Genomic DNA, 72,089 nt, shown 5'->3' on the forward strand with positions numbered 1-72,089 from the left:
GAGGTGTGGTTTTATGATAAGCATGTCTCAGAGGCACACATACCACGGTATAATTCCTTCCCCCAGTCCTCCTCCACACATACACATCTTTCATATGGAGCAAACACCGACCTCTCCATTTTTTGACCACTGACATTGGTCACAAATTATCTGTCCTCCCCCTTGTCAGTTGTTGTCCCACTTTGCGTCACTCATAAAATTGTGATGCGGCGGCGCTAGCTTTTAAAGCTTGCTTTTCCCGAAGCAGTCCATTATTATTTAATGAGCAGTAAGGATGGCTTGAATTTTAAGATTTCAAATTCAGTCCAGTCTTGACAAGCTCTCTCTGTCTCTGGGCTCGATTTTACCAACCAAAAGCAATGGTACATCTAAGCGATGTGGGTTCTGCGGTGTCTCTGACATATTTTGCAACTGGCAGTGGTGCGAAAAGGGCTGAGCTTTGATTAATAAAAAAGTTGTAGGTGTGTTGAGTCTTAACCCCGCACTGGCCATTCTGTCAAGTATACTCCCTCTCCGGCCTCTAGGTCACCAGGCTGCTGATATTACGCAAGACTCGGTGGGCTCGGCAGGCTCCCATGCCACAGCTGGCTCGCCAGGTTCCCGCACATCAGCAGAGGTGACCGGTCCGCTCCTGATCCCCAGGATTGTCCCTTTTGTCAGCGTCCTGCGGCTGGAGCTCCGCGTCAGGGAGGGGCACTGTCATGTATACTCCCTCGCCGGCCTCTATGTCACCAGGCTGCTGATTATTACGCACACCTGTCACCATCGACACATGCACCAGCACTTCATAACACTCACCTGGACTCCCATCACCGCCTTGATTATCTTCCCTAAATCTGTCACTCCCCTTGGTTCATTCCTCAGGTGTTATTGACTCTGTTCCATGTCAGTGCATTATTTGTGTTCCTTGTCTTCTGTTACGTTTATTTACTAAACACTCACTCCCTGTACTTGCTTCCCGACTCTCAGCGCATTCGTTATACAATCAGAACATGCTACATAGCTAAATATGTGGTTATTTCAAGTTGTGCATTTACAGAATTTTATGTATTGCCTCGGTATCAACTTAAATCCCAATCTTAGTCCATTTATATGTTTCAAAATGTTTTAAGCAGACCACCATAGTCCCTGTGCCCAAGAACACCAAGGTAACCTACCTAAATGACTACCGACCCATAGCACTCACGTCTATAGCCATGAATTGAAAGGCTTGTCATGCCTCACATCAACACCATTATCCCAGAAACCCCAGACCCACTCCAATTACCATACCGCCCAAACAGATCCACAGATGACACAATCTCTATTGCACTCCACAATGCCCTTTCCCACCTGGACAAACGAACACCTACATGAGAATGCTATTTATTGACTACAGTTCAGCGTTCAGCCCTCAAAGCTCGTCACTAAGCTAAGGATCCTGGGACACCTCCCTCTGCAACTGGATCCTGGACTTCCTGATGTGCTGCCCCCAGGTGGTGAGGGTAGTCTCGTGGAAATTCTTACACAAGGACAATAAAAGTCCATCTTAAATTAATCATTGTTTATTGTTAGCGCGCTGGAGAGGTTCCAACCAACTGAGTGCACCATAGTACAAATGTCAATCAGGAGCTCTGCCTGGACAGTTCCAGCAGTTGTCTAATATTTATTTATATGTACATATTCTTATTACATCCCTTTAGATTTGTATGTATTAGGTAGTTTTGGGGGAATTGTTAGATTAGTTGCTAGATATTACTGTACTGTTGGAACTAGAAGCACAAGGATTCCACTACACTCGAATTTAACATCTGCTAACCATGTGTATGTGACCAATACAATTTGATTTGATTTGATATATACGGCTATACACAGACAAGTTATATTTGCATGATTTAGTATAATTAATTAATAATTACCATTTTGTTTCATCCATGTGACAGACTAATACTGGTTCATAACATGTGACAGACAAATACCTCATGAGGCTTCTTCTCTCTAAGCTGAGACGTTGAAATGGAGATATCTTTGTTCATTCTCAAAACAAGGTCTGGGCGTACTGACAAATTGCAGCTACTAACAGTGAGGATTCGTTAAATCAGTCACTTGCATGTACACAGAAATTGATTATTAGAACAGCACATGAATAGAATACATAAACGAGATAAGAGAAAAGCACAAACATTAAAATTCCTTTACTGTAGGTAACAAAACATCTGCCACGCTGATCAACATAGGGGCCCCTCAGGGGTGCATGCTCAGTCCCCTCCTGTACTGCCTGTTCACCCATGACTGCATGGCAAGGCACGACTCCAACACCATTAAGTTTGCCGACAACACAACAGTTGTAGGCCAGATCACTGGCAACGATTCCCTATAGGGAAGAGGTCAGATACCTGACAGTGTGGTGCCAGGATACAACTTCCCCCGCAACCTGATCAAGACAAAGGAGATCGTGGACTACGGGAAAAGGAGGGCCGAGCACGCCCCCATTGTCATCGACGGGCTGCAGTGGATCAGGTTGAGAGCTTCAAGTTCCATGGTGTCATGATCACCAAAGAACTATAATGACCCAAATACACCAAGACAGTTGTGAAGAGTGCATGACAACACCTATTCCCCCTAAGGAGACTGAAAAGATTTGGCATGGGTCCTCAGATCCTCAAAAAGAGATCATTCTGACTGATTGCATCACCACCTGGTATGGCAACTGCTCGGCCTCCGACCGCAAGGTACTACAGAGGGTAGTGCCTACGGCCCAGTACATCACTGGGGCCAAGCTTCCTGCCATTCAGGACCTTCATAGACTGTTCTCTTTGCTACTGCACTGCAAACGGTCTAGTTCCAAAGGCTTCTACCCCCAAGCCATAAGACTTAACAGCTAATCAAATGGCTACCCGGAATATTTGCATTGACTATTTGTACCCCCCAGCTCCATTTTTTACGGTGCTGCTACTCTCTGTTTATTATCTATGCATAGTCACTTACATGTACATATTACCTCAATTACCTCGACTAACCTGTGCCCCCGCACGTTGACTCTGTACTGGTACCCTCTGTATGTAGCCTTAGTACTGTTATTTTATTTATATTTCATTATTTGTTATTTTCTATTTTCTTCTTTATTTTTTAAATTATTTTTTACTTCAGTTGACACTTATTTTTCTTAAAACTGCATTGTTGGTTAAGGGCTTATAAGTGAGCATTTCACTGTAAGGTCAACTACACCTGTTGTTTTCAGCGCATGTGAAAAATACAATTTGATTTGATTTGATTTTGAGTTTGTTAAATAGCTTACAGAAACAAATAACAAAATGTAGACCTATCCCATCTTTTTTTAAATACATGAACTTGTCTGCAGTCCACATTGATATGAGTAATAGCACAACTTCATTATGGAAATATATACACAGCATTCGCACTGATATACTGCAGGTGCTAGGCCTACTATTACTGACATTATGGCTGAGCATGGATATGCTAAATGTTGTCAATAAGCAAGATTAAATTCATTATTGAGAAAGCTTGAAAAGAGTGAATAATTATAATCAAATTCTAAACAAAACGAAAAGACAACTTGTTATAAAGATGCTATGCTTAACGATTGCTCCCCGTGGGCGTATACTGTACTACTAAAACAATGCAAACTAGGGAGGGTTTTAGGCACATCCAAACTTTACACTGTAGCTGGACAAAATCCAATATAAAGAGAAAGGGTGAATGTCCACTCACCGTTAAACTGCTCCCAGGATGTTTTATAAACATATTGGAACAATCTTACAGATCGCATTAACACTTCTCCAGAAGTTGCATTGTATTCGCGCCATGGACGTTCTCACCATAAAACCAGGATGGTGAATCACTCCAATAAGTTTGGTTTTAATAACATTTTAGAAAACCAAGCAATCTATTTAACAGAACAACAACAAAAATAAATACATGTAAAATGTAATGATATCATGAAATCTCCAGGATAGAAAAGACACAACACATTGTTGTAGAACCAACCTTTATTATAGCAGGGTAAGGCTAGCCTACGGGGGGCTTGGGGTTTGAACATATGAAACGTAAAATAAGCAATTGTGCGCATCACGGCTGGATAGGCTGCGTTTACCTTGTCAAAATTCATGCAATAACCAACCACGTTACTGTTGAAATCAGATTTAGGCTGGTCTTAAATACAGTGCTGTGTTTGAGACCGCCTAAAGGGATACCGATTCAAGGCCAGGGCAGGGTTCAGACACAGATCCCCGAGCTTAATGATGAGCTTGGAAGGTTCTATGCTGTTGAATGCTGAGCTCTCGTCAATGAACAACATTCTTACATAGGTATTCCTCTTGTCCAGATGGGATAGGGCAGTGTGCAGTGTGATGGCGATGGCATCATTTGTGGATATATTGGGGCGGTAAGCAAATTGAAGTGAGTCAAGGGTGTCAGGTTAGGTGATATGTTCCTTGACTAGCCTCTCAAAGCAATTCATGATTACCAAATTGAGTGCTAGTCATTTAGTTCAGTTACCTCTGCTTTCTTGGGTACAGGAACAATGTTGGACATCTTGAAACAAGTGGGGACAGCAGACTGGGATAGGGAGAGGTTGAATATGTCCGTAAACATTCCAGCTAGCTGATCTGCGTATGCTCTGAGGATGCTGCTAGGGATGCTGTCTGGGCCGGCAGCCTTGTGAGGGTTACTCAAGTTGACCACGGAGAAGGAAAGTCTGAGGTCCTTGGTAGCGGGCCGCGTCGGTGGCACTGTGTTATCCCCAAAGCGGGCAAAGAAGGTGTTTAGCTTTTCCGGAAGCAAGATGTCAGTGTCCGCGATGCGGCTGGTTTCCCCTTTGTAGTCCATGATTGTCTATAGACCCTGCCACATATGTCTCGTGTCTGAGCTGTTGCATTGCGACTCCACTTTGTCTCTGTGTTGGCTTTTTGCCTGTTTGATTGCCTTATGGAGGGAATAACTACACTGTTTGTATTCGGCCATATTCCCAGTCACCTTGCCATGGTTAACTGCAGTGGTTCGCACTTTCAGTTTTGCTCGAATGCTGCATCTATCCACAGTTTCTGGTTTGGGTAGGTTTTTATAGTCACAGTGGGTACAACATCTCCTATACACTTCCTGATGAACTCAGTCACCGTATCCGTGCATTCATCAATGTTATTCTCAGAGGCTACCCGGAACATATCCCAGTCTGTGTGATCAAAACAATCCTGAAGCATGGATTCCGATTGGTTAGACCAGCGTTGAATAGACCTTAGCATGGGTACTTCCTGTTTGAGTTTCTGACTATAGGAAGGGAGGAGCAAGATGATTTGCTGAAGGAAGGGCAGGGGAGGGCCTTGTAGGAATTTTGAAAAGTTGAGTAGCAGTGGTCCAATGTTTTACTAGTACTACAGTCAATGTGTTGGTAGAACTTCGGTAGTCTACAATATTTGTGGCCTCAGGATATGTGGTTCCCAGTTTGCATAAAGTCCAGTGTAGTTCTCTGAGGGCCGTCGTAATATCAGCTTGAGGGGGAAAATTCACAGCTGTGACTATAACCGAAGTGAATTCTCTTGGGAGGTAATAGAGTCGGCATTTGATTGTGAAGTATTCTAGGAAATAACTTGGGTTTCTGTATATTAGCACAATCACACCATGAGTGGTTAATCATGAAACATACACCCCTGCCATTTTTCTTTGCAGAGAGTTCTTTATTCCTGTCTGCGCGATGTACTGAGAACCCAAATGTCTGTATGGATGGCGACAGTATATGCCGTGAGAGCCATGTTTCCTTGAAACAGAGTATGTTACAATCCCTGACATCTCTCTGGAAGGAGATCCTTGCCCTGAGCTTGTCTACTTTATTATCCAGAGACTGAACATTAGCAAATAATATACACAGAAGCGGTGGATGGTGTGCAAGCCTACTGAGTCGGACTAGAAGTCCACTCCAAAAACCTCTTCTCTGCCGGCGGTGTTATGGAGCAGCCACTGGAGTAAGTTCAATTGCCCTGGGGGCTACGAACAAAGGATCCATTCGGGAAAGTCGTATTCTTGGATGTAATGTTGGTGAGTTACCACCGCTCTGATATCCAAAAGTTATTTTCGGCCGTATGTAATGAAACAAAAACATTTCTGGGCTAATAATGACAGAAATAACACGTAAAAAAAATACTGCAAAGTTGCTTAGGAGCTAGAAGCAGAGCTGCCATATCTGTCGGCGCCATTTTACATCAATCTGATTGGGCTGATTGGCTCCCCAGTGGGTGGGCCAATCCATGTCTACGCCCCTGATGCAAACAGGCATGATGACAATTGCACATCACAAATAGCCTAGCCTACTAACCAACACTTCGGACTAAACTTTTTCAATACCTCATTTGCATACCCATTGTTGCTTTAGTTAGCATTTACTGGTAGATATCATAAGTTGAAACGTCTCTCCTACCAACTACCGATGTCATTCTTCTGAGAGCTGCACACTCTTGCTGCCTGCAGATGATGTTCCTCTGAAACTTGACTATGTGTGAGGCGCGCATGTGAACATATTTCACATACTCTGCGATTATATAGTCTACTTTGTGCATGATTTCTCTATTGTACTAGATAATTGATAAGTCATATACCTCCAATACACTACTTTTATACGTATCAGTCGTGATTTAGGAGTATACGCAATGCCCACTGAAAAAAAAGTGGGTATTCGGCTTACATCTGCATATACTGTAGCCTCCACTACACCATTGGCCCTTTGTTTTACAAAAAGTGCACTCTCCTAAATGGGTGTGCTGGTATTACAGTTGCTGTCCTTTCAGAATCACAAACCTGTCACAAAATGAAGGCCTATTCTGTAGGTTTTTCACTGCGCAAACATGTCTATAAAATTAAAATAGCTGTTAAGATACTGCATTAATGTATGTAGAAAGGAGTGTATATATTTGGCATGGCCGAAGCAATTTTATGGGTTGACTGAATGGAAGCTGATAAAAGGAGTTATTTACTCTGCTAGTCACAGCTAGTCTTGGGAAGAAATGATGAGTCCTCACTGTCCGAGACTGAGTCCAGACCAAGTACAAATGTATCAGACAGGAGACAAGACCTAGACACTTAAATAGTGCTGCCTGAAATTAGCACTTGGGATCACGTTTGTAAGGCCACAACTAAGATATTTCCACCCCTCCCAAGGTGCTGATATAAAAACGGTAAATTACCAATCCTTGCATAACAGTTTAAAAATAGCAGCATGCTGGATATAACAGGGAAATTGCCAATGAAAGAACGTTTGACCGTATGTTGGGTGAGAATTATTGGTTAATTGAATGAATAGAATATTCTGCCCTGAAACATATGATTGTATGGAAGTGATTAGAATGTATAAAATCATAATCAATAAATGTGTAGTCCTAGTCAGAATTAGGGTAAAGACAATATGTCTTTATGTTATTATAAACACAGACTGTCTGAGCTTGGTGCCGACCTGACTAGAGATTGGGAGAGAACAGGGAGTACGTGTCAAGAACAAGGTCACAAAGCTCTGGTGGCTGGGTAGCAGGACATGTGTGTGTGTGTGTGTGTGTGTGTGTGTGTGTGTGTGTGTGTGTGTGTGTGTGTGTGTGTGTGTGTGTGTGTGTGTGTGTGTGTGTGTGTGTGTGTGTGTGTGTGTGTGTGTGTGTGTGTGTGTGTGTGTGTGTGTGTGTGTGTGTGTGTGTGTGTGTGTGTGTGTATGGCTGTGTGAATGTGTGAGAAGTCAGTATAAAATGAATTGTTTTGTATTCTTGACTTTAGAACGTTCTCTGAATAAACTGTACTAACCTTTTGCATAAACTGAGTCTTTGACTAATTATTATTATACCCATGGTCTTACAAACCTCGGGAATCAGAGCTATTGATTGATTGTTATTATCATTGGGATTGGAAATTCTCTTATCACCGTAGCGCTGCCTTAAAACACCCTAGATTTGATGTCTGCGCCCCCGTTGAATTCTAATTAGCATAATTAAAACAATTTCCATAAAAATCTGTCAGTTTAAACTAGAGATAATCCTCCTATGTCGCACTTCCGCATCTGCGGTGAAAGGTTGATAGAGATAGAGTGGTGTTTTGCTCTATGACCCCCACAAGCGTCTTGGGACTCATCTGAAGTCGGTACAGTCGATCTACCAACTTCTGTCTGTAGCATCAGAACACTAATATGACCACTATGTGAAAAGGCGAAACTCTCACGAACAGGTGCATGCTGGTTGTTTTGCTCTAGGACGCCCTCAGGCCTCACAAGACTCTGAAGGTCCCCCAGTACCAGTTGAAAACATTTCTGGAACTATTTATGGACTATTTATGGAGACTGTTTAGTGCCAAAAATAATAAGAAATAACAAATGTTTCATGATCTTCTTATATCTCTCAGATATAAGATAAACACTTCAGAAGAAACTTGCTTTTGGGGGGACTATCTGTTGTTCCATGTAGTGAATCTGTTATTCAATGTGTTTGTGTGGGCTAATAGTTAGGCCAAATAACACTTGCCATACAATATTTTCTTTATATATGTTTTTGATATTTAACTAGGCAAGTCAGTTAAGAACAAATTCTTAATTACAATGATGGCCTACCGGGGAACAGTGGTTTAAGTGCCTTGTTCAGGGGCAGTTACCTTGTCAGCTCTGGGATTTGATCCAGCAACTTTTCGGTTACTGGCCCAACACTCTAACCACTTGGCTACCTGCCGCCCCATCATAATATATGCACAAACCGTACCGAACTGTTTCGGTTGGGAAGCATGGGTCCACCTTTAGTCTGTAAAGGGTTAACACCAGCCAAAAATAAAACCCTCTGTGTCTTCCTCTCTCTCTCTCTCTCTCTCTCTCTTGCTTTCTTTCTTCCTCTCTTTTCTTCCTTCCTTTCTCCATCTCTGCACATACTGTACTGTATGTCCTAATAATGCTTTACATGGGAGCGGGTCCATAGGCTTGTATCGGTTCGTTAGTTTTATATTGGTATTTTTTGCACCTGAAATATGTGTGATACAGGAATGCAATGTAAACTGAATTGTGGCACATGGGCTTTTATGATTCAGATTTCATGATAAACTTCATGATAAATACTAGTTTCTTTCTCAACAAAAATCCAGTATGACAGGTTGTAAATTCAGGGAAATTTAAAAAACTTCCTAAACTCCCTAGCCCAGATTTGAGGAACTGCTTGGTTGTCACATGACATTGTCCACTACCTTCTATTATTGAACTTGACGACTGCAGAAACAATGATAAAAGGGATGTGTTCAATAATAAAGGGACAGAGATACAGTATAGCAAAACTAGCTCAGACACAGATCACTCACAGAGGCTGACATCCACGTGAAGCGATCATAACGTGTACACGAGACGAGATAGATAAGCATAGATACTGTACAGAACAGAGAATGGGAGACGGAGAGAGATTCCCCAGGTCAGCACTGCAGATTGACCTGGACTGTTTCTTCGTGTCTGAGGAGTTTGGATTCATCCTGGAGCAGCCAGCAGTAAGGCATCTTTTTCCAACTTTATATATGTACTTTGAGCTGAGCATAAAAACGTTCAAAATACTGCAATTACTGTTAACAGATAACGTTATAAATGGTGAGTCTTCAGGTTCATCTGTTGCCATTTTATTTATTACATTATTGGTTAATTTTCCTTTACATGCTGTTTCATTTTCTGTTAAAACAAGTTAGACTCCGCTGCTCTTTACAAATTTGATCTACTCACTAAGTCACCATTCAAATCATTTCCTGGTATTGTTTTGTGAATGTGAAAAGCAAAATTAAAGAACCTACGTCCACATTTAATATCAGTCTGTAGACTTCACAATAGAAAAAATTTGACGTGTGTAATTACTTCTGTGTCAGTGACCTATAGTATTTCCTCCAGTAAGTCTTGATCCACAAATCCCATGTGCTACCATGATTTTAAACTCAGAAATATGTTTGCTTTGGTTAATGTTATATGGATACCTATTGATCTTTCTCCCTCCGGCATGCACTGAGCTGTGAGCCAATGGCAGTTGTTCTGTTCTGGTCTCTATTGACTTACACTGGAGACGGTGTGCTCAATGTCAACACTAGATCAATGAGACTTGAGGGACTAGATACAGTTCTACTCTCTACTTCAGATCATGCTTTTATCCCATCACACCATACTGCCATGTCTAGTTTCTTTCTAAACAAAATCCAGTATGACAATCAACATGGTGTAAATTCAGGAAATTGAACTTCCTAAACTCCCTAGCCTAGATTTGAGGAACTGCTTGGTTGTCACATGACATTGTCCACTACCTTCTATTATTGAACTTGACGACTGCAGAAACAATGATAAAAGGGATGTGTTCAATAATAAAGGGACAGAGATACGGTATAGCAAAGCTAGCTCAGACACAGATCACTCACAGAGGCTGACATCCACGTGAAGCGATCATAACGTGACAATGAGACTGGAGATAGATAAGCATAGATACTGTACAGAACAGAGAATGGGATGTTATATGGATACCTATTGATCTTTCTCCCTCCAGCGTGCACTGAGCTGTGAGGCAATGAATGTTGGTCTGTTCTGGTCTCTATTGACATAGACTGGAGACAGTGTGCTCAATGTCAACACTAGATCAACGAGACTTGAGGGACTAGATACAGTTCTACTCTCTACTTTAGTGCATTCTTTTATCCCATCACACCTCATTCACTTACAGTACGTTCCGATTTCAGACAGAAACATATTGTTTTGCTTGAACTTCTAGAACCAACCATTTTCTTCTTTTGCGTATAGTGCACAGATAAAACAGTGTACTGTCATATCTAGCTATATGACCTTTGCCCATTTCAGACAGACCTTCCAGATTACTACCGGGTATGGATGGGCTTGGCCAGCAACCTCACACCCCTCATCCAAACACATCAGCTGCGAGACCTGGTCAATGAGGTGAGAAACCACATGGACTGTATCTCAGTCAACAATCAAATAAACTTCATTTAGGCTTCAGTACTGATGTGATTATGGATGTGTCTGGGCTTGTGATGTCCGTGCTGACGTGTGCAATGGTGGAAAAAGTACCCAATTTTCATACTTGAGTTATAGGTAAGATACTTTACAAGAAAATGACTAAAGTCTAGAAGTATTTGGTTTTAAATGTATCAAAAGTAAAAGTATAAATATTTAACATTTGTTATATTAAGCGAACCAGACAAGTTTTTTTTTACAGATAGCCATGGGCACAGTTCAACACTCAGACAAAATTCACAAACAAAGCATTTGTTTAGTGAGTCTGCCAGATCAGAGGATATGGGATGTTCTCTTGATAAGTGCGTGAATTAGACAATTTTCCTGTCCTACTAAGCATTCAAAATGTAACGAGTACTTTTTGGGTGTAAGGGAAAATGTAAGGAGTAAAAAGTACATTATTTTCTTTAGGAATGTAGTGGAGTAAAAGTAAAAGTTGTCAAAAAATATAAATAGTAAAGTAAAGTACAGATTCCCTAAAAACTACTTAAGTAGTACTTCAAAGTATTTATACTTAAGTATTTTACACCGCTGCGTGTGTGATTGTACTAGTGTTGCTGACAGACTCCATACTAACAGACTCATTGTTACCATTGTCGTAAACAGATGCCAGTGCTGAGTCCCCATCACCTAAAGGGCCACCGGGAGCTGAGGCTGGCTCACCTGGCCCTGGGCTTCATCACCATGGGGTATGTCTGGCAGGAGGGGCAACACCTGCCGGCCCAGGTAAAAATCAGCTCAGAGTGACCTTTAACCTCAGACATGAACACTGGAATCTGTCCCATTGATTGTTGGCATGTTCGGTGTTTGTGTTTATTAGACTCTCCCCAAATCCCTGGCTCTGCCCTACTGGCTGGTCTCCAAGAGACTCGGCCTGCCTCCCATCCTGACCTATGCAGACTCTGTTCTGGTCAACTGGAGACTCAAGGACCCTACAGGGTGAGCTGGGCCTTTGACCCTTACACCCTGGTCTGTCACTATCCCTTACCTCTACCTACTTGACCACTTTCTTTCCAACACGTACCAATATGCCACTACACCTATGTCCACAACCATTTCGTCTACTAACACGACAGGACTATGTACTGTTTATTAAACACATGCAATGTATTGACATTCTTTCTCACACTTGTTATTTCAGGGACATGGAAATTGGGTGAGTTTGACAGAACCACTGTCATGAGAATTACATCTCCTGTAAATTCCTGTTTTCGGTTCCGTTTGGTTTCTGTTTGATATTGTTGTGGTCTCCATGTGATATTCATGTGCATTTCAATATAGGAACTTGGAAACACTGTTCTCTTTCCCTGGGGGAGAAAGCTGTAAAGGGTTCTTCCTGGTCTCTCTTTTGGTGGAGAGGGCTGCTAGCTCAGGGATACAGGCAAGTCTCTATGTGTGTCTCTGTCTTTCTTTGTCTCTGTCTCTATCTATGTACTGTATCTCTCACACACTTCACATCTCTCTGTCTCTCATTATAACCCTGTTTCTCCCTCTCTCTCTGTTTTTGTAATCCCTTTCTGTCTTTCGTGGTCTCTTTCGCTATGACCATTAAGGGGCTTTTGATTATGAGTCCTAATTGTCCTGAACTACGTCTAGGGGGCGTTTTCAGTGATGAATGCTGTGGTAACCTGTGACATCATCAGCATACAGAAGGGCCTCTACAAAGTGGGCCAGTCTCTGAGGAAGATGAAGGAAATATTTGAGCTCATGCACAGTAAGTTACATCCTTACCTTATCCACAGTGAATCATATCCATACCCAGGTAGTATACAGTTGAAGTCGTAAGTTTACATACACCTTAGCCAAATACATTTAACTTCTTAGTGATCCCTTCGCACGCCAATCCCGTTAATGGGATTGATTTGACAACACCCAGTGAAATAGCAGCGCCAAATTCAAAAACAGAAATACTCAATAATAATTCATGAATCATACAAGTGTTGTAAATCGGTTGAAAGATTAATTTATTGTTAATCCAGCCACAGTGTCAAATTTCAAAAAAGCTTTACGGCGAAAGCAAACCATGCTATTATCTGAGGACAGCAACCCATCAAATAAACAATGAAAATCACATTACAACCCACCAGGTGCGGCATAAAAGTCAGAAATAACGATATAATTCATTCCTTGCCTTTGAAGATCTTCTTCTGTTGGCACTCCAATATGTCCATTAATCATCACAAATGTTTCTTTTGTTCGAGAAATTCTGTTGTTATATCTCCTAAATGTCAATTTATTTGGCGCATTTGATCCAGAAAAATACCAGTTCCAACTCGTGCAACATGACTACTAAGTATCTAATATAGTTACCTGTAAACTTGATCCAAACATTTCAAACAACTTTCCTAATCCAACTGTAGGTATTTTTAAACGTAAATAATCGATACAATTTAAGACGGGATAAACTGTATTCAATAACGGACGAAAACAAAGTGGAGCGAGCTTTCAGGTTGCACGCGCCAACCACAACAGTACACTAGACTCGACCCTCGTTCTGAACAGCCCTACTTCTTCGTTTCTCAAAGGAAAAACATCAACCAATTTCTAAAGACTGTTGACATCTAGTGGAAGTGATAGGAACTGCAAGCAAGTGCCTTAGAAATCTAGATCCACATAGAAACCCATTGAAAAGAGAGTGACCTCAAAATATTTTCTGGATGGTTTGTCCTCTGGGTTATGCCTGCCAAATAAGTTATGTTATACCCACACACATAGAGTGTTTTCTATCCTAATCTACCAATTCAATGCATATCCTAGCTTCTGGGCCTGAGTAGCAGTGAGTTTACTCTGGGCACACTTTTCATCCGGATGTGAAAATAGTGCCCCCAAGCCTTAAGAAGTTTTAATCTCAGTTTTTCGCAATTCCTTACATGTAATCCGATTAAAAATGCTCTGTCTTAGGTCAGTTAGGATCAACACTTTATTTTAAGAATGTGAAATGTCAGAATAATAATAGAAATAATTATTTATTTCAGCTTTTATTTCTTTCATCACATTCCCAGTGGGTCAGAAGTTTACATACACTCAATTAGTATCTGGTAGAATTGCCATTAAATTGTTTAACTTGGGTCAAACATTTCGAGTAGCCTTCCACAAGCTTCCCACAATAAACTGGATGAATTTTGGCCCATTCCTCCTGACAGATCTGGTGTAACTGAGTCAGGTTTGTAGGCCTCCTTGCTCACACACACTTTTTCAGTTATGCCACAAATTCTCTATAGGATTGAGGTCAGAGCATTGTGATGGCCACTCCAATACCTAGACTTTGTTGTCTTGAAGCCATTTTGCCACAACTTTGGAAGTATGCTTGGAGTCATGATCCATTTGGAAGACCCATTTGCGACCCAGCTTTATCTTCCTGACTGATGTCTTGAGATATGTCCACATAATTGTCCATCCTCATGATGCCATCTATTATGTGAAGTGCACCAGTCCCTCCTGCAGCAAAGCACCCCCACAACATGATGCTGCCACCCCTGTGCTTCATGGTTGGGATGGTATTTGTTGGCTTGCAAACCTCCCCCTTTTTCCTCCAAATGGCCAAACAGTCCTATTTTTGTTTCATTAGACCAGAGGACATTTCTCCAAAAAGTACAATCTTTGTCCCCATGTGCAGTTGTAAACCGATTTTCCCATGATATCAAGCAAAGAGGCACTAAGTTTGAAGGTAGTCCTTGAAATACATCCACAGGTATACCTCCAATTACCAAAAAATATAGCCTATCAGAAGCTTCTAAAGCCATGACATAATTTTCTGGAATTTTTCAAGCTGTTTAAAGGCACAGTCAACTTAGTGTATGTAAACGTCTGACCAACTGGAATTGTGAAGAGATTGAATTATAAGTGAAATAATCTGTCTGTAAACAATTGTTGGAAAAATGACTGAAGCAGATGTCCTAACCGACTTCACAAACTATAGTTTGTTAACAAGAAATTTGTGGGGTGGTTGAAAAATGAGTTTTAAATGACTCCAACCTAAGTTTATGTAAACTTCCAACTTCAACTGTATATATTGTTGCAGGCTCAAGGGGGTGGGGTTTCAACAGCACCAAGTTAAATAACCAAACACGCGCACTAAGCACAACTAGAATACAAATGGGGTATTTTTTTAGGGAGATTTGCACACTGTGGGAAAGGGGGGAATTCAGCAACCAGTTCACAGTCCACAATCCGTTCTCATTGTCCGTTTCATTCCTAAAACTCGGGTCCTCAGCCAAACCGGTTCAGTACACAGTGGGGGTAATCAGACAGTCCAGGTTCAACGGGAAATCACACAGATAATTCTCTCTTCTCACACTCTCCATAACACACGTTTCCCTCTCAGTCCTCTCTCTGTTTGTGCAGCGCGCTTCCTCTTTTATCCCCAAGCACTCCATGGCTTAATGATCCACAGGCTTGCCTCGTAGGAGCAGGATGTCCATATAAGGCTTGGGGGTGAAGCCAGCAAGCCAGCAAGATATCTCCCTTCAATCACCACTCCCCTCACCTCTCCCTAACATGTGTGACCCCCCCCCCATGAGGGGCGGTCCAGCATCACTCCTGGTGAGGGTATCTGCATTTCCGTAGGCTGCACCTGATCTGCGGACGACAGAGAAAGCAAAGGGCTGTAAGAATAGGGACCAGGGTGACCCGGGCATTACTGTCCGTATTCCGTGACATCCAAACCAGTGGTGCGTGGTCAGTTACGAGGGTGAAGTGCCATCCAAATAACTAATATTTCATTATCTCCAGAGCCCACTTGAACGCTAGACATTCTTTCTCCACAGTGGAATATATTTATTCCTGCGGCAACAGCTTACGGCTAATGTACCCGACTGAGTGTTCCTCACCTTCTTGTAGCTGTGATAGGACGGCACCCACCCCTGTTTCAGACACATCGGTCTGTACCACCAGTGGTTTGGAGAAGTCCGGGGTCACCAGCATTGGTCCAGAACACAGTGCTCCCTTTTGGTCCTGGAAGGCTTTCTCCATCTCCTCAGTCTACGTCACTTGGGCGGGCAGACGGCTCCTGGTCAGATCTGTCAGGGGGCTGGATAGGGAGGCAAAGTGGAAAATAATTATCTGGTAGTAACTAGTCAATCCCACAAACGTGTGTATCTGCTTCTTGGTGAGGGGGCAGGGCCAGTCCAGAATCCCCTCCACTTTCTTCACCTGGGTTTTGACACATCCCCTCCCGATTGTTTACCCCAGGTACTCAGCCTCCCGCAGGCCGAGCCGACATTTCCTTGGATTAGCTGTTAGCCCTTCCCCCGTAAGGCCTGCAATACCATGCTCACCTGGTTTAGATGTGTCTCCCACTCGCTTCCATGGATCACAATATCATCGAGGTAGGCCGCTACATACTCACGATGGAGACGGAGAATCCAGTCCATCATCCTTTGGAAGGTGGCTGGGGCCCTGTGCAATCCAAAGGGCAGCTTCTTGTAGTGGAACAGCCCATCAGGGGTGGTGAAAGCAGTTTTCACCTGCACCTCGGGAGCTAAGGGCACCTACCAATAACCCTTCGCCAGGTTGAGTGTGCTGATAAATCGGGTGGTCCCTAGCCTTTTGATTAGTTCATCAATTCAGGGCCTGGGGTAGGTGTCGAACTTTGAGATTTAATTTACCTTCCTAAAATCATTAGAGAAGCGAAAGGTGCCGTGGCTTCGGCACCAACACTATGGAGCAGCACCACTCACTTTTCGACTCTTCGATAATATCAGCTTCCAGCATTGTTTTTACCTTAGTCCTGATGGCCTTGCTCCTTGCTTCCGATATGCGGTAGGCTCTCAACTTCACCTTGTTCCCGGGTTCGGTGATGATGCTGTGCTGTACCAGATTGGTGTGTCCTGGTGTGTCCTGGTTAACTGAAGAACACATCCTGGTTCCAGCCGACAAACTCTGTCAGCTCCTGCTGCTGTGCTTGGCTCAGCTGCTCCCCCAGTGGCATCTTCGCAGGCTTTGTCTCTGTGGTAGCCTTCTTTGGGGAAATAGAGTAGAGTACATCACGTGCATTCCATTTCTTTAATAAATTCACATGGTAAATCTGTCTCAGATGCCTACGTCCCGGCTGTCTGACCCTATAGTCAGTCACCCACCTTCTCAAGGACTTCGTACGGCCCGTTACATCGGGCCCAAAACATACATTCTGAGATGGGGGCCAACAACAACACTTTGTCTCCTGGCTGGAAGTCTCTTTGTTGTGCCCCTCTATTGTACACCCACGGTTGGGCCTCCAGCATGTGTTCCTGTACCAGGGGCCCCAGGGTTGCCATCCGGGCTTGGTCCACCATGGTTTGATGGGGCGACGGTTGCTTCTTTAGCCATGTCCAGCAGTCCTCGAGGTTGTCTCCCATACAGGAGTTCAATGGGAGAAAACCCTGTTGAAGCTTGGGGCTCTTCTCAGATCAAGAACATCAGGCAGGGTAGCAGCTGGTCCCAAATCTTTCCATCCGCCTCCATCACCTTCTTTAGCATCTGCTCAGGGTCCGATGGAATCTTTCCATCGGTCTGTGGGTGATACACTGAGATGCGCAACTGGGTTATTTTCATTAGTTTGCAGAGGTCCGTCATGATTTGTGACATGAATGGGGTTCCCTGGTCAGTTAATATCTCGTCAGGGATGCCTACTCGGGAGAACAGCATGACTAGCTCATGTGCGATTCCCTTGGTGGCCATGGTGCAGAGGAGAATGGCTTCTGGGTACCTGGTGGCATAATCCAGAATCACCAGGATGTATTGGTGCCTTCGGTTGCTCTTTGGTAGAGATCCCACAAGGCCCATTGCAATCCTGCTGAAAGGGACTGAAATAATGGGAAGGGGAATTAAGGGGCTGCAAAAGTGTGCCACCTGCTGGCACTCCGGGAAACTGCGGCAGTAATCCTCCACTGCTCTCTTCACACCTGGCCAGTAAAATATTGCCTTGATCCGGTCTAAGGTCTTCTCCACCCCTAGGTGAGCCCCAAGAAGTTGGGAGTGCGCCAACTGCAGGGCAGATTGTACAAAGGCACTGGGCACCAACAACAACTCCATGAACTCATCATTATTCTTCACCACCTGATACAGAAATTTCTTCTTTATAGAACAATGGGGGTAGGTGATCTGACTTACACCCTCAATGGCCTTTCCATCCACCACAGTCACCTGCTGGAGAGCACTGGCCAGGTTGGGATCCTCCAATTGGGACGTGCTGAACTGGCCTACTAGAGAGGCGGACTGTGGCGACACCTCATGGTCCATCGGGAACAGGTCTTCCAGTCGCCACACCTGCCTCCAGTCTTGCTTCACCCCAGCCACCCTTTGAGAGGGGTTCTGTTGACTCCTGGTAGTCCTCCTTCTGGAATCCACACATCCGGGCATCCCTCCTTCTGTTGTCCCTCCCACCTCTCCGGCTTCCTCCTCCCTTCTGGTTCTCTCCATTCCTCACGTCTCTGAACATACTGGTCGACAGTTGGTGGAACATCGGGAAATACCTCCCGATAAGGACCGGCACAGGCAGGTTCGGGATGACTCCCACTGGCCTTGTGTGATGTCCCTTTGTGGTCTGTAGGTGGAGGAGTGTGGCAGGGTACTCCTTGGTCTCACCGTGTATGCACGTGATAGCCACGGTGTCAGTCAGGTTCGGGGACTTGGCAAAGTCAGGTCGGATCAGGGTCACCATACTCCCGGTGTCCGAAAGTGCAGTGGTGTCCTTTCCGTTGGCTCTTACCGGGGTGACAGGGGAAGGACCATTCTCCTCAGCCCAGCATTCCATCAGCAAGCCCGAGGGACGCCCAGTGGCTACCTCACTGGCTGAGGCCAAAGGCATCGGGACATCGCGGTTTGGACAGTTCCAGGCGATGTGTCCCCGCTCACCACACTCATAGCATTTCCTGCTGTCCAGGTTCAGAAAGGGCCGTTGTCTCTGGGAGCTGGCTGTTGGTGTCCTCCCATCCTTGGCTGGGGTCCCGGCATGGTCCTCCGCCCTTTTCGGCTCCTCCGGGCGAGTGGAGAGTTCAGCCTTCCATGGTTGTCCACTGCACAGAACCTTGAAAGGTATCTGTTGACCTTCCGTCAGTTCCACCAGCTGATCTGCGCTCTGCGGGTTAGCTTGGCTTGCTAACCTTTTAGCTTCGAACGGGAGAGAGCGTAGAAATGTATCTATGACCACTTACTCAATGGGCGTGAGCGTCAGTGTTTCAGTAGTTAGCCAGCTCTTGTTCCTCCAGCAGCTCCCGATGCTTCCATTGTGCTCCATGTCTGTTTAGTTATTGAGCTTGGTTCAAATCAAATCAAAAAATCAAATCAAAGTTTATTTGTCATGTGCGCTGAATACAACAGGTATTCCAGAAGTTGGGAGTGCGCCAACTGCAGGGCAGATTGTACAAAGGCACTGGGCACCAACAACAACTCCATTACAGTGAAATGCTTACATACAGGCTTTAACCAATAGTGCAAAAAAAAATGTTAGATGAACAACAGGGCGGCAGAGTAGCCTAGTGGTTAGAGCGTTGGACTAGTAACCGGAAGGTTGCAAGTTCAAATCCCCGAGCTGACAAGGTACAAATCTGTCGTTCTGCCCCTGAACAGGCAGTTAACTGACTTGCCTAATAAAATAATAAAATATTAAATAAATAAAGGTAAAATGTAAAAAAATTAAAAACAGGTAGGTAAAGAAATAAAACAACAGTAAAAAGACAGGCTATATACAGTAGTGATGCTACATACCGACACTGGTTAGTCAGGCTGATGGTGGTAGTATGTAGATTTGATTTGATGTAGATATGGTTAAAGTGACTATTCATACATGATGAACAGAGAGTAGCAGTAGCGTAAAAGAGAGGTTGGTGGGTGGCGGGACACAATGCAGATAGCCCGGTTAGCCAATGTGTGGGAGCACTGGTTGGGTGGCCCAATTGAGGTAGTATGTACATGAATGTATAGTTAAAGTGACTATGCATATATGATGAACAGAGAGTAGCAGCAGCGTAAAAACAATGCTAATAGTCCGGGTAGCCGTTTGACTACCTGTTCAGGAGCCCTGTATTGATGCTTTGCCTGTTTGATGGTTTGTCGCAGGATTTCTTGTAAGCTTCCGGGCTAGAGTCACGCACCTTGAAAGAGGCAGCTTTACCCTTTAGCTCAGTGCCAATGTTGCCTGTAATCCATGACTTCTGGTTGGGGTATGTACGTACAGTCACTGTGGGGACGACGTCCTCGATGCACTTATTGGTAAAGCCAGTGACTGATGTGGTGTACTCCTCAATGCCATCGTAAGAATCCCAGAACATGTTCCAGTCTGTGATAGAAAAACAGTCCTGTAGTTTAGCATCTGCTTCGTCTGACCACTTTTTTATAGACCGCTTGTAAGCAGGAATCAGGAGGATAGAGTTGTGGTCGGATTTACCAAATGGAGGGAGAGGGAGAGCTTTGTACATGTCTCTGTGTGTGGAGTACAGGTGAGCTAGAATTGTTTTCCCTCTGGTTGCGCATTTGACATGTTGATAAATGAGGTAAAACTGATTTAAGTTTCCCTGCATTAATGTCTCCGGCCACTAGGGGCGCCCCCTCTGGGTGAGTGGTTTCCTGTTTGCTTATTTCCTTATACAGCTGACTGAGTGCGGTTTTAGTGCCAGCATCTGTCTGTGGTGGTAAATAAACAGCCACGAAAAGTATAGCTGAAAACTCTAGGTAAGTAGTGTGGCCTGCAATTTATCACAATATACTCTACTTCAGGCCAGCAAAATCTAGAGACTTCCTTACATTTCATGCACCCGCTGTTACAAATATGCACAGACCCCCCCCCCCATGTTGTCATTCAGCCACGCTTCCGTGAAGTTTTTGATGTTCATGATTGTACCTCATCTATTTCATTGTCCAATGATTGCAAGTTGGCGAGTAGTATTGACGGTAATGGCAGCTTTCCCAGTCTCCTTCTCAGAGTCCTGACCAGGCATCCGGCTCTTTGTCCTCTGTACCTGCATCACTTCCTCTTGCAAATAACGGCTATGTCGGTCCTGTGGGGTGTTTGGAGAATGTCTTGTGCGTCGACTTGTTGTAGTAAAAAATCTTTGTCTAATCCGAGGTGAGTCATCGCTGTCCTGATATTCAGAAGCTCTCTTTTGCCGTAAAACTACTGCCATTTCTTCCGCCGCTATTTTAGTTCATGGTTTTCTTTGCCCGCATTCTCCACCACATGTAGTAGGCTCAAGGGAGTGGGGTTTCCACATCACCATGTTCAATAACCAAACACGCACACAAAGCACAACTAGAATTCAAATTGGGTATTTATAAGGGAAATTTGCACACTGTGGGAAAGGGGGGAATTCAGCAACCAGTTCACAGTCCACAATCCGTTCTCATTGTCCTTTCATTCCTAAAACTCGGGTCCTCAGCCAAACCGGTTCAGTACACAGTGGAGGTAATCAGACAGTCCAGGTTCAACGGGTAATCACACAGATAATTCTCTCTTCTCACACTCTCCATAACACACGTTTCCCTCTCAGTCCTCTCTCTGTTTGTGCAGCGCGCTTCCTCTTTTATCCCCAAGCACTCCATGGCCTAATGACACACAGGCTTGCCTCGTAGGGGCAGGAAGTCCATATAAGGCTTGAGAGTGGAGCCGGCGGGCTGCAAGATATCTCCCTTCAATCACCACTCCCTCACCTCTCCCTGCCACCTGTCACAATATATATATTGTGCAAGTTATTGGAACATTGAAATATTTCTGTTTTCAGGGCATGTGGACCCCACTGCATTCCATGGAACTCTGAGAATCTTCTTCTCAGGGTAATGTATGATGCAATCCATACATATCCAAGCCATTTAATTATCAACTAAATGTATTCAACTTATAAGACATTTGATTAATTTGCCCAAGTTAATCATAAGACATTAACAAAACGCATGTGGGAATGCCCCTGTCTGTGTGTACGTTTGTAGCACTTTGTTTAGCAGTTAGCTAAGATGCTAATGCTAACAATCTTTTGGTAGATGGAAAGGCTTTTCAAAATGTCTTTTCAATTAAATGTTAATAACAGAATTATATCATTATTTGCTGTACTCCAGTGATGATTTGTTTAGCAAACTCTGAAATCACATGTGTGCTACAGAAACACTGCTATTCAAACAAGTCTCTTGTTGGTGCACACTTGAATGAAAGAGCACCTATGCTGAGCATACAAAACATTAGGGACACCTAAGAACAGCCTCAATTCGTCAGAGCATGGACTACAATGTGACAAAAACGTTCCACAGGGATGCTGGCCCATGTTTACTCCAATGCTTCCCACAGTTGTGTCAAGTTGGCTGGATGTCCCTTGGGTGGTGGAACATTCTTGATACACACGGGAAACTGTTGAGCGTAAAAAACCTAGCAACGTTGCAGTTCTTGACACACTCAAAACGGTGCTTCTGGCACCTACTACCACACCCCGTTCAAAGGCAGTTACATCTTTTGTCTTGTCCATTCACCCTCTGAATGGGACACATACACAATCCACGTCTCAAGGCTTTGAATGACGTGTATATAAGGTGACATCAACAAAGGATCATGGTTTTCACCTGGGTTCACCTGGTCAGTCGATGTCATGGAAAGAGCAGGTTTCCCTAATGTTTTGTACGCTCAATGTATATTCTACACCCAAAAATGATTTTTCTCAAAAGTGGTCTCCTGATGTGGTTTATGCATTGTTGTGGACTTAAAACATACAATTGTGTTGTTTTTCTATTAAAAAAGTGTGATTTTGAGAGAGAAAAACTGTTTTTTAAATATTTTTTATTCTGAAACGTGGAAAAATAAAATGGAGAAAACAGAATTTGGCAAAAAATAAAACTGATTTTATACATTATCCCTACATTATGTACCCCATTCTGTGCTGTAATAGTTTCATGCATAACCATGTATTGTGCTTTCGTAGATGGAGGGATAACCCCATGCTTCCAGGAGGGCTGTTGTATGAGGGTATAGTTGAGGAGCCGATGATGCTGTCAGGAGGAAGTGCTGCCCAGAGTTCCTCCATTCAGTGCTTTGATGCGCTACTGGGCATCTGTCATGATGACCATGCAGGTATAACCCCATTCTGACCCCATAAGGCTCTGTTTCTGAATAAAATTCCAAGTGAATTTCCAGTAATATTTCAATTTGGGTTTGTCGTGGAAAATGACATAATTAGTCATGCTATCCCATGATTTATTGCTTAATTAAAGAATAGTCTCTTATTATATGCTAGTGTTTTTCCTAATCTGATACACACTTGTCTTGGTGTGACTTCGCCATAAGACTGGGTTTACAGCTTAGAGGTATTTGTGTGCAACCGCAGCATGTGAAATCCTGTAGGTTTACTATCTACAGAAAGTCACATATATGGAACCTTGCAGAAAGGAGTACAATAGAGTGTTTGTTGATGTGAACGCAGTTAGACGGTTGAGCCCTCGGGATATCAACCTTGTGCTATCTTAAGTTTACCTAGACAACGAATGACCTTTTACACACTATCTGCTGACTGCCACGTAAACAGAAAGGGGTTGTATGTATTTTCTCTATAAAAGCATTGATCCGGCACTATTCATTGAGCTTTTCAACTATGCACTGTTGAGTGGGTAGTTGATTCTCCATCTTTTGCAGATCTTATGATAGTGTTGTTTGAAAGAATCTGCAGTCTCTCTTCCCTTTTATTAGATATTCCAAGGCAGGTTCTAATCAAAGTGTATCTCCCCTCTGATCGCACCTTTCCCCTCTCCTCATTTTTCCTCAATTGTTCCCCCTCTCCATCTCTCCATGTACAGCATCTTTCCTGAAGCGCATGCGGGAGTACATGCTCCCCTCCCACCGCCAGCTGATAGAGACTCTGTCTGGCTGTCCCCCTCTACGTGACTTTATCCTCTCCTGCTCCAGCCCTTCTCTCTGCGTCAATTATGACTCCTGTGTGTCTGCCCTGGTGAACCTGCGGAGTTATCACCTCTCCGCCGTGACCCGGTACATCACTGTACCTGGTCACCGGGCCCGTGCCATGCGCTGTCCACTCAACGGCGTAGGCTCAGCATTGGATGAAACCGGCACCGGAGGCTCCAGCCCACTGCCCTTCCTGAAGAGCATCCGTGATGCCACTCAGAGAGCACTGATCTCACAGACCTGACTCACATCACAGAGTCAACGCTGATATAGATCACTATCGTTTGGTTACTTACACAGCAAATGTTCCTTCAACATGGTGTTGTATCAAACTGTCGCTGCTCTGCAATTCACATAGTATACCATAGAATAATTTCAGCACACCTTTCATCATTGTATTGGTTGTATATACAGTATATATCATTATGCTTGACTATTATATTTTCTCTTGCTGTGGCAAACACTACATAATTATTGTAAATATTACTCAAACTAGTTGAAAATTGGGTTCTGGCGAGGGCCTGCCCACTTCCAACACTGCCTAGTGCGTTTTAGTTTGATGATCTATTTGACTAGGAATAACCAAGAGAATGATATAGAGCACGGCTGTCAAACTCATTCCATGGAGGGCCGAGTAACTGCAGGTTTTTTTTCTTCTTTCAATCAAGACCTAGACAACCAGGTGAGGGGAGTTCCTTACTAATTAGTGACCTTAATTAATCAATCAAGTACAAGGGAGTAGCGAAAACCCGCAGACACTCGGCCCTCCGCAGAATGAGCTTGACACGTGATGTAAAGCTATCAACTAAGCCATCACAGCTAAATGCTTTATATGCCAGTTGTTTATGACCTAACAACACAACTTTATGGTTGTGGAAAATGTACATCCCAATCGACATACTAACATAAAAGACATACAGATGTAGGATCTTCATTTGAGCCAGTTTCCTTCAGCAGGAAAATAATCCTGCAAGCAACAGGAAATGTGAATTATTATGTGGAATACATTTTTTATGAAGTTGATACAATTTTCTTTCGGGTGAATCAAGTCTGACATTTAAAGTGGAAATTACAAACTTTAGAATTCTTTCAACTTTGCATTTCCTGCTGTGCATAAAAATCCTCAGCCACAAAAATAGTGATCAAATGAAGATCCTACATCTGTATACGGTATATAGAAATCTTAAAACATTGATGCTTAGGTGACAGTGGTGGTTTCTGTGATAGGTATTGAATTGTAAAACAGTTTACCTTGTAAGCTTCATTGTGGAACTCCAACTCTACCCAAAGTACATCTTAAACCTGCCAGCAGTTATTTGAATCATGGTTTAAAGGATTCTATGCTTGAGAAGGAACCCTCAGTCATGAAGTGTGATGTTGGCTGGCTTACAGTAGATAAACCACATGGTCTTACCAGCCATGCTTTTGTATGGGGTCTCAAATGGCCCAAAAAAATGATGGTTGTTCACTGACTTCTTTTATGGTCTGTCTGTAGTAGTGGCCACAGTACTGGGTCGGGTTGGTAAAAGGGATTATAAGTGGATGGTCCTGTGATGTGCACAGCACACTTAACATGAATGTACCTGGCTGATGCCATAGCAAATCCTTCACTGATGTGGTAAACTGCAGTGGGCTACATGCCTCAGCATTGCCTCACATTTCAACTTGAAACATCAGTATGCAGTTTGAGAGGGCTCGCTTGTCAAGTAGCTTTTATGACTAAATATCCCAATAGTGGATAGAGTAAGTATGGGTAGAAACGCCATCATCGCCTGGCTTTAACCACCATGGGGATGTGGGTAATGAGAAGGCCCTTACATTGTTCTATAAAGGGAGATTTTCTATTCCACCAAATTCTTCCTGGAAAGTTGACACGTACAAAAGCACAGTTAAACTCATACACTATAAATATCCTTAGGGACCTGGACCACTTAGCTCCTTAGGGAGCTGAGCCACTGAGCTTGCGTCAATTATCCAACCTGTTTCACCATAGTAACCATGGTTTCACTGCAGCTCGGGATCTTCGCTCCACAAGCCGGAAGTGAGGGATGAAGCAATATAGGGAGGGAGGTAGAGAGAGGGAAATTACACCCTTGCATTCAGGTGTCCAAGCAGACAGTATCTTGGCAGCAGGTGGCAGGTTGGAAACTGTCAAACCTCAGGGCACACCAGTAGTGTCCCTGCCAGAGAGTGGGCCAATCACATTTAGAGAAAGAGAGGGCGAAAGAGTTCTGAGAGTGACCGGGCAGACCTCTACACAATCCCACACTGCAGCTGAGCCCTGGTCATGCTACAAGTCTTTCTCCACAAGACAGGGAAGAGAGAGTAGATTAAGACATGTACTGTACCATGTTGATGTACCTACCGGTTCTCAGATGGAGTCCAACTTTTTATATTCCATCAACATTGCTTTGTATCAAACTGTCGCTGCCCTGCAATTCACACAGTATGCCACAGAATCATTTCAGCACACCTCTCATAATTATATTGGTTTTTATTGAAAATGCATTTTGTGTGAGGTAAAAACAGTACAAAATGCATAATATTGCACATGATCAATGAATTGCACTTCCTTAAGGTATCGCTATGTGTCTGTCTTTCAGTATGCTACAGCCAAATAATGAAAGACTTGGTAACCCAGGCGACAAGAACAGATGTGTGATTGAATCACATGATGTCTGCGTGACATTTTTAATGTGAGATTGAAATGATTGTCCATAAACTAATGGTGCAGTAAGTGTATAGCTTTAGTGACTACATCAACTGAATCTCTCTGCTACCAAAGTCACTATTTATCACTGGTCTAGAAATATAAAGATTGCAAGTTCAGTGCATGGATTGCTTCTCCTGGGCGGTGAGTTGATTTCACCCCTAACGTAATCACATAGGAGATGGTAATCAAAGGCGTTTGGTGCTGATCAATTGCAGAATTATAGCATCATGTGAATGACCATGTGGTCTGTGATGAGGATCAATTAAGCCAAGTGTGTTAGAATGTGAAATACATATCGCAGAGAGAATAGTGATGAGTTTCATCATGTCTTTACAGTACATTTCCTTGCTGTGGGTGAGAATAAGTTAGTGCGATGTTAGCCAGTACGTAAGTTTAAAGACACGGAAAGCTTTATGCGTGTGACATGATAAAGAAGTTGCAAAATATGCTTACCTTTTCAACTGATATTTAAGAAAAGCATTTAAGGTCATTTAAAAAAAAAGTCTGCTGCGGGTTGAATAACACAGTAATAAAACATATCAATAAACTTTAATATGTTAAAAATAAGTCATTTTTTTCTATTTCTGAACACTGAGGGATTAGAACAGCTTCGAGGAGAACTATAACTTGGATTACATCCTGCTTCTAAAAGACAACGCAGTCTAGGATCTCAGATACCTCAATCATTCTTAACAAACTCCTGAAGTGTGTGTCTGTGTGCAGACAGAGAGAGAGACAGAGAGAGAGAGAGAATGAGGGAGAGTGAGATGGAAGAGAGAGAGAGCGAGAGAGATGGGAGAGAGAGACAGAGCGAGCGAGAGAGAGAGATGGAAGAGAAGGAGAGAGAGAGATTGGGGAAAGAAAGACAGAGAGAGAGGGGAGAGAGTGAGAGGGGATAGAGAGACAGAGAGAGAGAGAGAGACTGGGAGACAGAGATTGGGTTCTCTCAAAACTGGAGAGAAGGGGCAAGAAGGGTTCATGTAGAGTTGGTTCACTAATATACTGTAATGTACTGTATATAACTGCTTCTTCCATCTCAGTCTCCAAATGTTTGTGCTTTGCCGACAGGCTGATGTACGGTTAAAGTAGCTTTGTAGAGAAACAGGCCTTCCACATGGTGATTCCTCTTCTACTCAAGCAGAGGTCTCTGGGGAAAGAGACCAAAAAGGTGTGCCATTGGAATTCATAAATAAAAAAGTGAGAGAAGCATTTGCCCAGTAAATAAATAACATCCGTCTTCATATTGTAGGCTACATCTCAAGATGACCTAAATATATCCAGTCTCACCTTGTTGTTTTGCTAACCTCTAGCCAGAGTATAAGTTGATCTTCTCTGGTGTTTGAGCCAGAAACTGAAGTCTTGGCAGACTCTAAACCTCCATGAGAAAATATATATATATATTTTTTTTACCCCCCCCCCCCCATTGATTTCTAGTGCAGTTCCAACTCAGAATCCTGATATACTGTAGATGGTTTATTGGTATCTGGTTATCTGTCCTCTGGAGCAAAAAATATGTTCTGATAAATCCCTTTGAGAGAAGATAGTAAATGGGTAAAAACTGATCCAAAAGGCCATTCCAAAATCCAAAGTGTTCCCTAAATTATAGGAACCAGAGTTTCCAGCGACCATGCTTTTTGGACTCTGTCTTGGACTTGCGTTTGGGGGTTGAGGTGAACACCTCGTGGGGGTAAGGCAGAGCAGGGTATTGAGGGTCGTCCAAGGGGCACAGTCTCTTAATCAGGGGCTGTAATTTGTCCTCCTGCTGCTTGAAGTCCAGCTCCACACTGCAACACACACACAAAAAACTATCGCATTGGGTTACAGTAACACATAAAAACATACAATAAAACACAATATTCATTTATTCTTGTGGGGGATAAACCGGATGTAAATGTATGGATTCTACTGGTAATTCTACTAAATACTTAGAGAAGGAAAATACTACAATTTGAAACTGTGGAAGGGCGGTTCAATCCTATTTAAGTTTTAGTGTTTAGACTACCAGGATTTAAGAGATGAAATTACATTCAAACCAATCTTAATTGTGGGTATCACAAGTTTAACATGAATGACGCAGCTCAAGTATGAACCATGACTTTGCACAATCTGGTACATTGAATTTTGATCCCATAAAAGTTATGTTAAGTTAATAATAGGATGCAAGAGTACTGCCAAAACGCCGGCATTCAATTTGTCTGTTGATAATCCAGGTCAGTTGCTAGCCATAGGCTCCAGATGGATTGTCGGGGGAGGGCACAGTACAGTCTGATAATTCTAGCAACACAAATAAATTCATTTGATGGTGAAATGTACTGAGTGTGAAATCAGACAAATGTAAACAGTCTGCACATCTGTATGTTTTAGTGCATAGTCATGATACAATATGTCCGTTGGGATATGGGTCATTTCTGGAGTCTGATTTCCTCATCTGTTCCTGTAATCCCTGGCTGGCCATCATCTGATTCCATTCGGGCACCGAGGTTGAACTCACAGATTAAATCTCTGACTGTTGGGAGAAGCAGCTTAATCCCAACCAAATGAAATCATTCGGAACCCAAGCAGACCCAGACGTACTACAGCATAAGCCAAGGACATATTATGCATTGGTACACATTGCGTATTCCCCATCTATACAGCTATTGATTAAGTTCATCTACATGTATGTACAGCTTTTATGTATCATTTTTGGCAGAATAATAGCTTGGAATGAGTCAAGTATGAATCATACTGTCATACTTGCCAGCCCATTTAATGCACGTTGACAAAAAAGATTGCCACAAAGTCATTATATTGCCAATCTTCTGCCAACTTAATAAAAAACACAATTTCTCTGAAGATTACAATGTATGGTTGTACAGCAGTAGAAGTAACAATAGCAATAGTAGCAGAAAGTTAAATTTTTATAGCATGAACCTTATCACACAATGTTGTTGATCATTGATATGTTGTTTTATTGAAAGCATAGAATGATTTGAAGTGGCATATTTCTGCCAGCCAAACACATGGAAGGATAGAGGAAGAGCCAAACTTGCTTAAAGGACATTAAACCCTCCAAGGTCAAACATAAGTCTAGACAGCTTAGGCAGCCAGATGAATGTACAAAGCCCTGTTCAGCTCTGTTCAGATCCACTGGCCTGACAGGCAGTCCAATTCGTTTTCTGAAGGCGATGCTCTGCTTAAAGTGACAGAATGAATCTTAGTAACTATCCTTACCCTTACGATAAGTGTCAGTTATTCAACTCTATTACAACCTTCAGAGAAAACGGTACAGGGTGCCAGAGAGGAATTTGGCAGTGCAGAAGATTGAATCAATCAATAAAGGTCTGATTATATGAATATAAACTTGACTATGAATACTATCTTGCGTCAGTCTAAATTACATAACAAAAAATCCCCATCAAAATCGGTCAATTTAAGATAGAGATATCTGTTTTTTTGCATTGGATGTGTCTCAATCCACCGCACTACCTCATCTGCGGTGACAGTCAGAGCCAGAGCGGTGTTTGTCAGACCACGAGACATCTGCGGTGACAGGCAGAGCCAGAGCGGTGTTTGTCAGACCACGAGACATCTGCGGTGACAGGCAGAGCCAGAGCGGTGTTTGTCAGACCACGAGACATCTGCGGTGACAGGCAGAGCCAGAGCGGAGTTTGTCAGACCACGAGACATCTGCGGTGACAGGCAGAGCCAGAGCGGTGTTTGTCAGACCACGAGACATCTGCGGTGACAGGCAGAGCCAGAGCGGTGTTTGTCAGACCACGAGACATCTGCGGTGACAGGCAGAGCCAGAGCGGTGTTTGTCAGACCACGAGACATCTGCGGTGACAGGCAGAGCCAGAGCGGTGTTTGTCAGACCACGAGACATCTGCGGTGACAGGCAGAGCCAGACCGGTGTTTGTCAGACCACGAGACATCTGCGGTGACAGGCAGAGCCAGAGCGGTGTTTGTCAGACCACGAGACATCTGCGGTGACAGGCAGAGCCAGAGCGGTGTTTGTCAGACCACGAGACATCTGCGGTGACAGGCAGAGCCAGAGTGGTGTTTGTCCGACCACGAGACATCTGTTGTGACAGGCAGAGCCAGAGCGGTGTTTGTCCGACCATGAGACATTCCGAAAACCGGTCTTCTCGTGAAAACATCTGTAGCGTGCGTCCAAACGGTTTCGACCTACAAACTATGGAAAGGGGAGACTCTCACGAACACTATGGTATTCTCCGCTTTGCTCTACAACCCCCACCTGTGTCACACGACTTGCCTGAAGATAACCGGCACCGGTTTGATAAAACAAATGGAAGTATGAAGGTAGCTTAGTGCCTACCCCCTTTATTTATTTCTGTGTAAGAAAATACACATTGTATATATGTATTTCCAGATTTCTTTTTATATCTCCTAGATTTATGACAAACACTTCAAAACCTTGTTTCTTATGATTATTTATTTATGAATGTGTTATTCAGTTTCTATGGTTTTTATCAAATACTATTTTTCTTGAGACACCTACATTTCCAATCAAATATCGAAATAATACATAGTATGACCATCTTAAAACAATACCATATACCCCCCCCCCCAACATCTTAGACTATAAGGAATTCATATCTGACCTTTAACCCCAAAACTTAATTGTGAAAGGATGAGACCACTTCAATGACACAGTATGTGCCAGTACACACCTCTGTTAAGTGTTGTCGAGATTTGGAATGGGCCTTTATATCCTCAAAAGGTTCTACAGCTGCACCAATAAGAGCATCTTGACTGGCTACATTACTGCTTGGTATGGCAAATGCACCACCCTCGACCGCAAAGTGCTACAGAGGGTGGTGCGGACAGCCCAGTACATCACTGGGGCTGAACTCCATGCCATCCAGGACCTCTATCATTGCCAAAGACTCCAGCCACCAAACCCCATAGACTGTTCACTCTGCTATTGTCTGGCAAACGGTACCGGAGCGGCTCTCTTACCAAGAGGCTCAGAGACAGCTTCTACCCCCAAGCCATAAGACTACTATATAGTTAATAAAATGTTTACCCAGACTATCTGTACTGGTCCTATCTTGTGCTGACTCTTTGCACACTCACAAGACTATATATACACACTATACACACAACTCTCACACAATACCCACACACATTCACATACGCACACACATAACATACACATGCATAACACAAACACACATACACACACTCATACATACACGCACACTTTTTCACTCATCATTTGCTGTGTTACTCTGTTCTCTATTTTACTCTTAATATTATCTATCCTGATGCCTAGTCACTTTACCCTGCCTTTATGTACATATCTACCCCAAGTACCTTATTATTATCTATCCTGATGCCTAGTCACTTTACCCTGCCTTTATGTACATATCTACCTCAAGTACCTTATTATTATCTATCCTGATGCCTAGTCACTTTACCCTGCCTTTATGTACATATCTACCTCAAGTACCTTATTATTATCTATCCTGATGCCTAGTCACTTTACCCTGCCTTTATGTACATATCTACCCCAAGTACCTTATTATTATCTATCCTGATGCCTAGTCACTTTACCCTGCCTTTATGTACATATCTACCCCAAGTACCTTATTATTATCTATCCTGATGCCTAGTCACTTTACCCTGCCTTTATGTACGTATCTACCTCAAGTACCTTATTATTATCTATCCAGATGCCTAGTCACTTTACTCTGCCTTTATGTACATATCTACCTCAAGTACCTTATTATTATCTATCCTGATGCCTAGTCACTTTACCCTGCCTTTATGTACATATCTACCTCAAGTGCCTTGTATCTCTGCACATTGATCTGGTACTGGTACTCCCTCTATATAGCTCCACATTGATCTGGTACTGGTACTCCTTCTATATAGCTCCACATTGATCTGGTACTGGTACTCCCTCTATATAGCTGCATTATTGTGCATTTTATTCCTCTTGTGTTACTATTTATGTAATTTATTAACTGCATCGTTGGGAATGGCTCGTAAACAAGCATTTCACTGTAAAGTCTAAACCCGCCGTCCTTGGTGCATGTGACAATTTTATTTTATTTCACATTGCTCAGTAGCAACACACAAAGACCAGAGACCAGCTTCTTACTTCCATCAAGACTGAATTGCCACAACATTTGAAACGAGTTGCACGCTTTGTATATTTACAGAAGACGTGCCCTTGTTTCACAGTATTTTTTAGAGCCATTCTAAAAGTTCACCATCTCTGGGCTCTTGTTGATGCCAAGCTTTCGCTAGAGAACAGCAGAAAAGACAACAGCGCAGCACACTATGGAATGGTCTTGGCACTTATTAAGCAATTAATCACTTGGCAGAGAGCTGCAATTACTGTATGCTGTGGACAATTGGCTCTGCAGGGAGCCTGAGGCACGCTGTACTGTGCGGGTGGTCCTGGAGAGCAGGTGACTGAGTAAACAAAGACCACAGACCTCAAATCATCTCATCGGCCAAAAGATCGGGACGGCTAAAGACAGGGAGTATCATTTTCAACCATTCACAAGCAGATGAATCATCTGTTTAGCTACGGTCTGGGAATAGCTCTGTCTGTGATCACTGGTGCCTGATTGTTTAGCTGGAGTGGACCCTGTTTAATGATTGTTCTGTATGGGAGGGAGGTGTTGTCTTCTATACCCTCTCACTGTCTCCCTTCACTGGTTGGTTTCTACTTCAAACCACATTACTTTACCATTACTGTACGTTTGATTTTTTATTCACGATTGAGCTTCTGTTAAATGAAGATGCAAATGCTTTTGATATTTTCTCCCCTTCCAATAGCACTTCCAGGATATCATTGTACACGGCTCCCTATTTGTCTGTCCTTCTGGGCTACCTACATGTATTGTATAGGCCTAATGTTTCCCCCTAACAAATCCAACAAATTGTACTTCAATTGGTTTATTGATTTAAATCACCAGAGTACAAATTACTTGAAACCACTGAGCATATTTATCTTTGACTGACGAGGGGCCATTTTGATAGAGTGCCTTTATTGTTAAAAAGCCAACTAAGGTCCTGCTCTATTTAATGGTTGACTGGCTTACAATAGCATAGTCATGTCCACACACAGACTGAGAGACATGTACTTCAATGAACAGATCGATACTCCAAGTTCTCTCAACACCAATGAAACACCTGCATCTTCCTTAACAGCATGGGGCATAAGATCTAACCTAATTAGCTACTTGCTCTTATGAGTAATTGAATGACGTCTTCATTAAACCCAATTTACACAACCAGGAACTGTATTAGTACTGATTTGTTAAGCCATTATTAGCCTCAAATGTAATAACACATCTGTGCAAACATGATTAAACTCTCCCCTTTTGGTAATCTTATTCTTGTACCTATTAGGCATTATGAACACTGAATGATCACCCATTCAGTGTGGGTGTGCATTAGAAAGCCGGCGACTCCTTTGCGTTCCCTTGGTATGGGATACGGGCACATTGTTTACTGTTGATGTTACTGCAGAGCCAGACTAAGTGGTCTAAGCTCCAGAAGGACATTAGCATGGAAACTGTAAGGAGCCGAGGCTAGAAACACGGGGCCATAATCTATCTCTTCGTCCACTGTTTTCTCAGGGGCCCGCTTAGACTACTTTTCTGCGGTCAAATGTATTTTTTTGCATTTGTTTCCCCAGCCTGCTTTTCAATGGGATGTGATGTGACTGCAGTAGTGGGGCATTTATGCCCTCTCTCTCATCTCCATCCCTCCTCCTTCTCTCTCTCCAATCTCCCTCTCTTTCTTTCTCATCTCCTCCTCTCTCTCTCTCTCTCTATGCTTTGTTTGTGTCCTATTTGTATCAGTAGCGGTGATGCATGGGATGCTGCAGTATACAAGGGGGAGGGGGCTGGGAGTGTCGGTCGGGTGTTGAATTCTGGGTAGGGCTTGTAGATTGACTATCTCAGCTCAACTGAGCACCAGCAGGAGCCCAAGCCCTGGATTTATTAGCCATATTGGTACTGACTTGCTGTTCGGAATTAGAGGCCACATCGCCGCGGCTGCTAATCTTGGCAATGAGCAGTTACTGTCCAAGTCTGAGGAATAATTGGCCTTTTGGTTCAGATTTTGTTTCTTCTTGGCTCTTTTAAATTCTTCTCACTGTAGCCAGGCCAGCTCATTAAGTGAAAGGGCTGAGTGGCGTGCCCAGCAAGGGGATTACTGGTGCCCTATGAGCACTTTGAGTCACCAGCACAGGCCCTGGCAGAAATAACAAACCTGTAGAATATACTTTACCGTATGTTCAAGTCCACGTTTATGTCGTATATCTAGTTTTATCCACATAGCTAGCACTGAAAGCCACGGTCATAACTTAACAGTTCAAGATATCAACAAAAATCTCTGAAAATAAAGAATTGCAAAAAAGGAATGGTTAAACATATACACTGTAAAACATGATATAAGAGAAAGAGTAAACACCCGAATCATCGTTCAACCGCCTGACTTTGATAAATACCTTCGGTGTGACACCTCACTCAATTCAGTCTGTAAATAAACAAGATAGAGGAAAGAGTATCGTGGAGAGAAAAAACGAACTATATCTATTTGCAAAGTTTTGGGATATATTTACTGCTATTTGCTTTGGCAGAGACAGATAGTGCTTGATAGATAGTAGTCTTGCTCGCAAATTGCTGTTATGTCCTACTCAAGGAAAGTTAAAAAAAAAAAAAAAAAATGAGGAGATGCACAATTTCGGAACGATGAGCTGAAAAACCTGTTGACCACAGATGGAATTATAGTAATTTATTTTGTACACGTTCCACAAGCCTTCTTCTAATAACAAAATGGATCATTTGTATTGACTTGTCATAGAACGGCTTTGTTTAGAAATGTTACATTCCGGCACTTTCAGTGAAAAACATATTTCCCTTGTTAGGGATTGTTGAGAACCTTCTATTGATTATCTCAAGTTTTGAACAGAATTATCATGTATTTCTGACCTGGGTCTTTGTGAAGTTGTTGTCTCTCTATGATCAGTGCATTGATAAAGAGCTTTATAATTGTCCCTCATGATGAAATTGGGTAGTGGACTGTGGATCTATCTCCGTCCGTATGTCCGTTTGTCCGTTCGTCCGTTCGTCCGTCCGTACGTTCGTACGGTAGTCACATTATATCTCACAATTTTGACGAAACTTGATGAATGATGCGTCTTGCCATAGAGAACCGGCAAATAAAAATTTGCATCGATTGTTTCAACGGCGGGAGCTACAGTAATGAACTGAAATTTGTTAGTCACATGCAATATCTCAATTGGCTCAATCATTCGTGGAAGACAACATGTTACTATTTCATATTTCCGTCTCTATCAGAACAGTTCTCATTCTGTGCCTATTCTGCTTCCTGGCTTTATACTTTGTAGTTTAGTGTTTGTTTGCCTCTGTACAGGATGCCGAATCTCTGACCCTATCGTGTTTATGATGTAATGTACTGTAATGCATCTGCAGTTAGTAAACAGTAAATTATCTACTTTCTTCCATGTGATCCTGTGACTTGCATAGATATCAAGCACCACTTCAGGATCTCGATTACAATCAACCTCTACTGAAACAAAGCCATTCAGAATTCATGTAACATCTTTACATTTCGCCAACCAACGGTGATGAATAAAGCAGCACATGTGTACATATTTAGGCCCTCTTGGATGATGATGAGAATGGACATGAAAAAGGAACATGTCGCAGCTTATTCAGTAGTAATCCGGGAATTACAAGTGTTTCAAGACATATTTTTTTTAGTCCATACATTCCACATCCCCAAAGGACATTAGGCTATCCACACCCGTTTTACCCATGTAAATACTTCTAGTTCAGTCCGGCTCTCAGATTTATGCTTTATGATTCATCTGTTTAGTTGTTGCACGTTATGACATGCATTCCCATATTAGTATGGGAACTGTGTGTAATTCATGTAATCCTATAATCATATCACACCTAATGCATATAGCATCACAAACGAGAAGGAGCAGTCTAGTTAAATCATTCCGACACATCAACTACTGTAATCACTTTGTTAGCACACAACAGCTCACACATACACTAATTACATTACATGGGTTGTAAATCCGGAAGACAACAATAATAAGCAATGTGACTCATAGCAGAATTCGGGGTATGGATTGAATCATTTGAAGTCCTCTTTCATGCCATACTGGTCCTCAATTAGATACTGTACTAGCAAATGTGCGTTGTCACAGGAGTTATCTCAGATCATAGATCATCGCTTGAGGAAATGTAACACATTTCTCATGAGACTATGTTGCAGGAAATGGCACATGATTACATGAATGATTCTTGCATGTCAGTTCCTTCATTCTGACACCATGGCTGTTAAATGATGCATTCTTTATTCTTTATGAAATAAAGGTTCAATAAAACAGGGGTGTATGTATTGCTACTGTTGCAAAACATTTCTTAAACTGAAGCAAATGGAACGAAACAGGGAGTGACCTTCCTGAATTTGCCCAATAAAAACTCCTGTATTCGTTGCAAAACCCAACTGGTTGCAACTGTTTGGACTCATGAGTAACACCCCAGGGATGAACAAAAAAGTAGGCTTTGATTGGATGAGAACATTGATTGACACGGAATTGATCAGGTTAAGATGGAGTTGAACATCTACTCATTGGAGACAAGAGTGAGGTTGTTTGGTCAAAGTTAGATGTCCCCTCAGCCAAAGTAAACAAACGTAGTCTGTTTTGTCATTGAGTAAAGCGGATGTACTTATGCATGAGTTGTTTACGAAGACGACAATAATGAGTGCAAAAAATGAACATGAAAAGACTTGTATTTTTAGAAATTGGTTCACTTTTTTTGTGGTGTTTATTTGCGACTCCGTGACCTCACAAACACTGCTATCTGATGTTTTCCCCTGTGAGTCTTTCTCTGGCTGCAAGGCTAGAACAGGCCGTACAGCTGAAGAAGCAGTTTGCTGGCACACTAGGGTACAACAACGACTCAAATATTGATCGTGCCAGACTTTGGAGGCTCAGTACTCATGTTTTTACCAATCATTCAGATGGTTTGCTATAGTATGTTCTGCATTACTGTATATTGTTTAAATTGGCGTTGATCTCTAAGATGGATGTTTTTATTCTTGTCTCTGAACAGAGTCACAGAGTGAGTGGATTTTGCAACCTGCCTGAGGCTCTCTCAGACGAGTGGAAAAGTCGGATCATCTGCGAGTGTTTACCCAAGTGAGACGGTTGGTTGGTGGAATCGTTCGTCAACTACTTCTGGACCAGTTGAAGTGAAGTGGACACAGAAGTAGAGTCAAGTTTCCATGGCTTTTAGCGTCCATCACTGCCGCCGTTATTCATAAGGCACTTTGAAAGGGGACTCTGTCAGGATTTCATGTCCAGTTCCCAGCTGCTCTCATACTGTACGAGCCCCAATTGCATTTCCTCTCTGAGCTAATTCATTTCCCCCTGTTGTGTATGATTATTTATTCCCTCACGAGGTGTGCTTCACCCACAGTGCTTTGCAATTGTGCTGGAGAGATTTGTCTTTATTTATTTTATTACCTTCTACAATAACATCGTTATAGTTGCACCACCTGTGTCTAGAAATTCAACTCAATTTACTGCTTCCAATTCGGCTGATGTGTTAATTCCTTTCTACAGTGAGTATATTCTGTATTTATTACCGGAGTCTGAAATCAGAGTTGAGGACATCTATGCATCATTGTAATAGGATATCAAACGTTTATTTTCATCATTGATCTGACCCATATAGGAGTGTTCTATTCTCCTTCAGTGAACCTGTCATTGATCTCAGTCACACCATTTCCAAGTATCCAATGGTGCTCAATTCATTTCTCTCACTCTGACAGAAGTATTCTATCAATTGTCATTATTGTATCACAACCGAGCTAAGCCCTTAATACTTCATTAAAATCTTGCAGTGAGACAAATAATATCCTCTGAGTTCAGTAAAGTATTCCATTCTACTCATTACCGGAAAGGCAATTATTGCTGTGGAGAAACATTTCAATGCCTACTGTAACGGCATTCCTCCTCCTCTTCTGAGGAGGAGAAGCAAGAAGGATCGGAGGACCAATGCGCAGTGTGGTAAGTGTCCATAACGTTTATTTTAAGACATAAACTGAACACTATGAAATACAAAACAATAAACGTGAACATGAACGAAACCGAAACAGTACCGTGTGGCAACAAACACTCACACGGAAACAAACACCCACAACTCAAAAGTGAAACCCAGGCTACCTAAGTATGATTCTCAATCAGAGACAACTAACGACACCTGCCTCTGATTGAGAACCATACTAGGCTGAACTCAAAACGCCAACATAGAAAAACACACATAGACTGCCCACCCCAACTCACGCCCTGACCATACTAAATAAAGACAAAACAAAGGAAATAAAGGTCAGAACGTGACACCTACAGTAAAATACATTATATTCAATTGACTCTGAGCACTTGGTTTGTCATATTACAGTATATCACCTCACACATAAAGCACCCTTTACAGAAAACCCGTGAGAACAAAACTTGTGAATTCACATGTGAATTATTGTTATCACATGTTGCTTTACATGTTGTCACATTAACTTCACATAAGAGCACGTGATCACACAAAACTTATTTTTGGAACACTTCATGTGTACACAAATACAATTCATGTTGTTTTACCGTAAGGTATCTCTCGCCTCACGCCATCAATATGTTGTGCCATAGCAGGCGGAAGCGAGAGTAGATGTTAAGGTACTCACCTATAAATGATGCAGGCACTGTTTCGACACGTGTCGCAGTTGGCTGTGTCCTGTCCTGTTCGGTAGGAAAGCCTGGGGAGTGGTGAGAGAATGGATGATTTTCATGGCTCGTTTGACTTGGATTATTTTAATTTAGATGATCTATTTTTCAAACTGATATGGATTTGCGTTCTGAATGGTACAGTCTTCTGTGAGATTAGGTTGGTCAGGTAGTAGACATGCTCACTTGATATAATATGCTGATCTCTTTCCTATTGACACGGTATTCACATGGTTTTCGTCATCTTTCTGACAACAAAAAATGCATGTTTATGAATACTATAGAAAAGTCAATGTACTCGATCTCCCTGTGCTACACCCAACTCAACATTCTCCGAAAATAATGAGAATTAGGGAGGCAAAAGACAATCAACATGACAAATTATGTCTGTGTCCTGTATGGCATTTCAAAGTGCCCTAAAGCCCAGTGTCCGCTCTGTATTGTCCTGTCATTACTTTGATTGCAATGCCTCCTCCATCTTCGGCACAGCTCTATGGACATTCTGCTCCTGAGGCATCTTGGAGGCAAACTTGAGCAGACGTAAGTGTGCACTGAACATGCATGGAGATTTGATGGCATCTGTATCAATCTCTTCAGGTCTCTCCCAGAAGTAACAGTCACCATCCATCATGTCGCGTACGTTGGCGGCAGCGATGGGATTTCTCATTCATTTTGATCAGAGGGTGTGTAGAGAGTGGTCAACTGGAAAGTGGATGGGGCAAGCGGGTCCACTAGGACATGTAATTGCCTATTGTCACTGGGAGCTGATGAATGGTAACTAGAGAGGTTGAACCCTGCTGCTCACCATGTCATAAAGGTGACCTTATCTGCCTTGGATAGATCGAAAGTGCTGATGGGAATGGAAGGTCACCAAGTTCATCTGTCCATGTCACCTTAGAGGTGGTTGCTCTTGACTGTGGAGTTGAGGGCCTGAATTCACAATAACTCCTTTGATATATCAAATCATTGGGAGAAAAAAAAGGTCAATTCGAGTCACCAAACAGAAGGGAGTTTTTGTTGAGATATTGAGTGGTACAGTCATAATCAAGGTCATCACATTTTTTTGCACAACCTCCATGTACTGTAATACACCATCTAAACGACAATTGTATTTACTGAACTGTATTTTCAGTTAATCTAGCAATGTACCAATGTTCTATTCTGCTAGGCCAGATTAATTTATGTACGGACGCTGTGTCGGAAAATCATTCTCTAAACTCTGACACTGTAAGTCAACTATAAGCTGTGCCACTGTTTGTTTGCACAGGCTCACTCTGGTGTTATTTGTTTGCACAGGCTCACTCCGGTGTTATTTGTTTGAACAGGCTCACTCCGGTGTTACTTGTTTGAACAGGCTCACTCCGGTGTTACTTGTTTGAACAGGCTCACTCCGGTGTTACTTGTTTGAACAGGCTCACTCTGGTGTTACTTGTTTGAACAGGCTCACTCCGGTGTTACTTGTTTGAACAGGCTCACTCCGGTGTTACTTGTGTTCACTCCGGTGTTACTTGTTTGAACAGGCTCACTCCGGTGTTACTTGTTTGAACAGGCTCACTCCGGTGTTACTTGTTTGAACAGGCTCACTCCGGTGTTACTTGTTTGAACAGGCTCACTCCGGTGTTACTTGTTTGAACAGGCTCACTACTTGTTTGAACAGGCTCACTCTGGTGTTACTTGTTTGAACAGGCGGTGTTCTTGTTTGAACAGGCTCACTCCGGTGTTACTTGTTTGAGGCTCACAGTGTTATTTGTTTGAACAGGCTCACTCGGTGTTATTTGTTTGCACAGTCCTGTGTTATTTGTTTGAACAGGCTCACTCCTGGTGTTATTTGTTACTTGTTTGAACAGGCTCACTCCGGTGTTATTTGTTTGAACAGGCTCACTCCGGTGTTATTTGTTTGAACAGGCTCACTTGGTGTTAACAGGCTCTCTGGTGTTATTTGTTTGAACAGGCTCACTCTGGTGTTATTTGTTTGCACAGGCTCACTCTGGTGTTATTTGTTTGAACAGGCTCACTCTGGTGTTACTTGTTTGAACAGGCTCACTCCGGTGTTACTTGTTTGAACAGGCTCACTCTGGTGTTACTTGTTTGAACAGGCTCACTCCGGTGTTATTTGTTTGCACAGGCTCACTCCGGTGTTATTTGTTTGCACAGGCTCACTCTGGTGTTATTTGTTTGAACAGGCTCACTCTGGTGTTATTTGTTTGCACAGGCTCACTCCGGTGTTATTTGTTTGCACAGGCTCACTCTGGTGTTACTTGTTTGAACAGGCTCACTCTGGTGTTATTTGTTTGAACAGGCTCACTCTGGTGTTATTTGTTTGAACAGGCTCACTCCGGTGTTACTTGTTTGAACAGGCTCACTCCGGTGTTACTTGTTTGAACAGGCTCACTCCGGTGTTACTTGTTTGAACAGGCTCACTCTGGTGTTACTTGTTTGAACAGGCTCACTCCTGTGTTATTTGTTTGAACAGGCTCACTCCTGTGTTACTTGTTTGAACAGGCTCACTCTGGTGTTACTTGTTTGAACAGGCTCACTCTGGTGTTATTTGTTTGAACAGGCTCACTCCTGTGTTACTTGTTTGAACAGGCTCACTCCGGTGTTACTTGTTTGAACAGGCTCACTCCGGTGTTACTTGTTTGAACAGGCTCACTCCTGTGTTACTTGTTTGAACAGGCTCACTCTGGTGTTACTTGTTTGAACAGGCTCACTCCTGTGTTATTTGTTTGAACAGGCTCACTCCTGTGTTACTTGTTTGAACAGGCTCACTCCGGTGTTATTTGTTTGAACAGGCTCACTCTGGTGTTATTTGTTTGAACAGGCTCACTCCTGTGTTACTTGTTTGAACAGGCTCACTCCGGTGTTACTTGTTTGAACAGGCTCACTCCGGTGTTATTTGTTTGAACAGGCTCACTCCTGTGTTACTTGTTTGAACAGGCTCACTCCGGTGTTACTTGTTTGAACAGGCTCACTCCGGTGTTACTTGTTTGAACAGGCTCACTCCGGTGTTATTTGTTTGAACAGGCTCACTCCGGTGTTATTTGTTTGAACAGGCTCACTCCGGTGTTATTTGTTTGCACAGGCTCACTCCGGTGTTACTTGTTTGAACAGGCTCACTCCTGTGTTACTTGTTTGAACAGGCTCACTCCGGTGTTACTTGTTTGAACAGGCTCACTCCTGTGTTACTTGTTTGAACAGGCTCACTCCTGTGTTACTTGTTTGAACAGGCTCACTCCGGTGTTATTTGTTTGAACAGGCTCACTCCGGTGTTATTTGTTTGCACAGGCTCACTCCGGTGTTATTTGTTTGCACAGGCTCACTCCGGTGTTATTTGTTTGCACAGGCTCACTCCGGTGTTATTTGTTTGCACAGGCTCACTCCGGTGTTATTTGCACACGTCAGCTCTCCGGAGAGATGTCCTCACTGTCCCTATACCGCTGACTGCTTGGCTGAATGGATATCGCTCTCTGCTCTATTGATATCCTGTGAACAACAGATACAGGAGGGTCAGGTTGGATAATCCTGTATGTTAGCAGAATGGGATTCAGTCCCTGACCTGACTGGTAGGAACTGTAAGCAAATCATCCTGAGACCTTGAAACCAGCAGGAGTGTTGGACCAGTGATGCCCCTCAGATTGTGATAGCAGTTTAGCACAGGGAGGAAAAATAGGCTTGTGCAACACTAATCATTCACCTCACATTGATTTATTGTGAGAGCATTAAGGCCAATAGAAATAGGAATGAGCATCATTGATAAGGTCCTGCAAACATCTGCAAACCAAGTAACCACTGCTCAACACAGTATGTTATACATTTCTCAGTCTTTGGTCTGCTGGGAACAGCACTGAAACCTCTCGTGGACACATCACCGTGTGCAGAGCTTTCTCCTGAAAATACCACCCACATGATGCCTTTATCCCGGCGAGAATAAGAGGGGCTTTCAGACACTATTCTGTTCCACCAGTAGTCTGGGACCATCACTTTGAAGACAGAAAGCTTTAGAGTGGCTTGGCAGGGAGAGAGAGAGAGAGAGCGTGGTGAGGGAGTTAGAGTGCCTTGGCAGGGAGAGAGGGAGAAGGTGGGGAGGAGTTGAGATGCTGGGGCCTTATGGTGAGTAGCAGGCTCTAATAATAGTGATGAAACATATTGAAGGTGTCATATGAGCCACACACTTCAGAGGAGATGAAAGACAGTGCTTTATGAGGCGCTGCTAATTGGTCCTTTTAAACCAGGTTTCAGGGAGCAACATCAGGGGAGTCCAGTGGCTTTGGAGAAGGCTTAATACAATTAGCTTTGTGCCGCTCCAGGTTTTAGGAAACAAAGCAGACAGCCTTGTACCTTCAGTCCAATGCTGTAGAGTTTTGGTGTACTGGACTCGGCTCAGAAACGTTATGCACTTGTTAGTGCCTCTGTACCCCTGAGCAAATACATGGAACGATACAGTATCTACAGAACAATCAGAGACCACTCACTTCCTTGCTAATGGAATTAAATGACACAGGTAGCTGTGATGTTTGTACTCAGATGCTAAATGTAGCTTACACATGCTGTAGACCACAGCAGTTTCAAGGGCTGCAGGAACAGAAGGAACAACAAACCTCAGTGAAGATTGAACCACACACAGAAAATGTCTGTTTTACTTGAATAGGTTAGTTATGTGGGGCGGCAGGTATCCTAGTGGTTAAGAATGTTTTGCCAGCAGCCGAAAGATCGCTGAAATGTCGCTGGTTTGAATATCTGAGACAACTCGGTGAAAAATCTGTTGATGTCACCTTGAGCAAAGCAATTAACCCTAATTGCTCCTGTAAGTTTCTCTGGATAAGAGCATCTGCTAATGATGTAAATGTAATGCCAATTCTATACAATGCCTGGTGAACATAAATTATTTCCACTCACCCTTCTCTCTGAGCCTCGCCCTTCTCCAGCTCTTGGATGACCCCCAGTAAGACTTTGATGGTCTCCTGACTGGAGCTGATGAGGTTTTCCATGGCCTGGAGCTTTTCTTTAATATCCCCGTTCCCAGCTAAGGGCACTATCTCCTTGCAGGCACCCTGCCGTCCTGGGGGGCAAGCCTGGCTGTCCAGGCCCGGTTGGGGTTTCATTGGGGTTGGTAAGGTCCCTGATCGGCACTGATGTGCCTTCACCCTAGCTACAGAGCAGCCAGCACTGTGGGGGTGGGGCAGTGTCTGGGACTGTTGTCCATTGGGCTGCATGGCCTTTTTGCGTTTGCAGCGCACCGACGGACTCCCTAGGCCTAGACCTTCCACTTGCGTCAGGGAGTTCCAGGCAACTGGACTTGTGACCTTTGACCTTGTGTCCTGTAAGGGTTCCTCACAGTTGGCCAGCTGGCGCTTGGCAGAAGGGTTGGCACCCATTGTGTCCGCTTTGGATAATCCTTTGTGTTTGTTACTCGCGCCATAGGCAGGGTTCTCTGGCTCTCCCCTGGGAGTTGGGTCGTTTGCAAAGCATTCTGTGTCCTTTGTGATGCGAGAGGAGTCCGGGCACGCACGCCCATCTACACAGTTGGCAATGGATAACAGATCCTCTGTGCCACTGCTGTCGTCCGTGTGGTGGAGCAGTGCTTGCGTCTGCCGCACATGCTTCCCTGCACCCTGAGAAGACGAGCACTCCTCTAAACCGAGCGCCTCCTCCTGCCCTTTCAAGTCACTCAAAAACCCGTTGTTCTGGCCCTTGTAGTCCTCCACCAAGGCCGTGTGTTTGATCGTGTGTCCTTTCTTTCGCTCGAAGGGGAAAGTCTGGTAGTGTTTCGTAAGGTCCGGTGACGTCTGGACACCTGTGCTCTTAGTCACATTGGGGATGGAGCGCCGCGCAGGCATCGTCATGTACTTCCTGTAAGCCACTTTACAGGAAATGGACCGGGCTCCTCGCCCCCCTGCCCGCTGCTCCTTCTGGGCGTCACATATGTCCTTGAAGCGGACTTGTAAGGCTTTGTTCCTCTTCTTCACCTGCTGTTTGCCGTCAGGACCGTACTGCACCTCCAGGCTTTGTGACGGGCCTGCCTCTGAATCGGACTCTGAGTTGGATAGCACGACCTTGCTGTTTTCCTTGCTCACCATGGTTTCTGGGAGAAGGGAGAGAAATATACAGTGTATGTATTATTACTCTGGAGTGGCATCACAGTAGATAGGTAGCAGATTATTTTCTGACACTGAGCAACTAACATCTAAACTGTCAGAGCTTTATTTATACCAGATCTTGATTAATTTCATAGATGACACACGGACAGACACACCTTCTTATTCATGTGCCCCGCCCAAAAAATTCTATAGGTATTCCACATGCAGAGCTGTCATATTAAGGGGCTGCATTGCATTGAACAATGTCTGACAAGATTAATAAGATATTTGATTACCAATGGATAAACATGGAAAGCAGTGTAAGGGAATGAAATGGGGATAAAGGACACAGCACTGCTGAGGTAGTTCATCATCTTTATACGACGAGACACCATGTGATGAATAAACCTAAATTAATTGTTTGTTATTACAAAAAGGCAGGCCCTTCATGACATAGTCGCTTCTCTGAGAGCAATCACGTTTAATCATTTTGAGACATAGTAATTCCATCAATATGCTTGTTGGGGTGATATATTTTTTTGTCATTGATAAAATTCTGATTAGTCACTTTCACATCAAAACCCAAAGCACTGCCTCACACAATTTGCTTATAATGAAACAGATTGTAATGAGGTTATGAAGCTATCATAGGTAAGTCATTAATATTTCAGAGTCGTCCAGGAGCCTGTATTATCCTTAGTATTGCCCTCTGTCCATGTGGTTGATTTGTCAGCACTGATTCTACCACAGTTTCGCACAATGTCACCTGAATGGAAGAAGGAAGAAAGAAACAAGCCCCATTACCTTTTAAAGAGAGTCTGTCAGTATTTTAGCCGGAGAGGTCTTCTCACTCACACAATACTCTGATAGCAGTGGACTAGGCTTGAAGAAAGGGCCAGCTGAATGCACTGGGAATCCTGCCTGGTGGATCACCATGCGAGCAGGACATTATGACATTTCTGTATCTCAGGACGTTTTTTCAGACATATTTTTCTCTTCATGTCCATATCGGAAGTAGAATCTTAACCCATTTCAGACACCTTAAACGACTACTTCATGCCAAACAATGCTGACATTATAAGTTATGAGAGGTTGATTGACAAAACAAGTATATTATTACACTTCCATTGCTTCAAGGCTGATTCACATGGGATCTTATTATTTCACACCAGGAAATAGCAATAGCACACTGAAACCATATCTACGTTCATACAATGTCCACTCAAGTCCTCCTCGCTTTATATTAGGACACAAGCCAAAGCATGTAAATAAGCTAAATGGTAATTCAACCTTGGAGAATATAAAAGATAAAATCCCTCATTCCCTTAAGGTTATTGAGCCAACCTGGAGTGGCATATATTTAAAGACAACTAAGTCTGTCACCAACACAATCCCTCTGAATCCCCAGTTCCTTTTCCTTTTTCTTCCTCACTCCCCACTACCCAGGGCTAGCTATCGCTGTTAATGACCAGAGGTCCTTCCCTGGTTTGGCCCCAGCCATCCAGGGGATTATAAATAATGCATTGACTCTAAAATTGCAAAAGTAATCCTCTTAAATCTACTTATGTACTCTGGCAGACCATGTTGTCTGTTCCAATTTCCCTTCAGTTCTTCATACAAAAATGTTAGATATAAAACTCCACTTCAGATGCTATGATTGAGTGGTCATCTCCATAATTATCTTGAGTTTCCTGTCAGTTCTTTGGACATAGGGCTGAGCTGGCTGGTTATAGATATGAATGTATCACTATCCCTGCTCACAAGTCTATAACATTTCTGACTTGCGATATTTAGCTCTGCCTCCAGCTCCAACACCAGCTTCTTAAAGGAGAGGGTCTCTTGAGGTGTTGTGTCACGGACCCACACATGACCTGATAAATGATTGACATGCTCCCCTATGGCATGTTTATAGGATGAAAATGCAGCCTATCCACTCTCATTAATTGTGTAGTAATGCTATTAGAGTGGCCCTTGACTTTGACTGTTCTAACACGGCAACCATTTAGAAAACAGTGCTATCAATAGCATTGACCTTGACACAGCTCACATGATACATATCATCAGTGTGTGGAAGGCCATATCTCACTTGCTGTTTGCTGTCTATCTGCTGCAAAGGCATGTTCTTTCAGTGCATCAAATCATAACAATTCTGAATATTTCTGTTATGACACCATATCGCGTTAGTGCTTCTGATCATCACCAGGCTACACTCAGTGTTGTTTATTATACGTACTGTACATTATCCATGTATGAATGCATTTCACTCCGTATCTGCACCGTATGCATAGTCAATAATGAATATAAATTGGCTGCTGTACATACAATGCCAAGTGAAAGACTACACACCACTTGCACATTTTGCTGCTTTAAAATAAATAAATAAATGGATTTAATTTGATTCCCCCCCCCCACAGATCTGAACAACCTACTCCCCAATATCAAAGTGAACGTTTTTCAAGTGTATGTATATATAAAAAGAAGATGTCTTCACACCCCAGAGTTAATACTTTGTGGAGTCAAAAAATGGAATTGAATCCCTTTTTTTTAGATTTAATTGAAGGCAGAAAGGGGTGTGTAGACTTTCACGAGGCACTGTACATGAAGCAATAAGAAGGCACATACCAATTCCCCAACGCACCAATCCCCCCATGCCATCAGCTTGGGGAAACCCATGAATCCAGAAGATAATAGGGTATATATGAGGACATATATGAGGACATGCCAGATGTTGCATAGCATATTGTCAGCATCTTTAAAGCCCATCTAGGATGCCCAAAGAGGAGGGGTCATAACTCTTGGTTGGGCACTTTGTGTCTACGGTTTAACCATGCAAGGTTTCTTACAGTGCCTTCAGAAAGTATTCACACCCCTGGATTGTTATCACATTTTGTTGTGTTACAGCCTGAAATTAAAATAGATTACATTTAGATTTTGTGTCACTGGCCTACACACAATACCCAATCATGTCAAAACAAATGTATAAGAAAGGAAAAGCTGTCTTCAGTCAATAAGTCAATAAGTATTCAACCCCTTTGTCATGGCAAGCCTAAATTAAGTTCAGGAGTACAAATGTGTCACATAATAAGTTACATGGACTCTCTCTGTGTGCAATAATCATGTTTAACATGATTTTTGAATAACTACCTCATCTCTGTACCCCACACATACAATTAATTATCTGTAAGTTTCCTCAGTCAAGCAGTGAATTTCAAACACAGATTCAAAATAATCCGTCTGGCCCCGCGACCTTGTGAATGTTGACCTGTTTAAAGGTCTTGCTCACATCGGCTATGGAAAGAGCATGATCACACAGTCATCCCGAAAAGCTGGTGATCTCCTGCATGCTTCAGTGTTACTTGCCTCGAAGTGAGTATTAAAGGCATTTAGCCCATCTGGTAGTCTCACAAAGCAGCTCACGGCTGGGTTTCCTTTTGTAGTCTGTAATAGTTTGCAAGCCCTGCCACATCCAACGAGCGTCAGAGCTGAGAGGATAGTTATAGGTCCCAAGAAACAAAGAGATCTGCTTTAGGATATGACAATTAATCTTGATGGCTGTACTGTCGTCTCAAATGAAACTGTGAAGGACCGCGGCATTACTCTAGACCCTGATCTCTCTTTCCACGAACATACCAATAATTTTTCAAGGACAGCTTTTTTGCCATCTTCGTAAAGTTACATAAATCTGAAACTTTTTGTCCAAAAAGTATCCAGAAAAGTTGATCCATTCTTTTGTCAGTTAGACTACTGCAATGCTCTTCTCTCCAACTTCCTGGATAAAGGACAAAATAAACTTCAGTTAGTGCTAAACACGGCTGCTAAAATCTTGACAAGAACCAAAAAATGTGATAATATTAATCCAGTGCTAGCCTCTCTACTCTGGTTTCCTGTTAAGGTTAGGGCTAATTTCAAGGTTTTACTGCTAACATAAACATCATCACATGTGCTTGCTCCTACCTACTGTATCTCTCCGTTTTGGCCCTACCGTACATACAGTTGAAGTCGGAAGTTTAAATACACTTAGGTTGGAGTCATTAAAACTAGTTTTTCAACCACTCCACAAATGTCTTGTTAACAAACTATAGATTTGGCCAGTCGGTTTGGACATCTACTTTGTGCATGACACAAGTAATTTTTCCAAAAATTGTTTACACACAGATTATTTCACTTATAATTCACTGCATCACAATTCCAGTGGGTCAGAAGTTTACATACACTAAGTTGACTGTGCCTTTAAACAACTTGGAAAATTCCAGAAAATGATGCATGGCTTTAGAAGCTTCTGTTAGGCTAATTGACATCCTTTGAGTCAATTGGAGGTGTACCTGTGGTTACATTTAAAGGTCTACCTTCAAACCCAGTTCCTCTTTGCTTGACATCACATATAAAACATAATAAATCAGCCAAGATCTCAGAAAAAAATTGGAGACCTCCACATGTCTGGTTCATCCTTGGGAGCAATTTCCAAATGCCTGAAGGTACCACTGTCACGTTCTGACCTTAGTTCCTTTATTATGTCTTTATGTTGGTTTGGTCAGGACGTGAGTTGGGCTGGGTAGTCTATGTACTTTTTTCTATGTAGTATTTATGTGTTTGGCCTGGTACGGTTCTCAATCAGAGGCAGGTGTCGATCGTTGTCTCTGATTGAGAATCATACTTAGGTAGCCTGTTTTCCCCATTTTAGTTGTGGGTGATTGTTTTCTGTCTCTGTGTCTTCACCACACAGAACTGTTTAGTTTTCGTTCGTTCACCTTGTTATTTTGTTTTTGGTGTTCAATGTTAATAAATATCAACATGGACACGCTGCATATTGGTCCGATCCTTCATACTCCTTGTCAGAGGAAGACGAATCACGTTACAACCACGTTCAGCTGTACAAACAATGGTACCCAAGTATAAACACCATGGGACTTCGCAGCCGTCATACTGCTCTGGAGGAGACGCGTTCTGTCTCCTAGAGATGAACATACTTTCGTGCGAAAAGTGCAAAGGTGCAAAGGACCTTGTGAAGATGCTGGAGGAAACAGGTACAAATGTGTCTACATCCACAGGTCAAAGATCATACTTTTTGGAGAAATGTCCTCTGGTCTGATGAAACAAAAATAGAACTGTTTGGCCATAATGACCATCGTTATGTTTGGAGGAAAAAGGGGGAGGCTTGCAATTCGAGGAACACCATACCAACCGTGAAGCACGGGGGTGGCAGCATCATGTTGTGGGGGTGCTTTGCCGCAGGAGGGACTGGTGCACTTCACAAAATAGATGACAAATGAGGAAGGGAAAATGGCTTAAGGACAACAAGGTCAAGGTATTGGAGTGGCCATCACAAAGCCCTGACCTCAACCCTATAGAAAATGTGTTGGCAGAACTGAAAAAGCGTGTGTGAGCAATGAGGTCTACAAACCTGACTCAGGTACACCAGCTCTGTCAGGAGGAATGGGCCCATATTCACCCAACTTATTGTGGGAAGCCTCTGGAAGGCTACCTGAAACATTTGACCCAAGTTAAACAATTTAAAGGCAATGCTACCAAATACTAATTGAGTGTATGTAAACTTCTGACCCACTGGGAATGTGATGAAAGAAAAAGAAATCTGAAATAAATAATTCTCTCTACTATTATTCTGACATTTTACATTCTTAAAATAAAGTGGTGAGCCTAACTGACCTAAGACAGCAATTCTTTACTTGGATTAATTGTCATGAATTGTGAAAAACTGAGTTTAAATGTATTTGGCTAAGGTGTATGTAAACTTCCAACTCTACCTACACCTCTGCTACGCTACGGTCACAAGACAAAGGCTTCCTTATTGTACCTAGAATTTCTAAGCAAACAGCTAGAGGCAGAGCTTTCTCCTATAGAGCTCCAGCCAACTGAGATTTTCTTATGAGTTACTGACCTGTTGCACTCTCTGCAATCCTGCTGGTCATCTACGAACGTTTGAACATCTTGAAGAACAATCTGACCTTGATGGCCACGTACTCTTATAATCTCCACCCGGCACAGCCAGAAGAGGACTGGCCACCCCTCAGAGCCTGGTTCCTCTCTAGGTGTCTTCCTAGGTTCCTGCATTTCTAGGGAGTTTTTTCTTGCCACGTGCTTCTACATCTGCATTGGTTGCTGTTTGGCATTTTAAGTTGGGTTTCTGTACAGCACTTTGTGACATCTGCTGATGTAAAGAAGGCTTTATAAATACATTTGATTGATTCAATCTTAGTCCTGTATTGACACTTTGCCTGTTTGATGGTTTGTTTGAGGGCATAGCAGGATTTCTTATAAGTGTCTGGATTAGTGTCTCGCTCCTTGAAAGTGGCAGCTCTAGCCTTTAGCTCGGTGCGGATGTTTCCTGTAATCCATGGCTTCTGGTTGGGATATGGTTGGGATATGTATGTAAGATCAAAGTCGGGAAGACGTCGTCAATTCACTTATTGATGAAGCTGGTGACTGAGGTGGTGTACTCCTCAATGCCGTCTGTACTAGCAAAACAGTCCTGTAGCTCAGCATCCGCGTCATCTGACCATTTCCGCATTGAGTGAGTCACTGGTACTTCCTGCTTTAGTTTTTTCTTGTTAGCACAAAGACCAAGGAGGTTTTCCAATGCATCACAAAGAAGGGTACCTATTTTAAGATGGGTTAAAAAAAGCAGACATTGAATATCTCTTTGAGCATGGTGAAGTTATTAATTACAGGCGTCCTTCATAATTCAGTTGCTGGACAGGAAGGAAACCACTCAAGGATTTCACCATAAGGTCGATGGTGTCTTTTAAACAGTTGAAGAGTTTAATGTGGGATAGCAGAAAACTGAAAATGTGGCAAAGAAATTAACATAATGTCGTAAATGCATAGCGTTATATTTGGGGCAAGTCCAACACAACACATCACTGAGTACCATTCTTCATATTTTCAAGCATGGTGGTGGCTGCATCATATTATGGGTATGGACTAGGGAGTTTTTGGGGATAAAAATAAACGGAATAAAGATAAGCACAGGCAAAATCCTAGAGTAAATTCTGGTTCAGTCTGTTTTTCTACAGACACTGGAAAAATCGTCTGGTCAACAGCCCTGCCAACAGACACATTCACCTTTCAGCAGGACAATAACCTAAAACACAAGGCCAAATATACACTGGAGTTGCATACCAAGACAATATTAAATGTTCCTGAGCGGCATAGTTACAGTTTTGACTTAAATCGGCTTGAAAATCTATGGCAAGACTTGAAAATATCTGTCTAGTAATAATCAACAGCCAACTTAACCGAGCTTGAAGAATTAAAAAAAGAATAATGTGCAAATATTGTACAATCCAGGTTTGCAAAGCTCTTAGAGACTTACCCAGGAACACTCACATCTGTAATCACTGCCAAAGGTGATTCTAACATGTATACTTAAGTCAATTAAATATTTGTGTTTTTCATTTTCAATACATTTGTAAAAATTTCTAAAAATAAAATTTCTAATTGAGTCTGTAATACAACAAAATGTGGATTTAAGTCAAGGGGTATGAATACTTTCTAAGGCAATGTAATGCTTTGAATCAGAAGCACTTCGCCATCCATTGCACAACATGTGATTTGAGAGTAATGTGGGTGATGTCAGGACAACTGCTAGTTTTTTAAAGTTTTAGTTTTGTATTTCTAGTTGATTGTATCACATTGCCCTTCAGTTGACACTCACACCAAGTTATAGGATAGGTATCCCCCAGGTGCGTGTGAATTCGTAGTAACTTGCTGGGCTACAGGCTTCACCTGTGAAAGTGTGCTTTATGACATTGACTTAAAAGATTCATCACTGCACAGCACCTTCTGTTACAGAGGAGTAGGTGAGCTTTTTAAAAAGCCTACATTTCCCCATCTGCAAACTGAAAGCTATAGATTATGAAATGGATCCTCTGAAAAGTAGGTTTAGCATCGCCATGACATGCAGAAGTGACACACCTGACACATTGACATTGTTAAAAGTGGGAAGGAAGAGAATACTGTGGGGAACTGAGGGCTGTTTCCCTGATGCAGGAGAGCATGAGAGGGAGATTGGTTTATGTTCCCTAGCCTTACAGTAATTGTTCCTTTCCCAATTGTGCCATAGATACTGTATCACAACTGACTGTGATAGGGAGTCCCATAGGGCGGTGCACAATTGGCCATGTCGTCTGAGCTAGGGGAGGATTTGGCAGGGGTAGGCCGTCATTGTAAAATAAGAACTTGTTCTTAACTGACTTGCTTATTTAAATAAAAAATAAAAGATGTGGAGGGCCGGGGATAGAAGATGGCTAGGGCGCATACCATGAGCTGGTTTCTAAGACTGAGGTTTCTATAGAGACAGAGATGAGTAGAAAGAGATGATCATAAACAAAAACAAAATAATTAATTAGAAGGGCACATGAACACGTCTCAATTTAGAATGAGGCAGGGGGAGAACAAACCTTCTAAACTGGTTTTAGAAGCCTTGTTTACACTTTGCACTGACGTGTGTTTCGTGATCTGATCCACACATGGCATTAAAACGTGTCCACTGTGTCTGCATTGCGACCAGATTTCTTGCTTCCTCCCTGTATTTAAATTATTTGACCGGTATTAATTAAAAAAATTGACAATTATTAATGTCATAAGTCAGTGGTGCTACCTGACAATGATTTTGAGGCCTGTATAATGAGGATTTAAATGGTTTGACCCTCCAGATCTGTTTACACATGATTGATATCCAGATGCAATGGGTCCCTGACTACATAAGGAGGTGGTCAGAGAGACAATGCGTCCCTTAATCGGTGGAATGACAATGAAGGGGTGGGGTGGAATGAATATGAAACAGTATCTAATACAGAGAGAGAGAGAGAGAGAGAGAGAGAGAGAGAGAGAGAGAGAGAGAGAGAGAGAGAGAGAGAGAGAGAGAGAGAGAGAGAGAGAGAGAGAGAGAGAGAGAGAGAGAGAGAATCTGATCTGCCCTGAATGTGATGCAGTGCCCTGCCTGTGGCGTCAAAATCACACATGTCATTACTCATGATAAGTCTCCAGTCCCAGGCAAGATCCTCATCTCCTCGTCACATGAAGTCTTGAAGAACACGTCCATCACCCATGATACTCACTGTGCTTTCAGCAGCACTACTGTAGTTCTGGTTGTTAACACTGAACACCTATTACACTGTCATGAGCACTTGATCACTTTCATTGATATCCCTAAAAATCAAGCCATGGTAAATTATGGTAAATTATACAATGTCTATTCTGATTGAATATTAATCTGAACATTTTCTTGTTCAGTAAGCTGTTCATTACGCTTTCGAAACAGGGAATCAGCCAAAAGTGAAACAGCTAACATAAAGACAATATCATTGCTTTCTCGTGAGCCCTTTACTGCTTGGCTGGAATGCAGATATGCACCCCCCCCCCTGCCATCGCAGCTAGACATACAACACTACAGTATATTGCAGCGTATACAGTACAGACATTCAAACCACTCAGGTGCCTACTTTATTGACAAATCATAGCCGATTAACTGACATTAAGTGCAGGTTCTCCTATGTTTGTACATTCACTTCCTATCAGTATTTCTTTACAGACTTAAAACACTTACCGTGAGAAACAAATCAGTGATTCAAAGGACAACAAAGCAGAGATCTCCCACTGAGCCGGTGCATATCCATTCATTGAGTGGCATAGAGAGCTCTGTCCAGAGAGAGGAGAGGGGACCGCTGCAGTGACGGCTGCAATAGTTGTGGCACATCAGCCAAGGTTCAGGATAGCAGTGAGAAAGAAAGAAAAAAGCCTCTAAACCCGTAAGATCCACAATGATATCCCCCACTTCTCTCCCTCTCTCTGCCTCTCTCTCTCTCTCTCTTTCCCCTCACTCAAGCACCACTGACACTGCTGCCGTTCCTGCACTCACCGGCAATAGGCACTCACACACGCAGTGGAGATCTCCATCTCACGCTGCTGCAATCCCTGTGCATTTGGGAGTGTGAGTGAGTGAGAGAAAGAGAGAGAGAGAGAGAGAGAGAGAGAGAGAGAGAGAGAGAGAGAGAGAGAGAGAGAGAGAGAGAGAGAGGGAGAGGGGAAGAGTGAGGGTGAGAGAAAGTGAGGGTGAGTGAGAGTGAGGGTGAGTGATAGGGAGGGTGAGAGAGGGGGATAGTGCAAGCTGTTGGGGAAAGTCCAGAGTCGCCACAGCTGGTGAGCTCATACAGCAACAGTAAAGAGCTCCTTATCATGTCCTCTGAGCTGGCGTAGTGGCGTAGGGGCTGGTGAGACTAGCTGTCATAGAGCTGTTATATCATCCGATGGGCTTCCCAGATGGCGGGGGGGAAGGCACTGAAATAATAATGCATTGTGTTTTTAATTGGAAGCCTCCTGCCCCTGTTACTTTTAGATATCTGACACCCTGTTTGTGAGAGGAGAGGAGAAGAGGCAGAGGGGGATGGAAGGAAAAGAGGGAGAGGAAATGGTGGGGAGAGAGAGGAGTTGAGGCAGAAATAGTATGTGTGAGAGCAATATAGAGGGAAGGGGGAGTCAGGGAGGAGAATTGATTGAGAGTACATAGAGAGAATGAGAGTGAGATGAGAGAAAAATAGATGAGAGAAAATGAGAGAGATGAGAGAGAAAGAGATGAGAGAGAGATGAATTAATTTAATCCAACTCTGCATGACCTACTGCTGATTTCTGACCTCACAGAGATAACTTGATTTGCAGCCAAAGATAGTAATTCCAAAAAATAATACACTCAAAATGTATATTGATTGTCCAACTTATTCTCATTCTTGTTATCGTGTTATTGGAATTTGCATGGTATACTAGCAAGAAACACAACGCCTGTATCAAAGCCTATCTGGCTTTGATTTCTTGATTGATGCAAGTGTTCTATTCTGTTTCTCTGCAGTGGTCAGTGCACAGGCATGTCTGATAATCAGTCAGGGATTCGTGCTTCTGAGATGCACAAACGTCTGTGAAATACATGAACTCTATTCAGTTGACTGTGATACACACTTTAGATATCGTGAAATGAAATGTGGTGTGCATATCAAGAGGGGGGATAAGTGATTGGAAAGGATCTTCAAAACAATACAATCTTCCACCTTTGTGGGTTGTTTTTCTCTGCTGGAAAAACTACAGCATCGATACAATAAAAAAAGATGCAGTGTTTCCTAAGGCACCACAGGTGGCTGCTGGGAGAGCTCTCAGCACAACTTCAGCCAGTGTGACTAAAAGTTTCCCTGTGCTTTGCTTGTGTAAGCAACCTGCAGAAAGTGTTCCAAATTAGGTTTTTCTTGCAAAGAGCTGAGGGGGAGGCAGAATGGTAATCTGCTGACTGCTGTCTTATTGATTTAATTGTCTGTTTCCCTCCTGGCTCCGCCTGTTCATAAGCCTGACTACGCCACACCACGGAATGCACATGTAGCTCTGCTCTCTCACTCCCAGAAACAGCCTTAAGTTCTCCCCATCAGCCTGAAGCCCAGATAAAACTGACTTAAAGAGTGGACAACGCAAAGTCGAACTGGAGAAAAATATCTCTCTTCATCTCTCTTCCACTCCACTTATTGATCTGCCAAAAGGGCTGTTAGTGAGTGTGTGTTTTATGCAAATAGCTTGTCCGTGGTGATGACTGTCAGTTTTTAACTGTTCATTGCAGTTGGATTCCCAGGGGTACTGTCTGCGCCTGGAAGGCCACTGTACGCGCTGAGACTGGAAAGTGATCCCATTTTGCTGGTAACAGAGAACATTGGAAAATGTATTCGCACATTGTAAGGGGACTCTGTTGAGGTTCAGTAGCCAATGCTACTCTGTTTCTTCCACTTGTTTTTCCAGTTAATTTTCCACTCTTCCAAGGCTCAGAAGAAAGGAAGAGTGCTGTCAAACGCCTCTCTCAGATCTACATCCCTAGGTGAAACTGAAATGTTCACATTAGCATATTATGGCTTGGGATGAAACACTTGAAGCACTAAACATTTTTTTCCTTTGCTGGTAAATTATGGGACCAGAACAAATCAAATGTGGAGAATGTGTCCCAATGCAAGAATAAAGGAAAATGTCTTATCCTGAGGTCTGATAATGGAACTTCACTCTCAGCCATTTCTACTGAGTTGAGAGTCATGAGTCATGAGAGTCATGAGAGTCATGGGTTGTCGTCAATTAAAAAAATATATATATTCCACCTTTATTTAACCAAGTAGGCCAGTTGAAAACAAGTTCGCATTTACAACTGCGACCTGGCCAAGATAAAGCAAAGCAGGGTGACAAAAACAACAACACAGAGTTACACATAAACAAACATACAGTCAGTAACACAATACAAACATATATGTACAGTGTGTGCAAATGTAGAAGAGTAGGGATGTAAGGCAATAAATAGGCTATAGAGGCGAACTAATTACAATTTAGCATTAACACTGGAGTGATAGATGTGCAGATGATGATGTGCAAGTAGAGATACTTGGGTGCAAAAGAGCAAGAGGATAAATAACAATATGGGGATGAGGTAGATGGGTGTGCAATTTACAGATTGGCTGTGAACAGGTACAGGGATTGGTAAACTGCTCTGACAGCTGATGCTTAAAGTTAGAAAGGGAGAAATAAGACTCCAGCTTCAATGATTTTTGCAATTCGTTCCAGTCATTAGCAGCAGAGAACTGGAAGGAAAGGCGGCCAAAGCAAGTGTTGGCTTTGGGGATGACCAGTGAAATATACAGTACCTGCTGGAGCGTGTGCTACGGGTGGGTGTTGCTATGGTGACCAGTGAGGTGAGATAAGGCGGGGCTTTACCAAGCAACGACTTATAAATGACCTGGAGCCAGTGGGTTTGGTGACGAATATGTAGCGAGGGCCAGCCAACGAGAGCATACAGGTCGCAGTGATGGGCAGTATATGGGGCTTTGGTGACAAAACGGATGGCACTGTGATAGACTGCATCCAATTTGCAGAGTAGAGTGTTGGAGGCTATTTTGAAAATGACATCGCCGAATTCAAGGATCGGTAGGATAGTCAGTTTAAGGGGGGGGTATGTTTGGCTGCATGAGTGAAGGGGGCTTTGTTGCGAAATAGGAAGCAGATTCTAGATTTAATTTGGATTGGAGATGCTTAATGTGAGTCTGGAAGGAGAGTTTACAGTCTGGAAGGAGAGTTTTAAGTCAGAACCGTCCAGAGTATTGATGCTAGTTGGGCGGGTGGGTGCGGGCAGCGATCGGTTGAAGAGCATGCATTTAGTTTTACTTGCATTTAAAATCAGTTGGAGGTCACGGAAGGAGTGCTGTATGGCATTGAAGCTCGTTTGTAGGTGACCTTTGAAGATTTTAGAAGGCCATTGCAGGATGGATATAGGCCTATAACAGTTTGGGTCTAGAGTGTGTCCCCTTTTGAAGAGAGGAATGACCACGGCAGCTTTCCAATCTTTGGGGATCTCAGACGATACGAAAGAGAGGTTGAGCAGGCTAGTAATAGGGGTTGTAACAATTTTGGCAGATCATTTTAGAATGAGAGTGTCCAGATTGCAGCTGCAGCTCTTTCAGAACATCAGCTGTCTGGATCTGGGTGAAGGAGAAGTTGCTGCAGGTCTTTACTGAAGACTCATCTCTTCAGTGGGTCATATGATTGAGTCTAGTCTGGCCCAGGAGTGGGAAGGTGAACGGAAAGGCTCTGGAGCAGCGAACCGCCCTTGCTGTCTCTGCCTGGCCGGTTCCCCTCTTTCCACTGGGATTCTCTGCCTCTAACCCTATTACAGGGGCTGAGTCACTTGCTTACTGGGGCTCTCTCATGCCGTACCTGGAAGGGGTGCGTCACCTGAGTGGGTTGATTCACTGATGTGGTCATCCTGTCTGGGTTGGCGCCCCCCCCCCCCTTGGGTTGTGCCGTGGCGGAGATCTTTGTGGGCTATACTCAGCCTTGTCTCAGGATGGTAAGTTGGTGGTTGAAGATATCCCTCTAGTGGTGTGGGGGCTGTGCTTTGGCAAAGTGGGTGGGGTTACATCCTTCCTGTTTGGCCCTGTCTGGGGGTGTCCTCGGATGGGGCCACAGTGTCTCCTGACCCCTCCTGTCTCAGCCTCCAGTATTTATGCTGCAGTAGTTTATGTGTCGGGGGGCTAGGGTCAGTTTGTTATATCTGGAGTACTTCTCCTGTCCTATTCGGTGTCCTGTGTGAATCTAAGTGTGTGTTCTCTAATTCTCTCCTTCTCTCTTTCTTTCTCTCTCTCGGAGGACCTGAGCCCTAGGACCATGCCCCAGGACTACCTGCCATGATGACTCCTTGCAGTCCCCAGTCCACCTGGCTGTGCTGCTTCTCCAGTTTCAACTGTTCTGCCTTATTATTATTCGACCATGCTGGTCATTTATGAACATTTGAACATCTTGGCCGGCATCAAGTCTGGGGTGAACCAAGGGCTATATCTGTTCTTAGTTCTACATTTTTTGAATGGGTTATGCTTATGCTTAAGATGGTGAGGATAGCAATTTTAGAGGCAATTTCTATCAGACCTCAGGATAAGACCCAGATGCAGAGAGTTCAAAGTAACAAAAGTTTAATACAAAAACAGGGGGCAGGGAAATGACAGGTCAAGGGCAGGCAGAGGTCAGTAATCCAGAGCAGAGTTCAAAAGGTACAGAATGGCTGGCAGGGCAGGCAGAATGGTCAAAACCGGGAAACTAAGAAAACAGGGACTAGCAAGAAAACAGGAGTATGGGGAAAACCGCTGGTAGGCTCAACGAGACAAGACAAACTGGCAACAGACAAACAGGTATAAAGGGGTGGCAGGGTAGCCTAATGGTTAGAGTGTTGGGCTAGTAACCGGAAGGTTGCAAGTTCAAATCCCCAACCTGACAAGGTACAAATCTGTCATTCTACCCCTGAACAGGGAGATAACCCACTGTTCCTAGGCCTTCATTGAAAATACGAATTTGTTCTTAACTGACTTTCCTAGTTAATTAAAGGTATAAAAAATATATAAATACAGGGGATAATGGGGTAAATGAACACCTGGAGAGGTGAAACAGATCAGGGTGTCACAATTTCAGATTGAGCTGACATATGTGTTTACCAAAACATATGATCTCAGCAAACACAGGAGCATTGTCTTTAAAAGTACCATTGTCAACAACCTGTGGTCGGGTTGAATGCTGGCCTAAGTTACTGATATAGAATGCATCAACATCATTGCAACACATACAGTTATTATAAATTTGGTACTATAGATCCTTTTTTTGCTGTTATAAGGGTTTATACAGATTTGTGTGTGTGTGTGTGTGTGTGTGTGTGTGTGTGTGTGTATGTGTGCGCATGTGTGCGCATGTGTGTGCATGTGTGTGCATGTGTGCATAGCTTGCACGGATTGCATAGCCTGTTAAACACAGATGGTGACTACTCCCCCAAATTGCAAAACTGTAATTGTTTTTGTCCTTGTTATTGAGGTAAACAGTGTTTGTTGAAAACATGAAATGAAACCCAATTTTCATGAAATTAGATTCTTTGTTTAATATCTCCTCCACCAACCTATTCACTCTATGTCATAATGATTTACCAATAATGGCTCTGGAAATTGGTTTAACTATCTGCATAAACACCCACGGATCAGTTATTGGAGGAAAAAAACATCTGTTTTCCATTATATTTCCATGTAAACAAAAACCATAGGGCCATAGTTGTTACATAAGTCAATTTGTTGCTTGTCTTTTTCACATTGCTGAGTCACTGTATTTGTAACTGCAAGTCACTGAAGTCTTAGGGCTCGATTCAATCTGGATCACAGAAGATCGCAATTGAAATTAAGGCTATTTCCGATTGAGTCGATGTAATCAGCATTTACCGTCTCATTGCCTTTAAATTTGAATCTGGCCTTGGTTTGCGTTTGATGCACATTTTATTCTGTAGGACTAAATCATATTTAAAAATCTGCATTTAATAAATCTGACTTCATTTAATATTATGGTTAAACAATGTGCAATGAAGAATTAGCAGTTTATCTGACTAAGACTAAGGAAGGGTCATGAGAATTGTCTATCAAAAGGCAAATAGATTTTATTACATTGTAAAAGACATTATAAAAGGCATAAAGAAGTTACAAGGCAATACTGACCGTAACCTTTTACTGCAGTGGGCTAAATCAGTGTTACACGGAGTGTCTCTTGGTAGTCTTAAACCAATCTACTTTGAAACAAAAGTATGCACCTCACATACATGGTTATGGGCTTAAAAAACAAGGCACCTGTACCATGTCACATATAGAGTTGAAATGTATTCAATTTTGAGTTTGCATTCCAATATTCCACTTCATATACATCACAGAAGACTGAAATATAGCAAAACCGTTTGACATCATTTTCTGCCCCCAAAAAAAAACATAAAATAAGTGTATTAATTATGAAATTATAAAATACATCAATAACATTCCACCCATGAGGCCACGAGGTCAACTGACTGCAGGAAAGGGCTACCGAAACGTGAAGTATTTAAGCACGATCAGCGACAGAGAGAGAGAAGTCGTAGCCTCAAAGGCTACTGTATGTCCCACGAAGAGTCCCTGGTGAAGAGAGAGAAAGAGTGTATCTCACCAAGATAGGCCAGGAACAAAAATAAAGAGACAATGCATCTGAAACCCTTTTCAAACATCTGAGTTGTTTGGAGTCAAACTCTGAGTTGTTGACCAATAGTATTACTGTAAAGTCCACCTCCAACCAGACCTATACGATGTTATCACAACAGAACCGTTCCTTCACAGGTGTGACAGAATGGGTGATGTGGAGAGCAACACAGAGAAGATTGAATTGCTGAGTAGACAATAAAACATTCACTTCAGGGGCTGGGCTCCCTATAGTTCTACCATAAATAATTACATGTAATTGAAGGTAAATTACATTGGAATTGTAGGGTAAAAATAAAATACCTATTTTTTTCTAATCTCCCTACTGAGTACATGGAAACGTTATTCTCAGAGATCCTGTCAGAGATCCTGATTCTACGCATGCATTCTACTACAGATCCCTAATCTACACATGCATACTGTAGAACGTTGATTATCTTTCCCTCTCTGGTAATCATTCCCTATTTCTCTCTCCTACCTCTTGTATTCTCTCTTCCCTTCCCTCCACTCCAACTCAGAATTCCCTTCTGCACAGAGACTAAAGTGTAATTGGGTGTCTGCAAGGCATTTACATCTTAGAAACGCGAGTCAGCTCTCCTGAGACCAGCTCCTTACACAGCATTAAATATAGCTTCAGAGACTTGGAGCAACAGCTTTGATGGGATCAGGGTTAGTGAGGTATACATGAATGTACACACAGAGGAATCAGCCAGCCTATTCAACAAGTTAGTGTTATCCCACTGGGCACACACTGGTTAAATTAATGTTGTTTCCACGTCATTTCAACGAAATGACGTAGAACCAACTTGGAATAGACGTTGAATTGAAGTCTGTGCCCCGTAGGATGTTCTTCATGAAGGAGAAAGGGTCAAGGCTCTTTTGTCAGTGCGGTATGCCGTTGGACTTTGTTATTCGTTGAATTAAATGATTCCACTGGTGCAGGATAAACAGACTCTAGTTCATTTACTCCCAGATATCTTACTGAGTCGCTTTGGGGAATTTGATGAATATTGATCTGGTTAAACAAAGAAAAAACACTAACACAGTAACTCGTTTGAGGAAACTGTGGCACATCAGATACTGTAAAATGACCGGCCAATCTTCATGTGTGCTTATCAAACGCTCTGATCTGATAGCATTGGCTTTTTGCCATGATGATGTGTGCAGTGACACAAAACAGTCCGAGGTTTCCCTGACCATGTGACCTAACTAAGAAAATCTTTGAAGCCTTTTCCTTGTCAGGTCACATGGTCAGGAATAATTCCTGTACTTACATATGACAGTTGTCTCCATATCCCTGACCAAAGGTCTCATATCAGTCTTACTATTATAGTAATTCTTCTTCTGCACTTTAAAACAGTAATGACAGTGTTGGTGTCCATAGGACTAGATTCAGCCACGCGTCGATTTTTGTCGGAGCGAACGATCGGGGGTCCAGAACATAATGATAATAATTAGTACAATGCAAATTGACAACAACTAAGCCCAAAAAGAGAGTACCTTTGAATATAACAATCATTTCATACCTTGATTACATTGAGACACGATCACAATTGTCCCTTTTTTTACTTGTGGGAATTCTTGGGAATACAATGCCTCATTTTACTATATTTTTTAAATGTGATTTTACTGGATTTTTTTTACCCAAAGCTAAAATCCCCAAATACCAAAGCAACTTGATAACTTTTGTATTTTATATATACAGTATATACACTACATGACAAATGTATGTGGACACCAGCTCGTCGAACATCTCATTCCCAAATCATGGGCATTAATATAGAGTTGGTCCCCTCTTTGCTCATATAACAGCCTCCACAATTTTGGGAAGGTTTTCCACTAAATAGAAATCAAACAGGATGGTCTTCAGAGATGGGAGGAGTTGATGATAGCTGAAGGATGGGATTAAAACAAACAAAGATGACTATTGTAAAATATACTGTGTCCATAAAATGTATATAATATGTATAAGCTGAAAGTAGAAGCCGAAGTGTTGTTATCCATCAATTTACTCCAATTAGGGGAGGGGTGGTAGGGTTAGGGGGAAATAATACAGGAAAATATATTAAAGTAAGATGTACTCTCTCTCTCTCTATATATATATTTATATATATACAGTGGGCTCCAAAATTACTGGCACCCCTAACTGGCAATCCACAAACAATTCTCTAACAAATATAAACAATATAATTATAGAGATAAACTCAAAATACCAACATGTGGAAAATACTGTACTTTATTAATGTTTCAATGGAATCCATCAAAATAATTAATTGATGTAATTAAAAATCAATGTCTTCCAAATCAAGGTTTCAAAATTAAATATTTTTGTAAATAACATCTACCAAAATTAAACCAGGAATTAAATTACACTTATTTAAGTTTATCTAAGTGTTAAGGTACTATATTGAGCCAATTAAATCACTTCCTTTTTTTGCTAGGGTATAAAAATGAGATAACACGCATGCAATATCCCTTTGTCATCCAACACCATGAAGAATAGAAAAGAAGTGGCAGTTCAAAAGGGACAGATGGTCGTAGACCTTCATAAATCTGGTAATGACTACAAGAAGATCCACAAACGATTGAATATACCACTGAGTACTGTCGGGGCAATTATTAAAACGTTCAAAAGATATGGAACAGTTGAAAACCTCACGGGTAGAGGACGCAAATGCATTTTGCCCCCCAGGATAGGGAGGAGGATTGTGAGAGAAGCAACAAAATCCCCAAGAATCCCTGTGAAAGAATTGCAGGCCTTGGTGGTGTCTTGGGGTCTCCAGATAAAAAAAAAAAAAAAGCACCATCAAGTGCCACCTCCACAACCACAGGCTCTTTGGAAGTGTTGCCAGAAGAAATCCCTTAATGACCCCAAGACACAGACGCAAGCGCTTGGAGTTTGCCAAAAGTCATTTAAATTATGATTGGAAGAAGGTGCTCTGGTCAGATGAGACCAAAATTGAATGTTTTGGTCAGATACAGCATCGGCATGTTTGGCGTCGAAACAGAGATACATACAAGGAGAGGCACCTCATGCTCACGGTGAAATATGGTGGTGGGTCAGTGATGTTTTGGGGCTGTTTTAATTCCAGAAGTCCAGGGGGAACTGGTTAAGACTGATTGCATAATGAATTCCACCAAATAGCAGGCAATTTTGGCAGACAATCTGGTTGCCTCTGCCAGAAGGCTGGAACTTGGCTGTATGTGGACTTTCCAACAAGACAATGACCCAAAACATACCTCAAAATCCACACAGAAATGGTTCTGTGACAACAAAATCAATGTTCTGCCATGGCCACCCCAGTCGCAGGACCTCAATCCAATCTAAAACCTGTGGGCTGAGTGGAAGAGGGCAGTTGATAAGCGCAAACCGCAAACATAGAGGAATGGTCCAAAATCCCTCCAAATGTGTTCCTTTACCTTGTCAAACATTACAGGAAAAGACCATGCTGTTATCCTTGCCAGAGGTGGTGGCACTAAGTACTAAATGAGGAGGAGTGCCAATAATTATGAAACCTTGATTTTGGTGTATTTTGTATTGAATAATTGTAAAATTTTGGTGGGTTCCATTGAAACATTAAAAAAGTACAGTATTTCTCACATGTTGGTATTTTGAGTTCATCTCTATAATTATATTGTTTGTATTTTATTTGCACATTTCTGGGATTCTCTCAAAAGCTTCACCTGGAATGCTTGTCCAACACTTATCCCAAACCCTCTTAATTGGGTTAAGGTTGGGTGATTTTGGAGGCCAGGTCATCTGATGCAGCACTCCATCACTCTCCTTCTTGGTCAAATAGCCCTTACACAGCTTGGAGGTGTGTTGGGTCATTGTCCTGTTGAAAAACAAATGATAGTCACATTAAGCGCAACCCAGATGGAATGGCGCAGCGCTGCAGAATGCTGTGGTAGCCATGCTGGTTAAGTGTGCCTTGAATTCTAAATAAATCACAGACAGTATCACCAGCAGTTGAACAGTTGATGTTGATATGTGTCTGTTACTTGAACTCTGTGAAGCATTTATTTGGGCTGCAATTTCTGAGGCTTGTAACTCTAGTGAATTTATTCTCTGCAGCAGAGGTGACTCTGGGTCTTCCTTTCCTGTGGCAGTCCTCATGAGAGCCTGTTTCATCATAGCCCTTGATGGTTTTTGCGACTGCACTTGAAGAAACTTTCAATGTTCTTGAAATATTCCGTATTGACTGACCATGTCTTAAAGAAAGGATGGACTGTCATTTCTCTTTGCTTATTTGAGCTGTTCTTGCCATAATATGGATTTGGTATTTTACCAAACAGTGCAATCTTCTGTATACCACCCCTACCTTTTCACAACACACATGATTGGCTCAAATGCATTAAGAAGGAAAGAAATTCCACAAATTAACTTTTATCATGGCACATATGTTCATTGAATGTTAATTTAAATGCATTCCATGTGACTAGCTCATGAATCTGGTTGAGAGAATGCCAAGAGTGTGAAAGGCTGTTATCAAGTAAAGGGAGGCTACTTTGATCAATCTCAAATATAACATATATTTTGATTTGTTCAACACTTTTTTGAATACTACATGATTCCATATGTTATATCATAGTTTTGATGTCTTCACTATTATTCTACAGTGTAGAAAATAGTAAATATAAAGAAAAACTCTTGAATGAGTAGGTGTGTCAACTTTTGACTGGTACTGTATATTTACATATATTTACAAACCCCAAAATATGGGGGATTGGGAATGATGCAGACAATTTATATTGATGGAAGATACAATCTATCTGCAGTATCCCCAGTCGTGCACTGATGTTGGGCGATTAGGTCTGCCTCACAGTCGCCATTCCAATTCATCCCAATGGTGTTCGATGGGGTTGAGGTCAGGGTTCTGTGTAGGCCAGTCAAGTTCATCCACACCAATCTCAACAAACCATTTCCATATGGACCTCGCTTTGTGCAAGGAACCATTGTCATGCTGAAAGAGGAACGTGCCTTCCCCAAAGTGTTTCCACAAAGTTGGAAGCACAGAATCATAAAGAATATCATTGTATGCTGTAGCATTAAGATTTCCCTTCACTGGAACTAAGGGGCCTAGCCCGTAAAATGAAAAACAGCTCTAGACCATTATTCCTCCTCCACTAAACTTTACAGTTGGCACTACGCATTCGGGTAGGTAACATTGTCCTGCATTCTCCAAACACAGATTTGTCAGTCGGACTGCCAGATGGTGAAGCGTGATTCATCACTCCAGAGAAAGTGTTTGCACTGCTCCAGAGTCTAATTGTACTGAGCTTTACACCACTCCAGCAGACGCTTGGTATTGCGCATGGTGGGCTTAGGCTTGACTGCGGCTGCTCGGCCATGGAAACCCATTTCATGAAGCTCCCAACGTTCTTCTTCATGAAGCTCAGTTCTTGTGCTGATGTTGATTCCAGAGCCAGTTTGGAACTCGGCAGTGAGAGTTGCAACCGAAGATAGATGATGTTTACGTGCTACGTGATTCAGCACATGGCAGTCCCATTCTGTGAGCTTGTGTGGCCTAGCACTTTACGGATGAGCTGTGGTTATATCCTAGATATTTGTACTTCACAATAACAGCACGTACAGTTGACCAGGGCAGTTGACCAGGGTAGCTCTGACAGAAATATGACGAATTGACTTGTTGGCTATGACGGTGCTGCGTTGAAAGTCAATGAGCTCTTCAGTAAGGCCATTCTACTGCCAATGTTTGTTTATGGAGGTTGCACAGCTGTGTGTTAAATTTTATACACCTGTCAGCAATGGATGTGGCTGAAATAGCAGAATCCACTAATTGTCAACGTACTTTGTATATATATATACAGTGGGAGAACAAGTATTTGATACACTGCCGATTTTGCAGGTTTTCATACTTACAAAGCATGTAGAGGTCTGTCATTTTTATCTTAGGTACACTTCAACTGTGCGAGACGGAATCTAAAACAAAAAATCCAGAAAATCCCATTGTATGATTTTTAAGTAAATAATTTGCATTTTATTGCATGACATAAGTATTTGATCACTTACCAACCAGTAAGAATTCCGGCGCTGACAGACCTGTTAGTTTTTCTTTAAGAACCCCTCCTGTTCTCCACTCATTACCTGTATTAACTGCACCTGTTTTAACTCGTTACCTGTATGAAAGACACCTGTCCACACACTAAATCAAACAGACTCCAACCTCTCCACAATGGCGAAGACCAGAGAGGTGTGTAAGGACATCAGGGATAAAATTATAGACCTGCACAAGGCTGGGATGGGCTACAGGACAATAGGCAAGCAGCTTGGTGAGAAGGCAACAACTGTTGGAGCAATTATTAGAAGATGGAAGAAGATCAAGATGGCGGTCAATCACCCTCGGTCTGGGGCTCCATGCAAGATCTCACTTCGTGGGGCATCAATGGTCATGAGGAAGGTGAGGGATCAGCCCAGAACTACACGGCAGGACCTGGTCAATGACCTGAAGAGAGCTGTGACCACAGTCTCAAAGAAAACAATTAGTAACACACTATGCCGTCATGGATTAAAATCCTGCAGCACACGCACGGTCCCCCTGATCAAGCCAGCGCATGTCCAGGCCCATCTGAAGTTTGCCAATGACCATCTGGATGATCCAGAGGAGGAATGGGAGAAGGTCATGTGGTCTCATGAGACAAAATAGAGCTTTTTGGTCTAAACTCCACTCGCCGTGTTTGGAGGAAGAAGAAGGATGAGTACAACCCCAAGAACACCATCCAAACCGTGAAGCATGGAGGTGGGAACATCATTCGTTGGGGATGCTTTTCTGCAAAGGGGACATGACGACTTCACCGTATTGAGGGGAAAATGGATGGGGCCATGTATCGTGAGATCTGGCCAACAACCTCCTTAAGAGCATTGAAGATGCACAGCCAGGGCAACTAAGGAGTTGCTCTGTAAGAAGCATCTCAAGGTTCTGGAGTGGCCTAGCCAGTCTCTAGACCTGAACCCAATAGAACATCTTTGGAGGGAGCTGAAAGTCCATATTGCCCAGCAACAGCCCCGAAATCAGATCTGGAGAAGGTCTGTATGGAGGAGTGGCCAAAACCCCTGCTGCAGTGTGTGCAAACCTGGTCAAGAACTACAGGAAATGTATGATCTCTGTAATTGCAAACAAAGGTTTCTGTACCAAATATTAAGTTCCGCTTTTCGAATGTATCAAATACTTATGTCATGCAATAAAATGCAAATTAATTACTTAAAAATCATACAATGTGATTTTCTGGATTTTCGTTTTAGATTCCGTCTCTCACAGTTGTTGTGTACCTATGATAAAGATTACAGCCCTCTATATGCTTTGTAAGTAGGAAAACCTGCAAAATCGGCAGTGTATCAAATACTTGTTCTCCCCACTGTATACCATGCCAACAGTAAAGCATCCTGAGACAATTCATGTCTGGGGTTGCTTCTCAGCCTAGGGAGTGGGCTCACTCACAATTCTACCTAAGAACACAGCCATGAATAAAGAATGGTACCAACACATCCACCGAGAGCAACTTTTCCCAACCATCCAGGAACAGTTTGGTGACGAACAATGCCTTTTCCAGCATGATGGAGCACCTTGCCATACGGCAAAAGTGATAACTAAGAGGCTTGGGGAACAAAACATTGATATTTTGGGTCCATGGCCAAGAAACTCCCCAGACCTTAATCCCATTGAGAACTTGCGGTCAATCCTCAAGAGGCGTGTGGACAAACAAAAACCCACACATTCTGACAAACTCCAAGCATTGATTATGCAAGAATTGGCTGCCATCAGTCAGGATGTGGCCCAGAAGTTAATTGACAGCATGCCAGGGCGGGTTGCAGAGGTCTTGAAAAAGAAGGGTCAACACTGCAAATATTGACTCTTTGCATCAACTTCATGTAATGGTCAATAAAAGCCTTTGACACTTATGAAATGCTTGTAATTATACTTCAGTATTCCATAGTAACATCTGACAAAAATATCTAAAGACACTGAAGCAGCAAAGTTTGTGAAAATTAACATCTGCGTCATTCTCAAAACTTTAGGCCACGATTGTATGTCATGGATAGAGCAGGTGTTCTTAATATTTGGTATGATCAGTGTATACCAATGCAATGCATTATCTAAATTGTGACAGTAAATCCGCCATAAAACTAGAAAGAATATAAGCTCTGGTATTATGGATAGCCTAACTGGTGAATGGTTTGGAGTGTTTATTGAAGCAATGTGCAAGTTCATTTTGCATGGATTTCTCTTAGAGATCAATAGAATGGTCAAAAACGAGCAAACCCTGCAGATCCAGGGCACCGGGCCATGCAAGAGGAATTTGCCTAAAACATTAGTGGTCAAAACCATTCATCTTGGGGCGATGAGGGGAGTGAGGTTCTAAAATCATATCATGAATTTTGGGATTTATAAAATTGTCTTTTTTTTAATGCAGACTAGCTCAAAAATAAGTGAAACTTGGCTAATGATCCAATAAATTATGATCATTTGCTGTTGATAAAGGCAGATACAAAAACATTAGTTTGCACCCCCTACTTTAAATTGCTAATATGTCACTAGTTAACATAGCCACAAAGTCATAAACCCTTACATCACTACATTTTCTATTCTTAAAATCCTCTCTAAAAATGTTAAACTTAACTCTTACCTTAACCCTTAGACGCAATGCATCCCTGGAAGGGGCGCATCACCTGAGTGGGTTGATTCACTGATGTGGTCATCCTGTCTGTGTTGCCCCCCCCCCCCTTGGGTTGTGCCGTGGCGGAGATCTTTGTGGGCTATACTCAGCCTTGTCTCAGGATGGTAAGTTGGTGGTTGAAGATATCCCTCTAGTGGTGTGGGGGCTGTGCTTTGGCAAAGTGGGTGGGGTTATATCCTTCCTGTTTGGCCCTGTCTGGGGGTGTCCTCGGATGGGGCCACAGTGTCTCCTGACCCCTCCTGTCTCAGCCTCCAGTATATATGCTGCAGTAGTTTGTGTCGGGGGGCTAGGGTCAGTTTGTTATATCTGGAGTACTTCGCCTGTCCTATTCGGTGTCCTGTGTGAATCTAAGTGTGCGTTCTCTAATTCTCTCCTTCTCTCTTTCTTTCTCTCTCTCGGAGGACCTGAGCCCTAGGACCATGCCCCAGGACTACCTGACATGATGACTCCTTGCTGTCCCCAGTCCACCTGGCCGTGCTGCTGTTCCAGTTTCAACTGTTCTGCCTTATTATTATTCGACCATGCTGGTCATTTATGAACATTTGAACATCTTGGCCATGTTCTGTTATAATCTCCACCCGGCACAGCCAGAAGAGGACTGGCCACCCCACATATGCTCTCTCTAATTCTCTCTTTCTTTCTCTCTCTCGGAGGACCTGAGCCCTAGGACCGTGCCCCAGGACTACCTGACATGATGACTCCTTGCTGTCCCCAGTCCACCTGACCGTGCTGCTGCTCCAGTTTCAACTGTTTTGCCTTATTATTATTCGACCATGCTGGTCATTTATGAACATTTGAACATCTTGGCCATGTTCTGTTATAATCTCCACCCGGCACAGCCAGAAGAGGACTGGCCACCCCACATAGCCTGGTTCCTCTCTAGGTTTCTTCCTAGGTTTTGGCCTTTCTATGGAGTTTTTCCTAGCCACCGTGCTTCTACACCTGCATTGCTTGCTGTTTGGGGTTTTAGGCTGGGTTTCTGTACAGCACTTTGAGATATCAGCTGATGTACGAAGGGCTATATAAATAAATTTGATTTGATTTTGATTTTGATTTGAATGCTAACCTTAGCCTAACCTTAAATGAAAATCAAAAAGATAATTTCAGTTTTCATGAATTTGTATGATATAGCTCATTTTGACTTTGTGGCTGTTTCATCTAATAGAAGCCCATCTGTAGGCTACAGATAAAAGCTGTTGGGCTCTCTGACAACTCGTGCATCGGAAGAATTTGGCAGCAGGTGTTTCTGATTAATAAACACTGCCATGCTGGTGGGTGGTAACATTTAAATAAAACCCAGCCCTGAAACGAAACCTAGACTGAAAATGAAATGCATTTCATCTCAGAGGAAAAGACCCGTAATACTCACGGAAACATCCGAAGTCACACATTCAGATTTGGCACTTCAAGCCCAAATACTTCATACTTTGA

General features: G+C 42.7%; 2 protein-coding genes across 3 annotated transcripts; one reads left to right on the plus strand and one right to left on the minus strand.

Moving 5' to 3' along the window:
• The first annotated feature begins 9,223 nt into the window (after window positions 1-9,223).
• LOC124041233 (indoleamine 2,3-dioxygenase 2-like) lies at window positions 9,224-26,418 on the plus strand. The gene is made up of 10 exons (XM_046358585.1): window positions 9,224-9,477; window positions 10,814-10,909; window positions 11,594-11,713; window positions 11,808-11,926; window positions 12,129-12,143; window positions 12,269-12,368; window positions 12,584-12,701; window positions 21,682-21,733; window positions 22,864-23,012; window positions 23,732-26,418. The coding sequence occupies exons 1-10, from the start codon at window positions 9,379-9,381 to the stop codon at window positions 24,079-24,081; spliced, it is 1,218 nt and encodes a 405-aa protein (XP_046214541.1). The 5' UTR covers window positions 9,224-9,378; the 3' UTR covers window positions 24,082-26,418.
• A 1,572-nt stretch (window positions 26,419-27,990) lies between these two features.
• LOC124040754 (inhibitory synaptic factor 2A-like) lies at window positions 27,991-55,426 on the minus strand. 2 transcript variants are annotated; one of them, XM_046357844.1, is made up of 4 exons: window positions 54,983-55,423; window positions 44,237-45,422; window positions 39,301-39,372; window positions 27,991-28,334 (listed from the first exon to the last, which is right to left on the minus strand). In XM_046357844.1, exons 2-4 carry the CDS (start codon window positions 45,415-45,417, stop codon window positions 28,151-28,153), a joined length of 1,437 nt encoding a protein of 478 aa, XP_046213800.1. In that variant the 5' UTR covers window positions 45,418-45,422; window positions 54,983-55,423; the 3' UTR covers window positions 27,991-28,150. The 2 variants fall into 2 exon arrangements, with proteins under 2 accessions (XP_046213800.1, XP_046213801.1); XM_046357845.1 differs by lacking the exon at window positions 39,301-39,372 and having other exon boundaries at window positions 54,983-55,426.
• Window positions 55,427-72,089: the final 16,663 nt, after the last annotated feature.

Source organism: Oncorhynchus gorbuscha, linkage group LG08, assembly GCF_021184085.1.
Source record: "Oncorhynchus gorbuscha isolate QuinsamMale2020 ecotype Even-year linkage group LG08, OgorEven_v1.0, whole genome shotgun sequence".
Taxonomy (NCBI): Eukaryota; Metazoa; Chordata; class Actinopteri; order Salmoniformes; family Salmonidae; genus Oncorhynchus; species Oncorhynchus gorbuscha.

Excerpts from the sequence above, each read along its gene's own strand:
- LOC124041233 (XM_046358585.1), top strand. The coding sequence starts at position 9,379 with ATGGGAGACGGAGAGAGATTCCCCAGGTCAGCACTGCAGATTGACCTG. Across the intron at positions 10,910-11,593 it reads TGCGAGACCTGGTCAATGAG|ATGCCAGTGCTGAGTCCCCA; the intron begins GTGAGAAACCAC and ends TGTCGTAAACAG. Across the intron at positions 11,714-11,807 it reads GGCAACACCTGCCGGCCCAG|ACTCTCCCCAAATCCCTGGC; the intron begins GTAAAAATCAGC and ends TGTGTTTATTAG.
- LOC124040754 (XM_046357844.1), bottom strand. The coding sequence starts at position 45,417 with ATGGTGAGCAAGGAAAACAGCAAGGTCGTGCTATCCAACTCAGAGTCC. Across the intron at positions 39,373-44,236 it reads GGCGAGGCTCAGAGAGAAGG|GCTTTCCTACCGAACAGGAC; the intron begins GTGAGTGGAAAT and ends ACCACTCCCCAG. Across the intron at positions 28,335-39,300 it reads AGTGCCTGCATCATTTATAG|TGTGGAGCTGGACTTCAAGC; the intron begins GTGAGTACCTTA and ends TGTGTGTTGCAG.